Source organism: Sceloporus occidentalis, unplaced genomic scaffold, assembly GCF_023333645.1.
Source record: "Sceloporus occidentalis isolate IW3139 unplaced genomic scaffold, rSceOcc1.0.p SCAF_420, whole genome shotgun sequence".
NCBI classification, from domain to species: Eukaryota; Metazoa; Chordata; class Lepidosauria; order Squamata; family Phrynosomatidae; genus Sceloporus; species Sceloporus occidentalis.
In genome coordinates, this window is record NW_028317400.1 from 825 (window position 1) to 72,422 (window position 71,598).

The window sequence follows — 71,598 nt, forward strand, 5'->3', positions numbered from 1 at the left end:
AAGGAATTATTTGCTTCATTCACACATTTTCAAACATAATGCCCTTTTATAATGAACCTCTTCCAAACATTCATGTTACCTTCATAACAGACACAATGCCGATACCTGCACAGCCGCTCTCCAGCACCGGGAATCTGCCCCTTTCCAAATGCCCCGGGGGTAAATTTCATCACAGACGGAGCATTCCAAGGGTAACTACGGCATTTAATGGCTCATAAAAAGTTATTTATTTCAAACAATGGGGGTTGTTTCAGCTGCGGGTTAATCTGCCCGGGGACCGTGGGGTTAAATGTATCGGGGGCATCAGCAGGCATTGTGCTGACAGTGGTGCGCAGAGATGAATGGGTTAATCCCGGACTGCCAGCTCCCCCGTATGCCTACATTCCTGCCCTATGAGGGGCATCCCAAGCCGTGTGATTTGAGCAGTCAGTCGTCCCCCCCCCCCCCGTCCTTCCAGCAGGGAACAGGTTAACTCAGAGCTTGGCACATCGGTGCTTGACGGCCACCCTTCCAAGCCATGTGTTTTGGGGCAGAGCCAGCTGCCCCCTGCCCCGTGCGGGGTATAATTCATGCTCCCGGCCAGTCTGCTTTCCTGGCTGAGCTGCGGGTTTCTGGTGCTGCCAAGTCCCCCTCTGGGCAGGGAAGGGGTTAATTTGGAGCGCCAATCATCTGGCAGCTCTCCCAGACGACGCGTTTCGCTCTCTGCCAGCTCCCCCCCCCCACTAATCCTTCCAGGGTCTCGCGCCCCCCCCCCCCCCCCGCCGCAGGTGGGAATAATTGTGATCCCTTCCAAAATGTGCTAATCGTACCTCGGGGGGCATCAAACTATTCTGCCCCTCTCAGGGAGCAACGCGCGCCTTCATTAACCCCTTCAGAGCAGAGCGGGTCAGTGCTGCCTGCTGCTTAATGAACATCACACGGCGGTCGGTAACGAGAGTTCACAACAAACGAGCCCCGTTCAGTTTAAACAGGAAAGTCGCCCTTGTTAGTCATTAACCTTCGCTAACCCCAGTCCATCTGTGATCACACAATTTAGCACTTAGACCACCAAGGATGAAATCTATACCACCCCTGCCACGGACCCTCAGAACCTGCCCCCGCTCAGATCTGCCCCGCTTAGAACCCGCCCCCCCGCTCAGAACCCGCCCCCGCGGGCTCCCATCCCGAGGACAATCACCCGAAGTGAAAGCGACCCAACCAATGGATGAAACGCGACGTATTCAGCACCACGGACTCCACCGGCACCAAACCAGCAGAGACCCCCCCATCACAACAGCTCCCCGAGTCCCCCCATCAGACAGTTTCTCCGAGACCCCCCATCACAGTTCTCCGAGACCCCCCATCACGCAGTTCTCAGAGACCCCCCATCACAGTGCCCCGAGACCCCCATCACAGTTCTCCGAGACCCCCCCATCACGCAGTTCTCCGAGACCCCCCATCACGCAGTTCTCCCGAGACCCCCCATCACGCAGTTCTCCGAGACCCCCCATCACGCAGTTCTCCGAGACCCCCCGTCACGCAGTTCTCTGAATCCCCCCATCACACAGTTCCCAGTTCCCCAGAGAGGGGCATCAGAGGAGGAGAGAGGGGCATTAGGTGAAAAGAGAAATGGGGGGCATCAGGAGTTTGGGATAGGGACGGGCCAAACTAAACTGCGACACTTTGAGTGTAAAAATGAATGTTTGCCCCCCCCACGCGGGGGGGGATGTGGATGAATGTTTGCCCCCCCCCACGCGGAGGATGTGGATGAATGTTTGCCCCCCCCCACGCGGGGGATGTGGATGAATGTTTGCCCCCCCCACGCGGGGGATGTGGATGAATGTTTGCCCCCCCCCCCCACGCGGGGGATGTGGATGAATGTTTGCCCCCCCGGGGGATCAGAAGGAGTTGCAATCATGTAAATCCACGAATAAGTTATGAATATTCCTAATTAGAGACTCGTTAAAAAGCCAGGATGGGGGTCACTGAGGATGAGGGGGGTGCAGAGAGTCGTGGGGGGGAGGTGCAAAAGGATTAGGGGGGGTGAAAAGGATTAGGAGGGGTGCAATTTTGTGGCCCTCAGCGACTTCCATTATCCCGAACAAGTGGCGCCCGGGGCCCGCAGATTAAACGGATCGGCGCAAAGCATCTCAACAGCTCTTTCCAGAGGTGGCCACGGAGATCGCAGACACCATTTCCACATCTATATAAATATCGGCCCCCACCGGCCCCCAGCGTGGCACCTACCCCTCCGATCTGTACATGGAGCACCTCTCCAGGGGCACCTTCAGCACCCCGCGGTTTAACCCCACGAACAGGGATCTGTCGCTGTGGAGGATCTGCAGGCTAAGGATCGGCTCCTGTTGCCCCTGGGGGGCTGCGGTTGGCCGTGGACAGCGCCTTCAGGATCGTCCCGCGTTCTGTGGACAGACAGACAGACGGGGGTGAAATACTGACAGCCGGACGCGCCCGGCCACGGATCCCCAGAGCCACACGCTCCCAACACTCGTATTCAGCTGAGCCAGGGACTGACCATGCTAAATAGGGACACTCGGGAGGTATGCTTAAATAGTTAATTTCTGGCTCAGAAATCACGCCCACAGATTACGAGACAGCCCACGGATCCCCAGAGAGACCCCGGATTACGAGAAACGATTACTCGGCGAGCGCAGTCACCTGTCCCGATGTACATGACGTGGTAGAGCGTGTCCTTCCCCTGCACGATATCCACCACCAGCTTGGAGAAGCGCACGCTGTCCTGCGCGACCAGGGGCTCCACGGACACCGGCTGCACCACGTCGTTCATCAGGAACAAGCGCTGCGCGTCCTGCAGGCTGCGCTCCGTCAGGTTCTCGTTGGGGCTGTCGTCATTCAGGATCCCACACTGCGAAAACCAGGAGGTTTAAGGGTTAAGGCGGGGGGACGGGGGCTGCATGCAGCGGGGGGGGGGGGGGGGTCGCTCCATGCGCGGCGTACCTGGAAGTTGGGCATGGGGTTGATGGTGGGCAGCCACGCGGAGCGGGGGTTCTCTTGGTATTTGAAGGGGCCGTTGAAGGCCTGAGTGATGGCGCTGAGGTTGAAGGCGCAGACGGCGGACGCCGCGATGCTGTTTCTGGGGCAAAAATAACAGATTGAGCACAAAACATAAATACACAGAAAATACGGAGAGCGCGGCGCGTGGAGCGTCACGGACCCCCCGAGCAGACCCCGGCCACGAGAGCCCACGGAGTCTGGTTATTACCCAGAACCCCCAGCTCCGGGGGCAGAATGGAGGGCAGGTTACCAAAGAGAGACATGAGAGACGGAGACGGCGAGAGAAAGAGAGAGAGAGACGGGGAGAGAGAGATGGGGAGAGAGAGACGGGGAGAGAGAGACGGGGAGAGAGAGACGGGGAGAGAGAGAGAGGGGTGGGGGTTTGCTTGTTACTGAAACAAGGTCGATTTAACCCTCTCTTTCCACGCTTTGGGCACCTGTATATTTTTATCTAAGTATCTATTTTTGTTAATTCTTAGTTGCTACCATGACAACCGCTATTGGCGTGCTGCGTTTAAGAGCTGGCGGCCATTTTTAACTCCTGAGGAGGCCAATTTGCAGAGCCGGTTAGACGGCGATCGAAGCGCTCGGCGCGGAGAGTATGGATCGGAAGGAGATGAGAAGCCCTCGCCCCCTCCTCACCGGCCCCCAAGGGCAATTAACGCACAATGGGAACAATCCGCCCGCTTCACGGGGTCCCGATACATGCGCGCGAGGGGCCCCTCGACACAACGCAGCGCCGGCAACAAAGTTTTTATATGAAACCGGAGGAGAAACGACCAAAATCATCAAATTGGAGCGAAAACAGCAGAAAGTTTCATCTAAAATCCGGGACGTTCTCTCGTCTACAGCGCTGCGGCGTATGGTGGCGCTACATGACTCAATAAATGGCGGTTTTTTAAGGTGTTATCAGCACGCCGGGGGACGTTCACAGTTTTTGCCCCAATCTCAGGGTGACTGGGCAGATTATTGGGGGTCACTCGGTCTGACTCCTTCCTACCCCCCCCCGCTGGGATCGTATATAAGACTCCCAGTATGTTACGGGTGATCTCCCTGCTTGAATGCAGGTGACTCCATTAAGTGCATCTTTAAATAAATAAAGGTTTCCATGACGACCGGTATTACAGCCAATTGGGTATCACATTTGGTGTTGCTGCATATATTCTTTACGTCGGGCCATTGAAGGGTTAATAGTTGGGGACTCAGGGTCCCCAGGTGAGGTTATGACATTTAGGCACTCAGCGAAGCCGCCCCCCCCCCCCCCATCTCCTGCTTTCTGCTCCATTTATAAAACTTGTGGAATGAACAGCCAATCAGGGGTTTTTATGCGTTCTAGAGGCAGGTCGGCCTTCCCCGGCCGCGCGTCTTTAACCCTTCCCCGGCCGCGCGGCTTTAACCCTTCCCCGGCCGCTCACATGTTGGTGGTGAAGACGCCGTAGATCAGGTCCTGCTCGGGGAGGAAGAAGGTGCTCTGCAGCTCGTTGTAGTAGAAGGGGATCTCGCCGGAGCGGGAGCAGTTCAGCCGCGCCTTCATGAACGTGGTCCACGTGTCCTCCAGCAGGAAGCGGCCCCCGAAGTCGTTCTTGCAGACGCGGGCCACGCGGGAATAAACCGTTTTGCCGCAGTCGTGCTCCACGGCGTTCTCCCGGAAGAAGAAGTACGTGAAGAGACCGACGTCGTAGGCCGCCACGAAGTTGGGTTCTAGATAAAAAAAACAGATAAAACACGTCAACCAATCACGTTCCACATATTCTGCCCCCCCGTGGGGTAACAACAGCGCCATGTGGGGCGCAGCACCGGCCCCCGGCCACGTTTCTAACATCAGATCCGTGATTCTATTTAAGGGGCCGTTCCACTCTAGTATGTGGAGCAAATAAAGCCTTTTCAGTTGCCATAGCAACAACCTGTTAAGCTGTCAGGCTTTTTGTGTCTCATGACAATTAAGCGTTCCCGGCAAAAATAATCAAAAACAGAAAATCTGAGCTCTCCCCCCACGAGGGGGAGAATGAGAAGCGGAGTTTCCCCGCACCCCGGGGGGGGGGCGCTCCTCCGTGACACCCGTTAGCAGGGATCGGGGGTTTCTGTCCACCCGGGGGCCGCTTCCGCCGTGACCCCGTTAGCAGGGATCGCTGACACTCACCATTCAGCCATTTGGAGTTGTACTGCGCGGTGCGGAGCGGGGGGACGCTGCCCAGGCTGCGGTAGATGGCAGGGTCCCGGCCGGAGAAGTCGATGACGGTGGCAGCGTAGAGCTCTCCCCGGGACGTGATCACCGCCGTGGAGTTGTGGCGCGGATCGTAGGGACACCGGGCCACCCCGTTTATCTTCTCGATCACTCGGCTCAGGTTCCCAACCTGAACAACAAAACAGGGGCATGAGGGGGGGCAACTCTTTTTATAAATAAAACCAGGATTCTCGGAGTTCGGTTTTCCTCCCCGATACCCCCGGCAGGAACGAGCGAGGATCAAGGGTATAGACTTTGTTTAACCCCTTAAATAAACCAGAGGATTATAAATAAACGCATGACGCCACGCAGCACTTACAGGGTTAAGAACTGCGGTATAGTTTCATTTAGTGTAGTAACCCCCGGCCCCCTCGGCCCCCGGCGATCTCCTTACGGCTTGGATCGGATCCCACACCGTATCGGTGATCTGTTAAGAATAAGTTTCTTAAAAACCTTTAACTAAAAGCAGCTGTTCGGACCCCAAAATAAGAGGAAATCTTTAAGAAGTTTTTTGTTTCTGGGGGGCTTCGATCCCCCCCCCCCCCCGTGGGGTCCTTTAAAGTTCTTAAAGGGAAAGAAGGCTTTGAAATCCGTTTCTAGAACGCGGAGGGGGGGGTGGCTACAAAATGTGCAAAAACCGTATATTTACTTAAATCTGAGTTTATTTTATGACCTTTTTCCCATAAAAGCAATTATTATCTGGGTGCCGCATTGTAACCGTCTCTGAAAACTCAGCGGCAAAAAACGCAATTATTCCACGGACGAGAATTTATATTTTTTACTTTATGATATTTTTTTTTGGTTGAAATAAATGATAATCCCCCCAAAACGCGTCATCGATAGATAAAAGAACATCCCATTTCACTTAGGAAACAAACTGCCCCCCGTAGATACCCCAAAAGGGGCTAACTGCCCCCCCCCCCGAGCCGCAGAGGCAAATCAGACGCCGGGCAGCGAAGGCAGCTGATCGATGTCCCCCTCCCCCGCCGTGCATCCGAAGCATCCATCAAACCGGTAACCGCGGCTCCTCCGCCAAATCATCCGCTTCGGGGGCAATTTATGGAATTTCGCGGCTGATAATGGACTCCACAGAAAGCCGAGAGCGAGGTGGGGGCCCCGCGTGTTTCCTGCCGTGTTACGGGGGCCCGCCGCCGCCGCTCTATGCTGGGGTCCGACGCCTCGCCCAGCGCTAACGGCTGTAATGCTGCTCACTGGTAAAACGGCAGGAACTGCTACTGGGGGGTAGGGCCAGTTTGGCTGTATGTCGGCCGGGACGTGTCCCTGTATAGATGGACATGCTAGCCAACATGGCTCCACGTGTCACGCAACTGGGAAGAGAACCCGCGTGTGACAGCGAAGGGGTTACCCGCAGCGCAGTACAAAGGGGACGTCACAAGCAGCCTATAACATAACAATGAGACAGCGCCCAGGAGCTTACAATCTAGCAGCATTAGCGTACCTGTCGGCTGGTGCACACCGGGGAGAAGGCGTTCGTCCCGCACGTGAACACTCTCTTCCCGCTGACGATCAGCACGCGCACGAAGTTCTGACACTCCTCCTGAAACAGACAAACATACGACGTCATACATGACGCGCCCCGGCCGTGTCGTCGGTTCTCATTTCTTAGCGTGACGTAAAGAGCTTTATTTCTATTATTTTATATTATTGCTCTGACATATACCGGCGCACGGTACGGCTCGTGAAACGCGTCAGTCCGGCCGGGCCCGAGCGACCGCGGCTCCCAATCCGGCCCCTGAGGGATTACAAAAGCAGAGAGATTTGCGGAATTTCAGGACAAAGCCGGCCGGGGAGCGTCTCTAAAAAACACATCTTCAAACACGGAGCCGGCGGGGCGCTCGCTGATCCGGGGCCGGGGGGGCCGAGGCCGGGCGCTCGATCCACGCACGGAATAAAAAATTATAATACAAGGAATCGGAATATCGTCTGGCCCAGCGAGAGTTAATCGATACGCCCTGCGCGGCGGCTGCAGATCCCCGGCAGAGGGGCAAATTCCGGATATTCCACCCAACATTTTTCATTATTTCAAGCGATCGAAACACAATGCCGAACTCCGAAAAATATCTGCCCCTATCCAGCGGCCCCGGGGGCAACGAGCCAAAAGGCACATTCCTTTTCAGAGATAAACGCGAAATGCTCCTGGAAAACACGGATTTACTGATCACTGAACATAACCCGCTACTACCCGGGGGGCAATAAGCAAGCACTGATACCCCACCGTCACCCGGGGGGCAATAAGCAAGCACTGATACCCCACCGTCACCCGGGGGGCAATAAGCAAGCACTGATACCCCACCGTCACCCGGGGGGCAATAAGCAAGCACTGATACCCCACCGTCACCCGGGGGGCAATAAGCAAGCACTGATACCCCACCGTCACCCGGGGGGCAATAAGCAAGCACTGATACCCCACCATCACCCAGGGGGCAATAAGCAAGCACTGATACCCCACCGTCACCCGGGGGGCAATAAGCAAGCACTGATACCCCACCGTCACCCGGGGGGCAATAAGCAAGCACTGATACCCCACCATCACCCAGGGGGCAATAAGCAAGCACTGATACCCCCACCGTCACCCAGGGGGCAATAAGCAAGCACTGATACCCCCACCATCACCCAGGGGGCAATAAGCAAGCACTGATACCCCACCGTCACCCGGGGGGCAATAAGCAAGCACTGATACCCCACCGTCACCCGGGGGGGCAATAAGCAAGCACTGATACCCCCACCGTCACCCGGGGGGCAATAAGCAGGTACGGGCCAAAGTTATATCTTTAGCTGGTTATCTTAACTGCCCCCCCCCCCCCACGCAGCCGCTTTCTGCACCCGTGGAATATTTATACGAAATCTCTCTTCAAACAAAGCGACATCCGACCCGAAACCTAAAGAAAAAATACAAAAACGATGAATATGTTAATAAAATGGCCGGGAACGGCAGAAAACGTCACTTCGCTTCGAATTCCAGATTCAGCCGACGTTCAAAAATCCGATCAAAACGGACGAGAACCCGAAGGTCAGATCTGCGAAAAACGCAACAAAAGCCTAAAACGGGAAGAATCTGCCGCCTCGCGCTCCGGATTCAATTTATTTCTCGAGACATCGGGAAATACGCCAATTATCGGTAATTCTCCCGCGTTCCGGGTGCCTTCGGGGAATTCCTCCGGAGAAGGAAACTTTCACTCCCGGAAGATTCCCATTCCCAGCCTATAATTTATCTTTATCTAAATTTAGCCAAAACCAACAAATTCACCCAAAAAAAAGATTTGAAGTATGAAAATATAAATGATGTCATACGTTACCGCGGTGCATGAAAACACGCCGTATCGGCATTCTTCACAACGCACGCGACCTACAGAACACGGCTGGTGCCAGAGGTCACGGAAAGCCGGGAGCCGAGCCAACTCTTCCACGGAGCGGCGGGAGGAAGGAGAGGACAGGGTCACCTGCTTAACACGCATGCTGGCATGTTTAACCCTTTCACAGCCCGTTGCCTGTAAGCTGCCCCCAAAAGCACCCGTTACGATCATTATTTGGGCTTCAGGGAAAGCGCCGGCAGCTGCTGCAGAAACTCTTTTCTCATCTGCCGTGATAGACCCCCGGATACCCGGACCGGTGCGCCTGGACTGTGTTATTTTGTGTCATTTCCCTGCTGATCCGCTAAATATTTAAACGTTCATCTCATTGACTGAAATTGAAAGGGTGAAGGCACAGAATCTTCCCAAATCAGCCCAAAATGCTCCTCGTGCCGGCATTGGAGTCGGAATCCGGCTGAAGTCACGCTTTGAGTTAACGGCGCCTTCGATTCGGGATGAAATGTGCCGGCTGCATCGGCTTTTAATTGCATTTAATGGCTCACGTTGGGAAGATATTCCGCGTATTTAACTGTAATATTTCACTTCTAGATGCTTCTCCGAGTGCGATCGCCTCTCCTTCACTTTCCTCTCTCCTCTTCCCCTCTCCCTGACGTCTCTTCTCCTCTCTCCTTCCCTCTCCCTGACGTCTCTTCTCCTCTCTCCTCTTTCCTCTCCCTGACGTCTCTTCCCCTCTCTCCTCTCCCTGATGTCTCTTCTCCTCTCTCCGTCCCTCTCCCTGACGTCTCTTCTCCTCTCTCCTTCCCTCTCCCTGATGTCTCTTCTCCTCTCTCCCTGATGTCTCTTCTCCTCTCTCCGTCCCTCTCCCTGACGTCTCTTCTCCTCTCTCCTTCCCTCTCCCTGACATCTCTTCTCCTCTCTCCTTCCCTCTCCCTGATGTCTCTTCTCCTCTCTCCGTCCCTCTCCCTGACGTCTCTTCTCCTCTCTCCGTCCCTCTCCCTGACGTCTCTTCTCCTCTCTCCTTCCCTCTCCCTGACATCTCTTCTCCTCTCTCCTTCCCTCTCCCTGATGTCTCTTCTCCCGCATTCATTCTCCCCGAACATTTGTCGAGCTCAATAAAACCCTTTAATATCCGTCCGTGGGGTCTCCGTGTCCTGCCTGGCAGAGACCGGCCATCGATCCACGTTTATTCGGGTAAAAAAAAGGAGAAAAATCAGACAGGAGAAAGGATTCTTTTTGGGGGCGCTGGGTCGGTAAACCAAGATTTCCGATCAACCCAAGAAAGACTAAATATCTTGTTTTCTGCACAATTCCCACCGGCTGTCGGGGAGCCTACAGAGTGACAGACGGGAAAAGAAAGTTGGGGTCCCTGGTGGGGTACAGAGAACCCCGATGCGGTTTCAGGGGCTGGGCGAGTCTCGTCCCGTTCCCCGTAGCGGTTCCGGAGCCGCCATATATCCGCCGGGGTTCCTGAAAGTTATTTGCGATCCGTTAGGAACGTTCTCTGCGGCCCCCCCAGTAATCCGACGGCTCCGATCCTGCAGTTACACGGAATGAACAGCAGGTGGCGCCAGAAAGCCCCGGTTTAAAACGCCTCAATTCAAATCGATAGACATTTCCCCCGAGATCGTTTAGACTTCGTGTTAATCTAATAAAGCGCGGAGAGCGCAGAGAGAGTAACGATGTGCGGCTCGTCCAGGTCCAAGAAACGTTTCTTCCCTATCTATAAAACCCGAGAAACCATCGCAAGGGGGCATTTAAACGTCATTCCGCGGCGTTCAGAGGCAGTTGCCAAAAAGTCTCCAAGCGCCTCATTTATGTTGTCAAAAAACGAAGGGATCTCAATAAGCACGGCTTGGGGGAGAGAAAAAAGAGAGAGGATGGAGAGAGAGAGAGATTGGGGGAGGAGAGAGAGGAGATGGAGAGAGAGAGAGGCGGTGAGGAGAGAGAGAGATGGGGGGGAGAAGAGAGAGGCGAAGGAGAAAGGACATTTAAATATATAAAGGAATAAAGGACAGGAGGGAATTTATTTCAAAGGAGGAGAAAAATGACAGCAAGAGAGCGGAATCCAACACTAGAGAGTCAGAGACTGAGATGGAACGGAAGAGAGTTTGGTAGGTAAGTGGAGCAGCCTCCCAGCAGAGGTGATAGGGGGTATTAAACATGCATGGGATAGACACATGGCTCGAGTCGTTAGAGCGGGAAAGTCCATTTATTGTGGTTTTTAGGGAAAAGCGATATAAAGTGACTCCTCGATTCGGTCGTGAATCCCTCTGAGGCGCTCTACGCCCGGCCCCGGTTTGACGTGTCAGTGAGAGCGGTCTCTTTCCCCTGCAGACATCCGGAATTCTGATAGATTAAAGGGACCGTTCTATCGCCGTTTGGATGATGATTTTTTAATCGGGATCTCGGGGTAATAAGGTTAAAAGCCCCGTTGCCGAGCGGACGTATCGCCCGTCCTCAGCGCTCTCTGCGCTCTCAGCAGGAAATCTCTCACCAGAGAAACGCGATTATTAAAGAACTTTTATGCATCTCCGTCGCCAATTAAACCCAAAACCCTGCGCATGTTGGCAGCGGTCCCGAGACGTGCTGTTCCCGGCTCGGCGGAGGCCGATATACCCTCCGAGGGGCATAAGAAGCGGTGGGTGTGCGAGTTTCCATGTCTCTCCCGGGGGAGAAGTGCCCCTCGGCCCCCCGCAGAATGCTTCTGAAAACAGGTATTAGGGGGCAATTAAACGATAAGGGCTATTAACCTCTTCTGTGCCAGAATAATCGCATGCAGCAGCCGCACCATAGTTCTGCAAATGGCGGCGACTGAGACCGGCGTCGAGGACTGGCGTCTGATACACCGTATCTAGTTCTATGCTGTACGGGGGGCTATTATTTTGTTGCGGATGCGCCGGGGGGGTTCTTACCTCCGTCTTCCCCTTGCTTTGGCACGACCGGCGCGTATCTTCATCAGAACTCCACTCTGTCGCCTGAAACACACAATAACACGGCCGTCACACAACAGAAAGGGTTAAACATATAAACCCCAAAGCTGGGAAAACGGCGGCCAAAGGGTTATGAACCTAGGGGCCCAAAGGGCCACAGGGACCCGCACCACGTGACGTCGGCCTGTCACTCCACGCCGTTACTCCGTATTTGCTCCGCTCGGAGTCGCACTGAATTTCACACGGAGTCCCGGCTGTCGGAAGCGGAGGAATGAATCAGGCCGGGACACGAAGCGTTTGTTATAATATGGCTCGTAATAGGAAGATATGGCGGCCCGAAGCGTTGGCAGATGGTCCGCTTGGCACGAGGGAGGGAAGCGAGCAGGTTGTGTGAATTAATGCGGGGAGACCGGGCTCTGGCCACAAATACATCATTTACACCGAAAAGAACAGACGCTGAATATAAACCCCGGTAAAGGGCCGGGAACATGCGCGCCTTCCTCACCCCCCGCCGGGGAAACGCACCGCAGACCTCGCCGGTGACCACGGGGGGCCACGTCCGGTCCTCTGAACCTCAAACCCGTATTCCCAGGGAGACAACGCGGCGGCGAATTAACCCCCCCCCCCGCAGAGGACATTTACCCTTAAAGCCCCGATAAACGCCACGCCGGACACCGGGGGGCATCGGCTGCAGACACTCTGTGAACCCCCCCCCCAGTTATTAACGTGTAATCGGGGTTATTAGACTGTATTTTAAGTGGATTTGGAAGGGATAAAGTGAATGGTCCACATTGTACTGCGCTGCGGAATATGATGGCGCTACATAAAACAATAAATAATAATACTGATTGGCGGTTGGAGGGCAGAATGTGATTGGCTGGTTGTGGCAGCGAAAGAGGGGTTACTAAAATATAACAAACAAGTATTAAAATCTTAGTTTATTAACCAAATTATCTGTGACATAAATCCTAATTTTTTTAACCAAAACTCCCCCTCTAATTCCACTCGGAGAAACGCGGCGGCGGGGATCTCCGTCGGTCTCTAACATCTAAACGTTCGGAATCCAGAGAGCGGATCGAATGAAACACTTTTTCCATTTAATCAGTAAATATATCCGTACATTTGGGGTTGAATTTGAGGGATTTCGCAAGGAACGTCCGTGAATCTCCGCCGGCGTCGGCTCTGGGGTACGGAACGTTTCCTTAGCGCTTGTTACAAACTAACCATTTCTATTTAATGTCCCAATTTCTTGCTTTTTGAGGTGGAAAGTCTGTCGCTTTCTTTAAGCCGAGGGCAGGAGACCCCCAATCAGGAGCGGGACCCCGTCCATTCAGGGGGGATTAGCCCCGGTGACGGGTGTGATTGGGATTCAATGACCCCAGTATCCTCTGATACAAAGCATTCCAGCGGACCCCCTTATATTAGGCGCACAATGGATTCCCCGCGGCCCCCCGATCTGCATTGTGTTCCAAGGGGGGGCGCAAACACATCTGCTTCTAACACCCTCGCCAAATTCCTTCGGCTTCCTCTCTATTGTCCTCAAAAGCCAAGTTGAAGGCAAAAGCATAACGGTGGGGGGTGGGTGGGGGGTCTGCGCTGCCATTCAGGGGGACGTCAATAACAAGAGAGATTTTGGGAATCCCAGAGACCCCCCCCCGGAGATCTCCGATAAGATGCGCCGGAGACGGGGGGCGAAAAGATTCCCACGCGAGACACAAGACGGTGACGAAAAATACGTGAAACGGGGGAAAATCGCGAGTTTAAGTATCGGTGTAAATAATACATCCCGTGCCAGATCCCGAGTGACTTATAATCCGCTCTGATCCAGGGGATCTATTAGATCAATATTCTACAGCGTTGCAGAATATGAGGGCGCTATATAAAACAATAAATAAGAATATATAAAACATTAAATAATAAGAATATATAAAACAATAAATAAGAATATATAAAACATTAAATAATAAGAATATATAAAACATTAAATAATAAGAATCCGTAACAGCCGCGCGAACCTTAAACTCCAAACTCATTAAACGGATTATAACGGCCTGAAAAGTCTCGTTTTCTGCTAAACAGTAAATGCCAGGATTTGAACCCAAATCGAAAACTATTCAAAATGAGTGTTAGAGCCCTGCGTGGGTTAATCTGTGAAGGCATCAGTCCTACAGGCACAGTTTTTAACTCTTTAGCTGCCTTGATGCTCCATGGGATGAGACAGCGAGCCCCTCGTACCCCCCCCCCCGATATGATGATATTAAATAAATCAGTTATTCAGCGATTATTCTGAAACATCCGTGGTTTGGACCCCTGGTTCCGGTACCGGAGTTCATACTCTGAGGCTCGCACCGGGTAATACTGTTTGCCCCGTGTCGGCTCTGTTCCCCCGGCTGACGTGGTTCTCCGTCGAGGTCCACGAGTCGTGGCTTGCAGACTCGGCCTCCTCAGCCACCTGGCTCCTGCTTTGTTATCTGCGATTGGTAGACAAATATTCGGCTCCCGCACGTGCGCAGCCAGGTCTGCAGGAATGAAATCTGCCCCGACCTGCCCCCGGGGGGTTAAACCTGGGTCACCAGTGCCAAAGCGGGAGGTTAAAGGGCGGACCCAGCACTTATTGCACCGGTTCTGATCCATGGGCTGTCGGTACCGGCGCCGCGGGGCTGCATTGTGTGAGTTTTAACCCATCGCTCGCCGCGCTCCCCGACTGCTGCACTTTAATAATCTCCACCACTCTGTGCTTCAAAAAACACAGAAAGCGCAAATGGTTCGTTTTCATTTACCGTTTTTTTACTATTTACGTGAAATTCCGACCCGAAAACAGGTTCCGAATCCAAGAGATCGTTCCTGGAAACAGCCAAAGAATTCGTGCCCAGAGAGACGCGCGGAGCGGCCGGGTCACTCACGCCCGAAAAAAGCGGGTTTTGGCCAAATGCAACAAATTGGGGAAAACAAAGTATTTTTAAGTTAAGAACGGAGCCACATGCAACAAACAAAAAACGTGGACAATTTTTAGATGACTTCATTTCACTAGAAATTAGAATAAAAAGTCATCATTTTGCCCGTTTTAGTTACTTTGTATAAAACACGTTCCGGAGAAACGGGGAGAAACGGGGGAGAAACGGCACGTTTTCTGCATGAAGCTCTTTGTCTTCGCTGTTTGTGTCCAAATTCCGTTTACTTGTCGGGACCGGAGCAGAGGGCAGGAATTTAACAAACACCCCGACGGGGTCACCGGGCCTCGGAATATAGAAATTCACTGCCTAGAATTTACCCAAAACCCAAACATTTTTCATTAATCCTAGCAAAGAAAATTCAGGACGGTATTCACCATAAACAGCTGCAAAAACATTCTGCAGAAAAACTAAAATATTCAAAGAGGACAGGTTTTGCATTTGATTTTTTTTTTGCTTTTAATACTTTACTTTTTTATTGCATAGAATTCCTTATTTTTATTCTATCAAATTCTTTACTTTTTTATTGCATTTAATGTTTTATTATATAGAATTCCTTTTTTTTAAAATTGCATTTAATGCTTTATTTTTTTTATAGTATAGAATTCCTTATTTTTTTAATTGCATTTAATTCTTTATATATTTTTTGGTATAGAATTCCTTTTTTTAAAATTGCATTTAATGCTTTATTTTTTTTATAGTATAGAATTACTTATTTTTTTTATTGCATTTAATGCTTTATATATTTTTTGGTATAGAATTCCTTTTTTTTTAAATTGCATTTAATGCTTTATTTTTTCCTGCACCAAATTCTTTTTTTTAGGGCTCAGAATTCTCGAGCGTTTCCCGCGCATGCACTTAGCGGCTAATGAAGCCACCATTCTCCGGCTTCCGCGCAAGGTTTATTTTATGTTGACATATGTTAGTTCTGTAAAAGAATTATTTCAAAGCGTCAGTAACAAAAGGATCAGAGGATTTATTCCCCCCCAGTTGTATGGGTGGAGCTCCCGGACCGTCTATTAGGATGCGGTGAGACGTCTCGCCTTAATCTTCTCAGGGCCAATTAGCACGGAGTCTATTCTCTAAATCCTCCTCGGTGGCCTGCGTGTTAAAGAGCAGCCGGAGAGGATTATCGGCGGCGCGCAGCGGGACAGCGAGCGGAATAAAAATATTACCCCGCGCTTAATAGAGATGGCGGATATATATATACTGTACGGCTTTAACCCTTTAATAAAGAGGAAATCGGGGCTCTCCACCCCAGATTAACGGAGGAGAGAAGCCAGTGCATGTATGTGTGCGGTGTTAGAGGGGCTGTGCGTGTTAGTTAGTGTGTGTGCGTGTTAGTGTGTGTATGTGTGTTAGTATGTGTGTGCGTGTTAGTGTGTGTATGTGTGTGCGTGTTAGTGTGTGTGTGTGTGTATGTGTGTTAGTATGTGTGTGCGTGTTAGTGTGTGTATGTGTGTGCGTGTTAGTGTGTGTGTGTGTGTATGTGTGTTAGTATGTGTGTGCGTGTTAGTGTGTGTATGTGTGTGCGTGTTAGTGTGTGTGTGTTTAATTACGGTGGACGGGGGGGTTGCTGAAGAAATACTGTATCCGGGGGTCACTAATCCTTCACTCACCATCCAGGCCTCAGAAACGCAAGGCGAGGGTTAATGTCGGATCTTTTTACTTCTGGATTTTAATGAATTCCCCTCCAGACAGAATTCACAATAACTAATTAACACAATCCTAACTAACACAATCCAATCCTATCTCTATACACTAACAGAGTAACACAATAATATATCCATATAGTAACAGAGTAACACAATCCTATCTCTATACACTAACAGAGTAACACAATAATATATCCATATAGTAACAGAGTAACACAATCCTATCTCTATACACTAACAGAGTAACACAATCCTATCTCTATTCACTAACAGAGTAACACAATCCTATCTCTATACACTAACAGAGTAACACAATAATATATCCATATAGTAACAGAGTAACACAATCCTATCTCTATACACTAACAGAGTAACACAATCCTATCTCTATACACTAACAGAGTAACACAATCCTATCTCTATTCACTAACAGAGTAACACAATCCTATCTCTATTCACTAACAGAGTAACAGTCCTATCTCTATACACTAACAGAGTAACACAATGATATATCCATATAGTAACAGAGTAACACAATCCTATCTCTATATTGTAACACAGCGGTCTCTTTAGAAGAGTGAAATTCCGCGCATGATCGTGAAAAATAAAAGAAACGTTTGTTGTTTCCGTGTCGTCTCCACACTCCCAGCAGCCGCTGCTTTTTATCCCATTTCCGTCGCAGGGTCCGCAGGCCGCAGCATCAGGGGGTCCTTTAATTCCCCACCTTTGCCTCCGACGCGCTCCCAATCTACCCTGAGGAGCCCCGGATTTCCCACCCAAGACCAGCATCAGGAGCAGCAGAAAATAACACAAGAAATAGAGCAGTTTATACGCGAGAGAGAGAGCGTAGAGAGCGCGTAGAGAGAGCGTAGAGAGCGCGTAGAGAGAGCGTAGAGAGCGCGTTGAGAGAGCGTAGTGAGCGACTTCATACATGACTATAACACACGTCACATACCTGGATGAGAGAGACGTTGAACAGGCTGAGTCTGAAGAGGTAGTTCCTGAAATACAGAAGAATCAGAATTATGATCAAGTCAAAGTAACCTTTGTAGATGTAATGTAATACTGAGAGAGTGGTAGATAATTGGAACAGCCTCCCAGCAGAAGTGGTAGAGGGTAATACAGTGAGGGTATTAGACATGCATGGGATAGACATACGGCTCCTGAATCTAAGACGAGACCAACGACTGATTAAGGTTTGAGTCTCTACAGCAGGAGAAACGGGCGACTAGACGGGGGCCGAAGGGGGCCGATCTGCCGGCGGGTTCTATGTTCGTGTGAATATTTCACAGGCTGGGCCCCTTCAAGCTCATGAGGGCCACATGCCCTTGGAATCACCACGAGCACCGCGGCCACTCACTCACTGAACTGTAAAATGCAGGCTTTGGGGAAAATGAATGATCTCTTGATAGCTTTCAGTCCCAGGCCAGAGACTGCCGGCCCCCCGACCCCCAAATGGACACCTATAAAAAGGGGGTGCTGACCCCAGGGGCCACAACTGCCCTCACAATTCACACAGCCTATAACTCCTGCCAGTGAGACCAACTGCTGACAGGGAATATTTCCAACTAATAAACAATATTCGATAATAATAAATAATGTTTAATAATAAATAATGTTTAATAATAAATAACGTTTAATAATTACGCCCTCCTGGTATTTATTACGCTCTCTTGCCCCACGTTCTGCCCCTTTACGTCTGAATCAGGGGGCTCAGAGGTTTAATCCCCCCCCCCGGGGCAGCGTGAGGTTGGTACCTCTGTCCACGATACGGCGTCACGGGGCGGCTGAGCTGAGTCAGCAGTCTGCAGATTATATGATTAGCGGCTGTCACGGGGGATGTGTCTCCCCCCCCCCCCCGGGGCCCTATAGGGGCTTCCATAGGGTCCATTATACCCCCCTTACCCCAAGACACACGGGATTTTAAGGGGTCACAAGAAAGCGGGTAAAGTATTTAAAGTGTTTTACAACCAACCTAAAAAGAATGTTTTTTTTACGATAACGAGACGCTTTTACTGCGGGGAGATCCGGGCGTCTCTCCGGGTGGGAAATCTCCTCTCGTTTTGGGGGACAGTCTCAGCGTTCAGTTTTATGCCCCCCGTTTATCTGGCCGTATAATTACCCCGCAGGGGTTTTATTACCTGGATCCCACAATCAGCTGATTCCTGTTGACATCCAGAGCCAGACGAGAAAAGTCTCGTGCGTCTGCATAGGTGAAATTAGACAGCCAGGGCTGGAGCTCTGCAAAGAGACAGAGAGGGAGGAATGAATTAGACAGCCAGGGCTGGAGCTCTGCAAAGAGACAGACAGAGCGGCACGGAGGAATTAGACAGGCAGCGCCGGGCTGTCAGCGGGGTCCGGGCTGCGCGTTTCATGTGAAATACGGAGACTTTGTATTCTCTGACATCCTAATTATCGCGCGTCTCAAAGCTGCTATTAGAACTTTCTAATTCTGGGCACTATTCGCTTAACAAACAGAAACGGATATTTAACCCCTTCACCGCCGGAGGCCATTTCTGTAGCATCCGCTGTGTAAAGATTTCCTGACAGCCCCCCAGATGCTTGAAAGGAAGCCGGGGCTCCCGATCCCCCTCGTTACACTAATTACTGTGTCTTTAACACATCTTTCCCCCACAACACTCACACTCACTATAACGCACACTCACTCTAACCCCATAGACTTACACACACACTCTTCCATCATTAGTGCAGCTCACACAGCTCTCCCTCCCCGTCCACTCACTCCCGTCTCCATTGCAGCTCACGCTCTCCATGTAAGCTGTTGCCGCCATACGACCCGCTGGGGGGCTCAGTTACCCGGCATCTGGTAAGAGACCCCCCGTTTATCTCCCTGTTTCTGGCCGACGCGCTTCGCTCCCAAAACTCACTAAAAGAACCCATTTCAGGAAAACTCCTCTGCAATTATAATGTCATCACTGCCTGTTTCTGACATCACCGCCTACAGCCGCGAGGCCACGCTCCGCTAAACGAGACGCCGCGCTAAACGAGACGCTCCGCTAAACGAGACGCCGCGCTAAACGAGACGCCGCGCTAAATGAGACGCTCCGCTAAACGAGACGCTCCGCTAAATGAGACGCTGCGCTAAACAAGGCGCCGCGCTAAACGAGACGCCGCGCTAAACGAGACGCCGCGCTAAATGAGACGCTCCGCTAAACGAGACGCCGCGCTAAACGAGACGCCGCGCTAAATGAGACGCTCCGCTAAACGAGACGCTCCGCTAAATGAGACGCTGCACTAAACAAGGCGCCGCACTAAACGAGACGCCGCGCTAAACGAGACGCCGCGCTAAACGAGACGCTCCGCTAAACGAGACGCCGCGCTAAACGAGACGCCGCGCTAAACGAGACGCTCCGCTAAACCAGACGCTCCGCTAAATGAGGCGCCGCGCTAAACAAGACGCCGCGCTAAACGAGACGCTCCGCTAAACGAGGCGCCGCGCTAAACGAGGCGCCGCGCTAAACGAGGCGCCGCGCTAAACGAGACGCCGCGCTAAACGAGACGCCCCGCTAACCGAGACGCCCCGCTAACCAGTAAAAATAAATTACAGATTTACTCCAAATGAGTTGTTTCTGATTTCCAGGGAAATTATCCGGGAATTAATGCCGTTTATCCCAGTTTGGCCGTTAGAGACCCAGACCCTTGCTGGCTGAATAGAGACCCCCAGTCGTAGGAGCACCAAGTTATTCCACCAATCAGAATAAGGTTTCTGACTCCGCCTCCCACCCCAAACGGGTCACTTCCTGTCAGCATGGAGCCTTTCGGTTCCCGGGGCATTAATAATATCAGCGCCATATACCGGAGAGGAGCCGCAGCTCCTTCCCAACGAACGTCAGAACGTTCCGAGAACGAAACGCAACGAAAAGGTCAGGAGACGGATCCCGTAGGACGAGGAAAAGGTCCCGCGACCTAAAAGGAGAGAACTTACCCCCCCGACTTTATTTAACGCTTGGGGGGGCAGAGTGACAGACAGACAGACAGAGAGACCGCAGCAATGAGCGAGAACGCGGGAAGAAATAGAAAAACATTATCTATAGATTTCTCCTACAGGATGTCTAAACATTATTCCTCCCCATTAAGTTGCCCCGTATTACTCAGTTGCTGATTGGTTCAGGCAGCCTTTGTAAGGGTGGGGGGGGGGGGGGAGGGTGAGAACTTCTCTTAGTTATCCAATAAAGGTGGACGGGGTGGAAATGGATGATCGTTTGGGACAAGATGCGTGTTTTTACTTCTTTACTCTTAAACCTCAGGAACACGAGGTACGGCATCGCTTTACTGCGACGAGTTTTACCGTTCTCCACGTTTTTAAACCAAAAAGACGCTGCAAAGAATCTCCGGGGAGGAAAACGGAGACAGCAGGCGATCAGCTGAAGAGCCCCAGATTTTGGCCGCGGGGATCCGCAGCAGACGGGGCAGAGAAGCTGACGGAGGCTCCCGCTGGCCAAGTGGCAGCAGCCCAGGAGTCGGATTAAAGCGGAAACGTTTGGCCCCCGTGACAGGCGGGGGTCTCGGGCTTCCAACCTGACTGACGTCTGGCGCCAGATTCCGGCGGAACCAGCAGCTGGCGGCATTTCTCCGATAATTCTGTATCAGACCGGCAGCGGAGGGCTGTTTGGGGGATTAGGAGACGCTCGCCGAGTCCCGGGGCGGAAGGCGTTTAGGGAAACCCTTGCCGGTTATGCTGCTTCCCCTCGGAGACGCGTCGGTAATTCTAAGGGCCGGTGATTCCCAGCCGCGCACAAACAGCTTTTATTTCATCCGCCCCGGCGCGTTATTCGGACCCCAGGAAGGGCCGCTGCGGCTCGCAGGGAGAAACGGAGAGTCTGAAACTTTACTAAATAAACAGGATGGAAAAGCCGTGCATTGATGCGTGGAGACCCCCGGTAAATAGCGGGGGGCCGCGTTATTCCTGCCGAGATATTAGATGAATACGAGGGGGGAGAATGGTGCAGAAGGACGGAGAGCGGCGAGGGGGGCAGTTAATCCCCGCGTTTATTTCTAACCAGAAGGTTTTATGCAGAATCTGAGGATCTGATGAATGAATTATCCTGAAATAATCCGGACGGCGAGGAACCCGCGTTCTACCGACTCAGACGGGGAGTCAGGGCGGCGCTGCCGGTTTGGGGGTTACCTTGAAACGCGAGGACCGGGTGCTCCCGCCGCTCGCACTCTTCCTGCTTGTCTGTTTCCGAATATTGGCCAACGACAGGCGCCGCCGGGAGGTGGAATACGAGGATGAAGAGCGCCGGCAGCGATAGCGCCCTCCTCCTTGGCGCTCTCATGATGGCAGGCAGCGGAAAGTCTACCTTCCACAAGGCAGGGGGCAACACCTGGAAAAAAGGAGGATTCGTGATTAGGGAGACGGGCAACTAAAATCAATACAGAAGGCAACAAAGAATCGCTAAGAAGACTCGACTGGCCGCTGCCGGCCACACAGAGCAACCCACGGATTCTGCAAGTCGTTTGCGAGGGAATGCGAGTGAATGCGAGGGAAGGCGAAATCTCGATCCGTGGAACTCACAGCTCAGCCCTGCGCAGCCGCAGCGTACGCGTGACACGGGGGCCGGTGGGGGCCAACGCACCGCAAAAACATTGCTACATTGTGTCCCCAAATATTCCACGCAACAGCACTGTGAGAATACGGGGCCCCCGTCTCCCTCTCGCCTCACATTTCATTAACATTCTCTGGGGATAGCAGCTGTGGCCCCCAAGGTCTCGAAGCGACACACAAGCGTTTCCTTATCCTCGCGCAGTCTTTCCACGCCGGGCATTCATTCTACACAAACTTTTCCACGCTCACTCCACATTTAATCACCTCGACGCACACTCACTCGCTCGCTCGCTCGCTCCCGAAACACACAATGCACGGAGAGCGTGGAGCGCAGGGAGAGCGTGGAGCGCAGGGAGAGCGTGGAGCGTCTGACGCGGAGATTTATCTTCCACACGCAGAGCGGGAGAGAAACGCAGATGTTTGGCTTCAATAAAGAATCCATACTGCAGATAATTATCCGGAGTGACAGACGCCAAATGGAGCCGTGGGACCTGTCAATCAAACGTCATGCGATATTCCACGCGCATTCTCACGCAGCGCATATCGAACGCGTCTGATACTCCGCTGATACTGTAACTCTCGCAATCAAGGGGAATATGAATGATTTATTAGAAGTGAGAGGAGAGAGCTGGGGGTCGGACTGTGGGTAGGAGGACGTCCTTTACCCCCCCCCCCCCCCCCCCCCCCGGGTAACAGACAATTTTCAGGAGTGCAAATAAATCACAAGCCATTCAGTGAAACGACGGCCATATTTCCCAGAAGCCTCAATAATGAGGGGGGGGGCGGGCGCAGACCCCGGACCCCTCGCGCATTCGTGGTGCTGCTTCTCTGCTGGGTCCCTGCAGGTTCCGCTCGTTACCAGAGTCTTTTGACGCATTTAACTCTTCGGGGTAGAGGGCGAGCGTTACACCCCATTACATTTATTTATATAGCACCAGCAGAGTCCGGAGCGCTGAATCCGCCAGAAACCATTAGCCGCGTCTGGTTGATGGCATCGATTTCTTGGCTTCGTTGTTGCCTCTGCGACGGGCAGTGCAGCCATCAAAGGGTTAAACTGGGGGTTTTGGAGATATCTGGTTAAAAATAAGGGACTATTTTATCTCAGGGAAGCGGAGACCGGGGGCAGCCTGTGGCAGAGCCAGCATTATTTGATCAACTACCTGCCATGAAGTCCCTTCCCACCTTACAAAGGCTGCCTGAACCAATTGGCAGTGGTAACTTAATGGGGAGGAATAATCACGCGTGGGTAAGGTGGCTGCTCCGGTGGGATTCAGATAAGGTGAGTTTTTACTTGAAAAACATCTTCATGAGGTATTATTATTATTATTATTATGCAGGAAGCCAGGAAGGGGTTAAAACCTCTGATCGACTTCATTGAAAGAGTTTACTTCCCTAAAACGCGACCCCCGGCCCAGCGTACGACAGCATGCGCGGAAACACGGCAGCTCCTACCCTCCAAACGGGTTACAACGAGACGCTAAACGCGTCACCCGGGGCCGGGGGGCCGGAGATCAGAGGGCGTTCGTTAATTCCCATAATTTCCACGTCAATCATCCGCAGACAACGAGCCAAAGAACCCCCCCCCCCCCCCTAAACCCCCCGCGCGGCGGCCCGGAATAAAAACCACTTTATCCCCAAAGACTCGCGGGCCGTGGGGGGTAAGATTATTCTTATTTGGAAACATGAAGTATTTGGTGACATCCATCCTGTGGGGTTATATCTGCTGCGGGGGGGGGGGGGGGTATATGTCCCGGCGGGGGGGGGGGGGTATATGTGCCGGCGGGGGGGTTATTCCCCAGCTCGGTGCGCGTGGCTTTTTGTGGCTCTTGTCCTTTCCGTGGACGTTCTGGTTATAATAACCTTATTTCTAAAGATAAATGTATTTGCGGCGGGACCCGGGGGCCGCATTCTTCTTCCAAACGACCCCCGCTCTGCCACCTCGCGCCCCCCCCCCCGCCCCGCACACAACGAATTCGCCTTTTTTCCCGCGGCGGTGATCGCGAGGTCAGCAGCGCCATTACCGGTGACTGGTGGCGCCATTACGGCCGTAATAATGTCATTTCCCGCCGCCGGCCGCTGGGATAATATTTCCACAGAGCCAACCGAGCTGAGACCTCATTACAAGGACTGTTACCCCCTGACGGGGTAAATACTGGGGGGGGGGGGTACGGACTTTACTATAGTCATGTGTACAATAATAAGCGCTATAAGGGGCCAACATGGCCACAGTACGGCCCCCTGAAAGACTTCTATATGCCCCCCACAACATAAACTATACGGCACCCACTACTGCCCACCGCCCCCGTTTCTATACATTTCCCTCCTGTAAGATTTCTATAAGTCCCCCAATTACCACTTCTATACGTGTCCCCGGTAACCCATCCATACCCCCCCAATAACCCTTCCACGCCCCCAATAACCCTTCCACGCCCCCAGTAACCCATCCATACCCCCCAATAACCCTTCCACGCCCCCAGTAACCCTTCCACGCCCCCAGTAACCCATCCATACCCCCCCAATAACCCTTCCACGCCCCCAATAACCCTTCCACGCCCCCAGTAACCCATCCATACCCCCCAATAACCCTTCCACGCCCCCAATAACCCTTCCACGCCCCCAGTAACCCTTCCATGCCCCCCAATAACCCTTCCACGCCCCCCAATAACCCTTCCACGCCCCCAATAACCCATCCACGCCCCCCAGTAACCCTTCCACGCCCCCAGTAACCCTTCCATGCCCCCCAATAACCCTTCCACGCCCCCCAATAACCCTTCCACGCCCCCAATAACCCATCCACGCCCCCCAGTAACCCTTCCACGCCCCCAGTAACCCTTCCATGCCCCCCAATAACCCTTCCACGCCCCCAATAACCCATCCACGCCCCCAGTAACCCTTCCATGCCCCCCAATAACCCTTCCACGCCCCCAATAACCCTTCCACGCCCCCAATAACCCATCCATACCCCCAATAACCCTTCCATACCCCCCAGTATCCCGCTGTCAGTAGGCGTCACATACGGACCCCCGATCACTCGTTACCCTTTGAGATGTTAATTTTCATTTGGGGGAAACCCGGGAGACGCTCGCCGAGAAATCACCGCTGTGGGATGTTTTGGAGCGGAGTCAGTAAATGAGAAATTGCCCTAAAAGCCCCCAAACAGAAACCCCCAGTGACGGGATCCCAGCTCTTCTTAACTAGAAGAGGGGCGGCGGATCCCGAGGGTAGTTTTACTGTTTCCTATCGCTCAAAACAATGTAGCAACAATAAAAAAACTACATTTCCTGTGAACCGACTGACATCGGGGGCTTTTTCATTTCAATGATAGTTATAATAATAGGGGGGTAGTTGGGGGTATTACTGGCCGCACGTCACCTGCAGGAACCGGCGAGGGGCAAACATGAGTCGGCTTCATCAGAATACGGCTGCACTTTTATTGAAGGCGATTACCCGGGGTATAACGCGCATGGAGCGGGGGGCAGATAGCAGGCGGCAGGAACCCGGCCAGGTAATTGCGCCGCTTGCCAACAGCCAGACACGACGTCCAGCAAATGACATTAATCCACCGAAGCCGACAGATAACCGGCCGCCGATCCGTCAGCCCCGGGTCAGCGCCGCGCCGCGCAGGGCCTCAGAGGTTCATTGAAAGCTTAAAGCCACGTTCCACGGCCCCCTGTATAATGTATAGATAAATCAGCGACCGGCCCCTGTATAATGTATAGATAAATCAGCGACCGGCCCCTGTATAATGTATAGATAAATCAGTGACCGGCCCCTGTATAATGTATAGATAAATCAGTGACCGGCCCTGTATAATGTATAGATAAATCAGTGAGGCCCCCTGTATAATGTATAGTTAAATCAGTGACCGGCCCTGTATAATGTATAGATAAATCAGTGACCGGCCCTGTATAATGTATAGATAAATCAGTGACCGGCCCCCTGTATAATGTATAGCTAAATCAGTGACCGGCCCCTGTATAATGTATAGATAAATCAGTGGCCGGCCCCCTGTATAATGTATAGATAAATCAGTGACCGGCCCCCTGTATAATGTATAGATAAATCAGTGACCGGCCCCTGTATAATGTATAGATAAATCAGTGGCCGGCCCCCTGTATAATGTATAGATAAATCAGCGACCGGCCCCCTGTATAATGTATAGATAAATCAGTGACCGGCCCCTGTATAATGTATAGATAAATCAGCGACCGGCCCTGTATAATGTATAGATAAATCAGTGACCGGCCCCTGTATAATGTATAGATAAATCAGCGACCGGCCCCCTGTATAATGTATAGATAAATCAGCGACCGGCCCTGTATAATGTATAGATAAATCAGTGACCGGCCCCTGTATAATGTATAGATAAATCAGCGACCGGCCCCCTGTATAATGTATAGATAAATCAGTGACCCGGCCCCCTGTATAATGTATAGATAAATCAGTGACCGGACCCTGTATAATGTATAGATAAATCAGCGACCGGCCCTGTATAATGTATAGGTAAATCAGTGACCGGCCCCTGTATAATGTATAGATAAATCAGCGTCCGGCCCCCTGTATAATGTATAGATAAATCAGTGACCCGGCCCCCTGTATAATGTATAGATAAATCAGTGACCGGACCCTGTATAATGTATAGATAAATCAGTGACCGGCCCTGTATAATGTATAGATAAATCGTTATATAACTGGTGTGGGACTCAAGCAGGTGGAAAATGAATGCCTTTTACATGCTGACGATTAAAATGTGCTTTTTTAAAATATCGCAATTTTTTCGATCAATTTATCGGTATTTTCCGTGCTTTGGGGGCCAATCATATGATTCGGTTAAGAAGGAATCCCAGACCCCATCACGTCCTTCGCCCCCCCGCGCCTCGACTTCTGCCTCCGACAACAAATAACCCCTCGCCGAGGGACGCGATTTATAGGATAATTACAGATTCATCAAAACCCACGCGAAATATAAATAAATCTATAATATATAACGCGGAGGGACGCGGAGGCAATAACCGGTGCAGTACTCCCCCCCCCCCCCCCAACACCGGACTGTCCCGGGCAAAACCGTCTAGCAGTAATCACAGCGCATGTCTCCTAAACGCAGCGCAGAAACAGACACGCAATAAACGCTACAAATACTAGAAACATCGGAACCGGCCGGGGACGGCGCTCGGTGATACGCGGCCCGGTACTTACCTTATTACGAGGTCCGGCCAACGAGAGCGCTGGGTCCGAATGACGCCCCAGACTCTGAGCACTCTGATAAAAGCCCCTCGGCTGAGAGTGATGCAGCTGCTTCCTCCCCGGCCCATCCTTGTGATTGGTCGCTGGCAGGAGGACAGAGATAACAGCTTTTCCCCTCGGAACGCCAACAGCCTTCGTGATAAATAACCCGGGGTGAGCGGCGGGCGAAGGGGGTCACTCCTCAGGGTCAGAGGCAGGGGAAAGAGTCAGGGTCCCCGGTCAGTACGGGGGGGGGGGGGCTGCGAGCACGGAGTCACCGAGCGCCGGGGGAATTAAGACTCATTTTGTAACTTTATAATTTTACTTACAGAGACAACAGGTGGGGAGGGCCCTGCGCGCAGGAGCTTGCAATCTAAAGTTTTAGGAAAATCCGGCGCGGATGTGATGAAGCTCTGAGAATACGGCGCGGCTCCGACGGGCGCTACGCAGAATATTACTCTTACCGGGTACCGCCGGCCCGCGCTGCCATGATGTACCCAGCCGGTCCCTGCTGTCGGCACGGTAACTGCTCAACGGACCGGGTGCCCGACGTGATCAGAGGCGACGGCCCGGAGGCAAACCGTGCCTGGAACCCGCTGGCCGGGGAGAGGGAGAGGGATAAAAAGAGAGAGGGAAGGACAGAGAGAAAGAGAGAGAGACACGCGGGGTCTGTACGTCTCGGGGGTCTCGGACCGGTAGATTCTGCTGCAGGATTTTTAATCCCATAATAATAATAATAATAATAATAACCGGATTAAGTCTCTTGAAAGACACAGAGAGAGCGGAGGCCATAAATCTGCCCCGGCCGGGCTCAGCAGACGCCATGGTAACTGCCCCGCTAATTGGGAGCAGCCACCAGGCCCCCGGTCCATTGTGTGCCGGTGCGGGGGGCCGAACGCCAGCATCTCAACAGGAAAAAGCTGCTCTAAATCTTCCAGACCACCAAGTAGAAGCCGCGGGACTTTCTACCCCTCCCCCGACACGCGGACCCTCGGCCGCTCCGAATAATCATTCGACTTTAATGAAGAATTCATTCCCAAGCCAACGAGGAATCCGACGCCCAGCGGTGGTACAAACAACTCACTGAAGGGGGGGGGGGGGGGGAGTACAAAGCGGGGCCGATGAATGATTGTTTTTTAACTAATTTCTGAAATTCTACAGTCACAAAAAGCAGATATTTGAATGAAAAGATGCGGCGGCAACGGCTGAAACTCTCAGCCGGCATAACAGGCTGGCGATCAGAGCGGCCGGCGGGCACCCCGTCTGCCGCTGCATCTCCCGTACATTAAAAGGATGTCACGGGGGGGGGGCAGTCCTGAAATATAAATCGTTTCCTTTCACAAACAGCCTTCAAAGGCTTCTCTTGTGGTTCTGGACGCTGGGAGGAGGCGCCGGCTCTCAGGTGATTTTCACTCCGATTCTTCGGATTTTACAGAAAAACGATAATTACAGAAAAAACGGAATAAACGGCTCCGCGACGGCGAAAACACCCACTGTAACGGGAGCCGCGTCGCCACGGATACCAAGGAATTCCAATATCAGACACTTAAACACAGAAACAGAAAACTCCTCCGGCCCCCGGCGGCCCCCGTCTGGTCTGCCGTTTCTCCTGCTGTAACGACTCAAACCTTAATCAGTCGTTGGTCTCGTCTTCAGGAGCCGTATGTCTATCCCATGCATGTTTAATATCCTCACTGTATTGCCCTCCTCTGCTGGGAGGCTGCTCCACTTATCTACCAAGTAAAGTTATCGGGGATAACCGACACACGGAAGTAAATTGGGCCGTGGTTTGTTTTCGGGTTCACGTGAAGCCGGGACGGGCAGAGGACGTGCTTTTGGGCTCCGATTGCTCCAGAGATGATGTCATCGCCATGGAATCCGCGCTCAGCCGGCCGCCTCTGAAAGGCCGTTCCTTCTGTATTCAGACCGCGTCTCCCTCCGCGCACAAAACGCTTCTCTTCTGCTTAATTTCATTATTTCCTTTTTTATTCTTTTTCCCCTCATAGAACAAAACAGAGCGGGGGCTTCGGTGCCCCCCGCCGCACGGAGACACAATCCTGTTTAACCAACTTGTGCATGCGCAGGGGGGGGGGGGCGCGATATCAATGCACAAAGCAGGAGAATGGAAATGATTATGGGGGGTGAACGAGCCTGTTTCTTGTTACCCCCAGGGGCTACAGAAAGGCACGGCCCCCCCAGGCCGCGATACGCACCAGAGCCATAAATACGTAGGAGTAATAAACCCAAACGGGGAGATTCTCCTTTGGGAGACGTTGCTGTATCCTGGGCGCGGTGGCGGGGCGGTGCAGTACTGTATGCACTCCACAGCAACAGCGTTTGGCTATAAACATGTTTTTTTTTAATTATTATTACTTGTTTTTACAGTATAGCACCACCATAGTCTGCAGCGCTGTACAATTATAATTGTAAATTAACCCTTAGCTCTTTCTAATGGGGGGGGATCCTTGCGAGCCACGGGACGTGATAATACGTCCGCTCCGTGCCCCGCGAGTCTCCTCCGGCCCCGGCTGGACGTTCTCCTCCGGCTGGCATCGGCTGCGCCGCCTGCTCCACGCCGGCTCCGGTTTCCGTTGGGATTTTTTTCACTGGCCATTTCCCGAAAGGCGGAATAAATCTCGGCCGGCGGCCTCTGGAAGGCGACTCCGATCCGGAGCGGCAATTTGTCGCAAATGATATTTTATGGGATTTTCCGCCTGCCTCCCGGGAGCAGAAAACCGAATGAAAAAGCGTTAAGGCGCCCGGCTATCAGCAAAACAACCCGGGCTCGGCGTGTAACGCATTTATCCCCGCGCGGCCCCCCGGCCCCCACGCGGCCCCCGCTGCGAGAAGCTGTTTGTAGAGGCGCAGGCGGCCCCCGGGCTGAGACGACTCCTGCGAGTGGAACGGCTCCTTTAATCTCTCAATCAACACCGACGAGGAACGGGAAACTAATCAGCCGGAAAGGAGCAACTATCCTGACGAACACTGAGTCAGTCCTGCCATCCGCAGCCAGGAACCACAAAATAAATGGTGCCCCCCCCCCCCCGAAGCTGCCCCAGAAAACCGACTCCTGCCCTGTGCGGCCCTCAGAGCCGCCCCCCCCCCCGAAAACCAGCGACCCTCACCTGCTTCACCACTCAGCGCGGGGATGGCGGTACTGGCCCTGACAATGTGATGATGCGTTACAATGTAACAATGTATTGTAGCGTGTTACCATGTATTGTAGCGTGTTACCATGTATTGTAGTGTGTTACCATGTGTTACCATGTATTGTAGCGTGTTACTATGTATTGTAGCGTGTTACTATGTATTGTAGCATGTTACCATGTGTTATTATGTATTGTAGCGTGTTACTATGTATTGTAGCAAGTTACCATGTGTTACCATGTATTGTAGCATGTTACCATGTGTTACTATGTATTGTAGCGTGTTACTATGTATTGTAGCATGTTACCATGTGTTACTATGTATTGTAGCGTGTTACTATGTATTGTAGCATGTTACCATGTGTTACTATGTATTGTAGCGTGTTACTATGTATTGTAGCATGTTACCATGTGTTACTATGTATTGTAGCGTGTTACTATGTATTGTAGCGTGTTACTATGTATTGTAGCATGTTACCATGTGTTACTATGTATTGTAGCGTGTTACTATGTATTATAGCGTGTTACTATGTATTGTAGCATGTTACCATGTGTTACTATGTATTGTAGCGTGTTACTATGTATTGTAGCGTGTTACTATGTATTGTAGCGTGTTACCGTGCGTATTCTATGTATTCTATGGCCGTATTTTCCCAAATCCCCTTTTCTAAAGTATTTCTCATAACGCGGTTTATTTATTGCTTCAATTACCGAGATAATCCGAGCCGCCGCGCCGTGCGAATCCCGCGCCGTTTCCACGCGGATTCATCTTATTTATTACGCCGAGAAACGGCCATTAGAAGGAAATCTCCGTTATTTCACAACTAATAGAGAAATTAAGTGAAATCCGCGACATTCCGGAGAGATAACGGCCGCTCCTCGCGGGAGACCCCGTCCCGAAACAAACGGGGTGACAGAGCGAGGACCCGCCGCGGACACAGAATAATAATAATGATAATAAATAATGATAATAATGATAATAATAATTAATAATAATGATAGTAATAATAATAATGATAATAATAAATAATGATAATAATAGTAATAATAATAATACTAATAGTAATAATAATAATAATGATAATAATAGTTATAATAATAATAATAAATAATAAATAGGCCTCGGGGGTTCTGCATCATCACCGGTGGTTTCAGGATCCTTCACGTCACTAAATAAACCCGCGTATCGATTCTAATAATTCATATATACGTTAGAACCCCCTCTTAACCCTTTACCTGTTCTCAGGGTCTGCAGGATTATTCCTCCCCATTACGTTATCTCTCCCCTATTGTTACGGTTCTGATTGTTGATGATATATATATATATATTGTCATTTTAATCAATTGACCCAAAAACAAAAAGTGATTTATTTCTGCTGAAGAGGTCACCGATTGCAATGTGGTTATTAACCGCTCGACATCATCAGTGACATCACGCGGTTCACTGCCTTTCAAGGCTGACCTTAGGAACACCTTGATTGGCTGAATGCTGGAGCATGACATCACAGCTAGAACTGAGTTCATGCGGTACGAGCAGCCGCTGCGTTGCTCTGTTACTGTGTTACATTGTGTTACCGTGTGTGACATTGTGTTACCGTGTGTGACATTGTGTTACCGTGTGTGACATTGTGTTACCGTGTGTGACTGTGTGACATTGTGTTACCGTGTGTGACATTGTGTTACATTGTGTTACATTGTGTTACCGTGTGTGACATTGTGTGACATTGTGTTACCGTGTGTGACATTGTGTGACATTGTGTTACCGTGTGTGACATTGTGTTTTTGGGATAACGATAAATGTGATGAGGTTATATTCATTTATAAAAATTAGAGTGGAATACACAATATCGATGACATCATGCGGCAAACCTAAAAACGTGTGCATAATGTGTCATTCTATGTGTAACTTATCACACTAGATAATAATAACTTATTACACAGCGTGATGTCACGCCGGCTCGCCCCGGACCACAGAACGCTGACCGGAGGAAGCCTTTACTTCGCTTTCGTGGCACATGAGCTCATAAAGACTTTCTAACAAAAACCTGCGTGGCTGACCCTAAAGGGTTAATTAACGCGCCATTTTTCATTCATATTTTTTATGAATGGCTCGGTATGATGTCACCGGGCGTTTTAGCGCAGTTTAGTAAATCCTGCCCAAAATGAACCATTGTTACTGTATTCTCAGCTTTGTTCCGGGGCTCCCTCGCCCACCATGCGCTGCGGGGGCCGCTGACCCTGCCTGTCCTCCGTCGGCCCTGATTTGCAGCACAATGAGCAGAAGATCCGGGGTCCCTAACGCGGCGCGAAGCCTTTAGAGATTATTCACGGCCCGCGAGCCGATTAACCCCTTCCTGCACGCCCCCCCCCCTCATTATAATAACAAAAAAAACATCTCATTCCCACGAATTACGCCAGAAGCCGGGAGAATCTCTTTGTCTCGAGTCTTCAGACGCTCCGAGTCGGGGGCCGCGTTCCCCTCTAATCACTAGCGCAAAGTAAGTGTGTTTCGGGGGCTCCGATGCATAGCGATGTTTAGACCCCAAATCTAGAAACAACAATTAGAACGTTCTGGAGATTCTGTAGGGAACCCGCAGGGTCCGGTGCACAGACCTCGCGCATGCACATCCCACCATAACATTCACAAAACCCCCCCCAAAATGCCTTCTGCAGAACTCTGAGCCGGGCAATGAAGATCCTACGCGGAGACAGAGTGACCCCGGGGGCCACAGCCTCCTGCACTGGGGCAACAAGCACTTAAAGGGGAACAGCCCCCCCCCATCCAAACTGCCTATAACTTGTGCTTTTTGTTTTGGGGCCCCCAGGAGCCAACTGCAGCTGCTGCCCCAATCATTACAGAGAGTTTAACCATTTGGGTGCCAGAAGAAGACAGTTACACAGAGCATGGGTCCCCGAGCTTCACATGGGAGCGGAGCCCGATGGGGGGGGAGCGGAGCCCGATGGGGGGGGAGCGGAGCCCGATGTGTGTGGGGGGGGCACGGAGCCCGATGTGTGTGTGGGGGGGGCACATTGTTACAGATCCATCAGAAAGAAATAATAATAATCCCCGTCCTCACCAGAGCGGCATCACCGCGCCGTCATCCTCACGGCCAAAGCTGGCAGCAAAACTCGGTGATCTGGAAAGAGACAGCAGAGAGACAGCGTTAGACACTCAGCGAGAGACAGTCGGTGCGAGACATTCAGCAACACGGCAAACGTTTCTCACACGCGTTATTAGCATGATAAAGATGCTTCAGAACACGCAGGACCCGGCGGCTCGCTGGGAACCGGATTCCCAAACCGCTCAAGTATTTAGCAGGCGGGGGGGGGGATAACTACGCGGGGTCCGGGACGCTCCGGCGATGAATCCCCATCAGGGGCCGTCCGCGGGAACGACAATCGATGGCAAAACCGCGACTTTTAACAACTAAGTGGATGCTCGGCAGGACCCCCGGGGTTTGGGGTCTCTGGGAAGCGTTCTGGGCGCAGATCAATAAACGCCTCGATCATTTCACTGGCTTTCCTGGTTATAATCACGCCTTAAACGGCAGGCTGCCCGGCCCTGGCTGGACTACTCCTTTTAACTGAGGGCTCGGAGAAGGCAGCAGCCCCCAAAACAACTCCCAATGTGTAGATTTCTTTTACTTTACCCCAACGCGCAGGGCGTCCCCTGCGGGGCAACAGCGTCAAATAAAAAGGCGTTAGGAAATGCGCTCCACATGCCTGCCCCCGAAAACAGAAAATAGGGGGGGGGGGCAGGTTTCAAATATTGAATCCATGAATCCCTCTGTAGATCGCAGCTTTTATTACTCAATAATAAGAAACAAAACCACAAAAGTCTCTCTCTCCAGCTTTAAAACACAAACCCTGCGTTGAGCCAGACCACAACACCCCAGGAGATTTCTGCAGCTTCCACACAATTATTTTGTAATGAATTTTTAATTAGTATTATTTAGCCCTGGGGTGAAAAGCTTGTACCCTGTGGGGGGATCTCTGTGGTTTAACCCTGTAACTGCCGCTCCGTGCAGCCGCTGTCTCTAGCCCCTCGTATTCCCACGCACGGCGGGGTCGGGCTGCTCCCAGCGCATGTTTACTTTGGAGCTGGAGCGATGTGAAAATATTTCGGGCAGAGCGCTGCGCGTCGCTGATAACCCCGGGCGGGGAGAGTTCGGGCTTCAAATCCACATATTTTTATCAAAACGGAAAAAACTCGTATTTCCAAAAAAATGCTAAAAATCCTGCTTAGTGCTGAGAGTCGTGACCGTTTAACGCTCTGAGCGCGGGGATCCCGGGGCGGAAAGGGTTAAAACTGCAGCTTATGCCGATTTATTTATATATTTATTTCTCCCCAAATTTTATTTACTTTTATTTTTGGGGGTTTTTTCACCATCACGTTGCTTCTGATGGTTTTGAAGTCGGCTGCGCATGTTTTTTGACTAGTTTTGGGCAAATAAAAAGAAGACATTAATGTTTACGTAATTCTGCTTAAACGGGTAACAAAGCTGCCCATTGCCCCCCCCATTCACTGAGATGGTAGCGCCCTCCTGCCACTGATTGGCTGCATCAAGCGAATCTCGGGGAGCCGAGGGGCTCCTCCCCCGCGGAGCCCCCGGGAGGGAAACGTGCGCGCATGCAGCGGACCGGGGCTCGTTCCCCGTCGCACGCTCGTATCGGCACGTTTAGCAGCCCACGGGCCGTCTACATGGTAACCAATCAGCAAGGAGCCCATTCCTGCCCCGGCAAGTCGCTCGGCCGCGCAGGTCTGGGAACGCAGGACTGTTCATTATGGCAAAAACAACAAAACTTCTGATTTTCTTTCAGACAAAAAAGAACAAGTCCTGAGCGCGGCCTGGCGGGACGTACAACATGCGCAGATAACGATCCGCTTTCCACGTAAGACGAAAGGCTTGAAATCTCTCGGACGGCGCCCGGGGCGAGGAGATAACGAGAAAAAACACGAGAAACGGCTGGGATTTCTCTCCAATAGATAAAATGTTTGAGGAATGTAGGAGATTAACTCGTTCAGTGCCAGAAAGCACCGCGCGCTCCGCCGTAACATAGCGTAACGGCGGCTTCTAACGTTACCGGCGGCTGAGGCTCCGCCCACTGCGCGCAAGGAAACATTTTCAGGACGAAACATCTAATTACGGTTACTTTATAATTCCCAGAACCTCGGCCAGAAAAATTACACAGCAATCGTATTTTATCGAGGCGAGTCCTGATTGGCTAAAAAAAAGTTATTGCCATAGCAGCAAAAAACCCAAAAAGGAATAAAGTGATAAATTGCCACGAGCGCCTCGCTTATCGAGCCGGAAACACGAAACCAAGAGACCCCTGACACCAATGGGGGCTTCCGGGCAATTAGGGCAGAATAGAAACGCCTCATCAGTCTGCATGTGGGAAAAAAACAAAAGGTTTGGCTCCACCAAGGTATGTCTGAACGGGTGACCCCTCTGGTGCCCAAACATGTAGATATCACTGGTAGAGGAGTGGAACAGCCTCCCAGCAGAGGTGGTAGAGGGTAATGCAGTGAGGGTATTAAACATGCGCGGGATAGACATACGGCTCCTGGATCTAAGACGAGACCGACGACTGATTAAGGTTTGAGTCTTTACAGCGGGAGAAACGGGCGACTAGACGGGGGCCGCCGGGGCTTTAAATTCGATTTTTTTTTTTAACAATTATTGATAAAGTATCTATGGACACGGACCCCGGACAAGCTCCAGCACATAAAGAGTTAAATAAACCTTGCGACAGACCCCAAATTTCCCCCAAACATACTAATTACCGCCGGCGCGGCCCGACACAGATGTAGGAGCGCCAATCACGGCCTCCACGGGCGACGCGCTCCGTTATGGCGGATAAACCCGACGCGGTTCCCGTGGCGACCGGCGCGCTAAATGGCAGGTTTGGAAGAGGTGGAAATAACGGTATTTACGCTCCCTTCGCAGAACCTCCGGCGCTGATCCGGTATTATCAGATAATGGTCAGTGCCAGGCGAACGCGGCCGTCTCCATGGCGACCGATTTATTAGTATTTATATGTCGCGCTCCCACCTGCCTCTGATTGCGGCCGTCAATCCCTGCAAAGTAAAAGCGTCGCCTCGGCAGAGAACGCGGCGCCAATTCGGGATCTTTCACCAAAAAGCTCAATTTGTTTGCTTTTCTTTCCCTCATTTTTCAAAAGAAGTGAAAATGACCCAAAATCTCCAGTATTAAAAAAAAAAAAGTGGCTTTTTAGACGCCGCGCTTCTAGATAAATATATCGCTACAGATAATTCGGGGTTAAGCTCCATCTGCGCCGCACCAGAGAGGTCACTCGAGTCTCCACTTCACTACAGCACATTCTGTAGATATTTAGTTTAAGGGAGAATTTCACTGCATGGAAGCCGAGGCCGGCGGCAGCCTGTGGCAGAACCAGCATTACCTGATCAATTCTCTCCCAAAGGCTGCCTGAACCAACAGGGGAGAGAGATAACTTAATGGGGAGGAATAACTGCCCCACCCTGCCGGCGCAGCGAGGTCGGGAAACGCGTTCTGATTCCAGACTCATCGGCGCCAACGCCCGCCATCCACTTTATCTAAAAAACAAACATTTTAACAAATAAATAAAAGTAACGTTTTTGGGATGTTGGGCGACGGTCGGATTGGATACATTATATATTATATATTATTATTTATTGTGTTATATGGCGCCTTCGAATTCCGCGGCGCGGTACAATACATCTTATAACACAATATTTTATCCCAATACGGACTGGATGAGAGAGAGCGAGCGCGGGAAGCGGGCGTCCAGGCAGGGGCCGTCGGGGGCCGATCTGCCGGCAGGTTCCGGGCTCCTGTGTGTTCTGTAAAGCGATTGGCTGCCGGCACCCGGTCACCCTGGTGAAGGCGCATCAGACAGAAGCGCCTCGCGGGGACGCGGCCCGGCTGAATAAAGCGCTGCGTCGTTGGTATTCAGGAGACGGGGCCCGGGGCCGATCGCACGTCGGCTGCACACACGGGGTTAATGATAATCTGATGTTCTGCCGAGGACGGCGCGGCTGCCGGGCGCGTCGGGTCACTCGTTGGCAGTGAAACGCGTCACACATCGCTGATAATTACTCAGAGGACGGGGCAGGTTACAGGGGGCAGCAATTTAACCCATCGGTGGGCAGAGGGCTCAAACCGCAAAACCTGCACAGTTTACCCTTTCAGTGCCAGGCGAGTCACAATAGATTTTTTCTCTTTGCTCGTGAAGGAACATCGGAGCCGCCGACGCGTTCCACAGAGAGCCGAGAAAAAAATACACGTTAATGACAGCGCGTTCAAAACACAACCTGAAGTCACCAGAAAGGGGGCTGCCGTCCCGTGATGGGGGCAGACAGGATGTTAACCCCTCGTGGATTCCCCTGCGCTGTTTAGCGGACGAGCCTCTAGCGCTAGAGATGGTTTCCGGCCGCGCAGGTCCCTCCGTAACGCTATTATCACAGATACCTCAGGGCGACGGGAGATTTATTCCCCGTGACGGGCGATTTAACCCCCTGAGGGAATTAAAAGACTTTGTAGGCAAAGTTTCTGCGGAGCTCCCAAAAATCCCAAACCCGGCTATTGCTGATGGGAGTCTTCAAGGGATTCTATTTGCCCCAAACGTTCTACGGACGGGCAGTACTCAGGCAGTGGGGGGCTTTGCATATCACGCTTCATATTGCCGCTATAAGCCTTGTGGGTAATTTGGCGCGGCGCACCGTTTAGGCGGCTTTCCCCGTCACCAGTTTGTCCAATGAGCTCCAGCCATCTCCGGTTCCGGGTTTTATTAACCCCTTCAGGATCGAGCTGGTGGGGACATTCTCATTTTACACGCTGGGAAGGGTTAAAAATTCTAGAATTCTGGATATTAAGTCATTTTTATCTCATTTATGGGGAAAAAGCGAGCGTTTTGCTGGATTTTGGGGACGGGCGATTTAAATGCTTTTTCCACTCGCTGCCGGCTCCTCGCGTCGGGTGAAGGGTTTTCTCAGAGTGATTCCGCTGATTGGCGGCACCGCAGACTCAATGACCTCCTGACCCTCGCGCCGTGAAGTGGTTAATTATTAGTTTGATAGAGAGAAGCGGACTCTGGTTATTAACCCCTTAAGGACAATGGGCGGTCCCTAAACCCATTGAAAATACAGGCTTTGTCATTAAGGGGTTAAAGTCCCGGCGCAGCGCGGCATAAGTCAACCCAAACGGATTGCAAGCTCTTCGGGACAGTTCTCACGGTATAGGGCGGCCCCCAAAAGCAGTTTTAAGAGGTTTTCATATTTTTGTCCCTGTTTTGGAGCCAGAAGAGGATTTAACAAAAATATGAAAATCAACCGATTGGAGAAATTCCCCCCCAAAACGGCGAACGCCCCGGAATTATCGCGTGAGACCCGGGGGGGGGGCGATACATGCGGAGCCTTTTCCATGAATCCCGAATGACGGCGCTCTTGGAGTGACCTCCGCGGCTGATTAATGAGACCCGGCGAGCGCTCAGCGATTCCAAGCCGCAGAAAGTTTTTCACGGGTCCCAGGGGCCACAACATGCGCAGGAGAGTCTCACGGCAGCGAGCGAACAAACATGCAAGCTTGCATTACGCTCTGTATCGCGCTTTAACCCCTTCGTGAAGCCCGACTGCCGAAATTGGGGGGAAAAAGCCCAAAAACGAGGCCGCGGGGGGAATCCTCTCCCGCTTTCACCGGTGGAAATATTCTGATAAACAGAGAAGGGCGGCTCGGCACAACTGAAGCTGGTGATTGAGTGATGGAGCAGCCACCCAGCACAGGTGGTAACAGTGATAAATACCAGGGAAACACGCTTATTGACAGGGCCACGGGGGTCTTTGTGTAAGGGGTCACTCACACTCTGTGCCCATTCCCCGGTATCAGGGACTAATCTTGGGGCAAATAATAGAGATACTCGTATTACCGGGGTCACTGATTACGCTTCTTATTCGGAGTAACAATCAATATTTGCGGAATAAGATAACGTCACAAAAATCCATAATATTATAACAATAATCATAACAAAAATAAAAAATGTATAATAATAAATAGAAATCTATTACTTTATTATATATAACAATTAAAAATAATATAAAATGAAGATAATGTGGAATAAATAACGATTAATAATAATAATAATACATAAATTATATAATAGATAAAATATATGAGAATAATAATAATTAATAAGAATGGCGTGCGGGGGAGGGGGGCCAGACTGATATTTTGTATCTTACACACCGATCGTAACCCGCGGGACGGACATTAAAGGCACTGGGGGGGGGGGTCAGTAAACGGAGGGGCTTTCTGTATGTTCTCTGGGGGCCGGCGGTTTGGGGGTCCCCGGTAAACGCACCGACCAGACGCGATTCCCCGTTAATTGGCATTCAGGTTACGCCGGCGGCCGCCGTCTGAACCGATAATCAGGATTTAGGTCATTTGGTGCCAGAAAAGAACCATTTACTGCAAATAATGCGGGAATCAGTAATTGCGACAGAACGGCCCCGACTCGCTCAAGCACTTTTATTACCCCGCGTCCGCGGTAAATGCCCTTGTGTCTGATCTGGGAGGATCGTATGGAAGCGGCCGCGTTTATTAACTTCGTCAGTGCTGGCGCGGCGGGATTGGGACAGACGACGCGTTAAACGCGAGCATCACACGGAGATGCGGAACACAACGGGGCGGAAGAGAGACGCAAACCCCGCAGAGAGGGCCACAGACGGACACTTTTCGTTTTAGGGGTGTGGTTAGAGGCGGGACTGGGTGGGGTTATTTGGAAGAAGAATAATGGGCTTTATTTACCCCGTTTAATTTATAAAGCCGTTTCCTGCTGTTTCTATACACATTATCGGGGCTTTTAGGGCCGTAGAACCCTGCGATCCCCTCATACCCAGCAAACATTCTCACCTCCTAGAAAAGAGGGGCATCGGGGGGGAGAGAGGGGCAACAGGGGGGGGGGGCACAAAGAGGGATTGGCCAAGCCGGATAAAACTTGCTAAGCCATTTTCTGCCTCCTCAGATCATTTGCCCCCAGTAAGTACCGTAGGCCGAGGCGGGGGGCAGCGGGGGGCACATAGGCTCGTGCCCCCCCCGGGGTAACATTCCCCGCCGCGCACTCACATAATTAACCCTTAACTCACTGCAAACTGTTCATTAAACCCGCTGGAATGTCCCCCCCACAGCACCGAGACCCCCTCCTTGGCCCCCTTTCTTTTGTGCGGCGCATCTCATTCCTTCTGCCCATTCAGGACTCGGATCCCTCGGGGGGTTCGGGGGCAGAACGCCGGGCGCCGTTACAGCCAATCAGGGTGAACTTTGAAGGCCCTCTCAGGACAATAAAGGGTAGAGAGGTTTCCTGTTCGCAGCACAAAGGCCCGGCCGGCCGGGGAGAGCGTTTCTGTTTTTGGCAGGAATCCGGAATGTTGCGAAGTCTCTCAGTATAAACCCGGAGAGACACAATTATTTATTTCACCCCGAATCCCTCGCGCTCGTTACCAGGAGAGCTGTCAGGACGCATTACTCTGCCGGAGCTCGAGAGACCAGAAAAACACAGAAACTCCACAAAAAAAGGGTTCCCAGCCCAAAATGTATCAATCTCAGTGTTTTCTATAATTACTCTCAGTCGTAATTGAAGCCGACTTCCCGCAGAAAAGTATAAATCACACGACGGACAAAAACCGGCGACGCGGGGAGAGAAAAGCGGGAAAAAGCCTAGATTTAGTAACATTTTCGGCCCATCACGCAGACCCCATCGCAGGGACTTGGTAATGGGGGCAGCCGATTGGTTCTAATATCGGTCGTTATGGAAACGGTGACTTGTCGGGAGGTAAATATATTCTGAATGGAGTCACCTGTATTCAAGCAGGGATTCCAGCTGTGATAAAGCACCAATCAGAAAGCTGAGATATCATTAAATCAGAGGAGACCCCGAGATTCTGCCCCTTCACCCCAAGACTGGGGTAAAAACCCTGAGAATCTGCCCCTTCTTTATCGTTGTAAAATATCGCCGAGCGGTTTCCGGCCGACGCCATCCGAGCCGCTCACCGACCTCGGTGCCAAACCTTCCTGCTGCTTCACTTCCCGCTCAACTACCCGCTAGAGTGTAAGCTCCTGCGCAGCAGTTATTTTGTGTGACATCACCGTATTCCTAGCTCTAACAGAATACCGCGCCATGGAATACGAAGGCGCTATATAAACCAATACAGGATAATGAATCTCCGTCTTAAAGTAACGAGGAAGCATATTCTGCATATCTCTTTACCTCTCCCACTCCTATCACCCCGAGACCATAATCCGTGCCCCCCCTCCACTGATGAAAATCTATTTTGGGGGAAATTTCCTGCGGTCTCTCCCCCGACGGGTTCCGCGGTGCGTCTCCCCCGACAGGTGCGTGGCTCGCAGTGATGGGAAGTTTTATCTGATCTGCGGATCCTCAGCGACTAAAGACGGATTATAAAAGCCTTCCGTTAGCGGGTGAATTACGGCGGTCCCCGCAGCAATTCACTTCATCTAAAGAGTTTTTTGCCGAGATATATCAGGAGACGCAGCAGCGAGCGGCACTCTGGGCGTCCCGTCTCACCCGCGCAGGCCAACTCCCATCATCCTCAGCCGACCTGCCCAAGGGATATTGGCCGTCGGATGGGGCAGATCTGCCAGCGGGTTGGGATTTGCGGAGTCCCCGCGGAACACGAACCGCCAGCTGGAAGTCATTTACCGGCTTAAAATAGATCTTCGGAGCGAATAACGAGCGCGTCGCCAGCCACCAGCAGAGGAGGTAATGGGGTGGATTTCTCTGCACTGGAGGGTTAACCAAACCAATGTTTTCTGCGCCCCTCTGGCAGTGAAACGGTTTAACCCCTGACCTCCCTGATGACTCCGAGCCTGGAGACGTTACAGCAGCACCGCAGAGAGCCGCACGCTCTGATTAACCCCTTTATGCCTGGATATGAAGACACAGCGACAAAGATCCCGCCGGCAGATCGGCCCCCAGCGGCCCCCCATCCAGTCTCCCGTTTCTCCTGCTGTAACGACCTTAATCAGTCGTTGGTCTCGTTTTAGATTCAGGAGCCGTATGTCTATCCCATGCGTGTTTAATATCCTCACTGTATTACCCTCTACCACTTCTGCTGGGAGGCCGTTCCAATTATCCACCACCCTCTCAGTAAAGTAAAAATATTGTCGCCGTATTGTCAGCCGGCGCGGAGCAAGTTACCCCCGGAGTCCCGCGCCTGTTACAGAACACGGTAAAGAGCTTTAAATAGTATACGCAAGGAGGCGAGGTGCATGCTGGGAGGTTTAACCACAAGGCATTAAAAATACATTAAAACCTTATGGCTCGTTTTAGGGATGTTTTATTGTCGCACCTTCTCTGCTGGGCGACAGGAAACTGCTTTAATGACAGTCGTTAAATGATGCGGTACATAACCCCCAAAATATACTCGCACCTCCCTCACCATCAAAGGGTTAAAGAAATCCCACGACCCCTCCCTGAGGATTTAACTCTTAACAGCCCATAAGAGGCTTCTGGCTACCGCTTCACACGGCTGCGCATTCTCTCCGTAGGCTTATTATGGGAATTTGCGCTCCGTTCCCTCAATCAGAAATCTAATCGCCCCGCAGCGCGAACAACAAAGGAACCCAACTGTCTAGCTGCTGGACTACAATCATCTGCCCTGGCTGGGGATGATGGGAGCTGCCCGTGTAGCGGAATCAGTCCCTATCACAGCGGGGAAATGCGATATTCGTCTGGCGCGTCCCCCGGGGGGAATAATTTAAACGCCCCTCTCCAGGTGTGCACAGGAATCAATGTATTTTGGCTGGGATTGATGGGATTGTTGGGGTCCTTTAAGTGATAACCACTAGCCAAAAACATCACCTTTACTGAAAGGGTGGTTTAAAGTGGAACAGCCTCCCAGCAGAAGTGGTAGAGGGTGATACAGTGAGGAACGACGAGACCAACATCTGATTAAGGTTTGAGTCTTTTCAGCAGCAGAAATGGGGGCCGCCGGGGGCCGATCTCCCGGCAGGTTCTGGGTTTTAAACTGAGCCCAGCTGCTCGCTCCACATTTGGCTTTTCGCACCAAAACTTCCCGCTCTCCCCCAACAATTCCACCCCATCCAAAGTGTGCAGCTCGGACCCCCAGGTGCAGCCCCGGCCCAGGACCGACGCGCAGAGCTGGTGGGTGTTGAGGCGCCGCGCATGCACTCTGAGCGTCGCTACAATAAATACATTTGGCCTCAGGTAGAGAAAATTCCAATTTCCCGACTCCTCCGCAGAGCATCGCTCCCGGTTGCGAACGTCTCACGTCCCGCTCTGCGGTGAATAAGCCCCCGGCCGCCTTATTCTCCCCCAATCACCTCCAATGCAGGCGGGTGTCGGGGATGGGTGCGGGTGTCGGGGATGCTGGCGGGTGTTGTTGGACAGGGATCCAGGCGGGTGTCGGGGATGGGTGCGGGTGTCGGGGATCCAGGCGGATGTCGGGGATGGGTGCGGGTGTCGGGGATGCTGGCAGGTGTTGTTGGACTGGGATCCAGGCGGATGTCGGGGATGCGGGGCGGGTGCCGGGGATGCTGGCGGGTGTTGTTGGACGGGGATCCAGGCGGATGTCGGGGATGGGTGTCGGGGGTGCGGGTGCCGGGTATACCGGTGGGTGCCCGCGGCTGGGGTCTGCGGATTTCACTCCCGCAAAGATTAAGGCAGAAATGCAACTCCAGAACCAGAGGAGGGCGGCTGCTCCAGAACCTCGTACAGAACACACGGCTGATAAAAGAGCCGCTGGGGGGTTGGATCGGGGGGGGGGGGGTATTCCCGGCTTTACAGGAACTCAATAAAAATAAGGCAAACAGGAAAGGAAGTGCTTATTAGCTGTGAATATGAGCTTTCGTTTCCTGATCACGCTTCATACTGCAGGCATGGCCAGCTGGTTACTGTAGCCTTTGCAACGATACAAACATGAAGCCCCCCCCCCATGAAGCCCCCCCCCCATGAAGCCCCCAAAGATATTCTTTGCATTTGTTACATTATTAAACTGCCTCCCTAATATCCCTTCTGCCCCCAATCCCTGGAAAAACCGAGGGGCAGCAGAGGGCGCAGCCTGTAATCCGCCTCTCATAGCCGCCTCTGTCTCGGATCCGAGGGGCGATTTATTATCAGTCACCGAATCCTAAAATATTAAAAGATAAAAACGCAGATTTATTTTTTATTTACCGTTAATCCGTATCGTAGAGGAATTTGCCCCAACAGCACGAACAAAGAACACAAAGACCTGGAGGGGGAGCACAGGGGTCGGCGGCCTCCGCTCCTGGGGTATATTATTAACGCAGCGTGCATCACACCAGGGAGCGGAACGCACTGCAGCTGCACACGGGGGCCACAAGCCTATGGACTCACCCCTGGGGACCAGGAGAGGGGCCACAAATATCCCCGCCCCGGGCCCCATAAATCATTAGCGAATATGCATTTGTTTTGCGAGTGTTAACCCTTAGAGCGCCTGTCGGAGGGGGTCAAAAAAATATTTTTGTTATTGGATTGGATGTCTCGGCACTAAGAGGGTTAATCATTAACCCAATGAGGACAGGCTACTGCGGTTACTCACCCCCCAGCGGGGGTATCGGGGCAGCGCTGACCCCCAAACCCAGAGGAAGAACACAAACATGTTCAGAGAAATGACCCGATCGGGGGCCGTTCACGGACGCCACTAAAGCTCACGTTTTCAGCTTTTATTCTAATCTTTGAAAATTTGCTTTTACTGAAGTTGCTTTTTCAGGGACCCTCGCCCTTGTCTGGCCGCCGGACCCTCGCCCTTTTTCAGGGACCCTCGCCCTTTTTCAGGGACCCTCGCCCTTTGTCCCGCTGCTTTATGCTGCCCCCTTTTGTTGAGCGTGTGAATGTCATCAAAAACCTTGGCTCTGAGAGTCAAACAAAGGAGTCATTAACCGGACCCCCATTCAGCACTTGGAAGGATGCTTAACCCTTTCAGCTCCCCAGTGTAAAAGCCCAGCGCGGGGAAGGCTACGCATCAGAATTCCCACGGTCTGTACTGTCGCTATTTAGCCGATTGGTGCCCAGAATACCAGCATTTACCCCGATTCCAAACTCTCAGTCCCAGAGCTGCTCACCGGAAAGTCGGACCCCCCAGCGAGGACAGCGGAACCGATCTGCTAAACACGGAGGCTACACGGCTGCTTTTGTTAGCGCGGATAATACGGACCCCCAAACCGGGCAGATTGTGCCCCAGGTGGGCGCCGCGTAGTCTTTGTTCTCTTAGCGCTTTGTAAGTGACGGGACCACCTCGACGCCGCCACTTCCACCCCGGAGGACGCGATCGTACGCCTTCATTAACAGCATTCTGCCCCCTGGGGGGTAACCCGGTCACACGGGGTCAGCTCTCACTCTCCAGCCCTCGCTCCCCAAACGCAACAAACAATGGAAATTCACACCTGGGTTTTGGGGTGAGCCCCCCCGCCCCCCCCATCCGGCAAACAAGGCGAGCACTTTACAGAAGGAATGTTAAAACGTTTAACCCCGAACACAATATCACTTTACTCCGTAACACGCAAATCCCGTAAACAATGCATGTAATGCACACGGAGATCACACACGGGCTCGCTACGGAAACCGACACTCAGAGCGACCCGCCGGCACATACTACACACGGCGGCTCGGTAACACGGGATTAAACGGTCTCTCCTCCGATTAGCCATGTTACCTTATTGTATGTGGCCCTGCAGCTGCATCACGGAACACGCGTGTAAAGCCAAGTCATTGCAAGAAACCCCGAAAGAGAATAAAACCGCATTAACTCTTCTCGGGGCTCGCTGCGTGCGGCTCAACTAACGCGGACGGATTTATTCAAAGGGATCACATTGTATACAGGATCCCGACAACGGAACCCGGTGCCGAGAAATAACAACAGCAACAACAATAAAAATGTAATTATAATAACAATAACGATAATAACAACAACAACAACAACTATAACACCTATAATAATAATAACAATAATCAGACCTGGCCCGCGAGCCGGCGGCTGTACGAATGGATCCCGTTTAGCGAATAATAATTCCGTTTGTGCGCCGGGGCTCTGAGTATCGCGGGGTTAAGTTACGCGGCGCGGCCGTAGGTTACAGAGCCGCTGAAAGCCACCGTCGGCATCCTACCGTTGGAAGGGGGGGGGCACACGTGATTAACCCCTTCAGTAACCAGCATCAGTTCACTCGCCTTTCTCTTCCGCCGGCTCTTTGAAAATTTAAAAAGATTTTTTGTATCGCAGCGAGACAAACTGCCGAAACCTGGCTGAGAGTGCTGGGGGTTGATATCTAGCCGTAACTCATAGAAAGATTCTTCTCGGAGTGACATTCCCTGATCGGGTTAGGGGGCCAAAATACCCCAGGGGCACGGAGTACTGCCTCTAATCCCTGAACAATTAACCCCCGTCGCCGCCACCAGTGGTCGCCTAAATTATTTTTCACCGAACGTTGAAGCCGATGAGTGCCGCTGATCCCGATTCCTGGTGACTAATTCAGGTTCCAGGGCAGCAAACGAGAAGATTAAAGAGCAGCCTCGGCGTGGGTTTGATACAACGAGGCCTCCGCCAGATCAGAGTGTCAGCTCTTGTGGACAAGCGCTCGGGCGAGCCGGGATGTTCTGCGGGGGCCCTTCCTGCCACTTTTTCCCCGGGAATTTTTAATGAAAGAGGAAGAGAAAGTTTTTGTTAAATTGAATTCAAAGTTTATTTTATCTCCTTCCTTCGTATATAAGAAGGCGGCTCGCGGGGGCCAGTGTGGGGCCAGCGAGGGGCCCGTTTGTTTTTCGGGCCAGTCTTTTACCGTCCCTGGTTTTTTGATGTTCAGGGGGACGTGATGTGAAGGTTAATAAAGGAAACCCCCGACCACAAAGACGTAAATTACCATGTGAAAAAAAATCATTAAATCCACCGCCTGGAGACGCCGCCGTTAACCCCTCGCTGCAAAGGACAGGGTCCCACCACAGCCTGGCAAGGAAGGGGTTAAACGCACCCACTGCCTGAACGGAACCATTTTAACCAAACAGAAGGAATTTTAGGGGAAAAGTCAGCGGTTTATCCGAACCCCTGAAAAACCGGCTGCGTCCTGAGGCGAGGGGGTAAACCAGACAGGGAAAGCCAAGAATTTACCCCCTTAGGGTACATAAAACAGCTGCCTCCCCGCTACACACTGAAGAGCTTTTTTGGGGTCCACAAGTTCCCCAGAAAGCCTGACAGCGGGCATTAAAACTGCATGATGGGGGGCTTTAGGGTAAATAAGTCATTGAGGGGTATTATATTGAAAGGAGAGAAATGCTAGAATAGAAAGGGGCATCAAAGTGAAAGAATGGGCAGGGGAGGGGGGGTAGGGTAATGGGGTATCAGAGGGGGTAGAAAGGGTGGATGTGAGTGATAGGGTATTACTGGGGTAGTTTATATGGGGGCTGTGAAGCCTTGTAACCCTTTCGTGACTCACTCGCCGAATCACAAAGTCAGATGTGCAGAAGCTGCTCTGTGCGAAGAGACCACAAACTGCCCCGGGAGGGGGTATTCTGCACGAAATGCATCCGAATACAAACTGCCCCGAAATAAAGAGTCGTACTCACCGTGCGCGGGGGCTGCACACCGCATCGGGCAGGACGGGGCTCCTTAAATCCAGGGGACCAAAAAGGCTGGGGGTCCCCGTAGAGCAGGCTGGGGGTCCTTACATCCAGTGGAGCAAAAGGGCTGTGGTCCCTAAAGCTCAGTGTGGGCCCCTAAAGATCAGTCGGAGCACCCCGCAGATCAGTCAGGGGTCCCTGCAAAGCTGACAGACTGAGGGTCCCCGCCGCGCAGGCAGAGCGAGCAGCGCACTCACCGGCTGCAGGCAGTGGGCGGGGTCAGTGATGTCATGTAATTTATGCAGAGCCGGCCCCTCCTGCCTCTCCCGGCCCCCTCAGCCCCTCTCTGGTGCCGGTGGGGGCTGCGGGGTGGTAGCTGCCCCAGTCTGGGGTGTTTCTGGGAGCTCAGAGGCTCTGCGGGGTGGACTGGCTGCAGGTTGTCTTGGGGGTTACTGTAGATTTGGGGTGCAGCTCTGTGTAATGTGGGGGTTAAGGTGTTTTTTTTGGTTGCTACAAAGTGCTGCGGAGTGTTTTTGGGGTACTTTGCCCTCTGTGGGTGTTTTGGGGGTACTCAGTGATGGTAGCACGGGGAGCGATTTGGGGGGGTACAAGGACTAGTTTCTGGGGGCTTATCTAATCACATTTTGGACCCCTGAGCCCCCACCTGGCTCCGCATGGGAAAGCTTAACCCATTCACAGGACTTATTCTGCATTATTTATCCCCCACAGGGGTCTGTGGTTTTTTGTTTTTTTTACTTTTCCTGGGGGTGGTGTTTAGTTTTGGGGGTATTTTTTGCCCCAGGGTATCGAGGGGCTGCGTTGTCTGGATATCTGGAGCCGTGTACGCTGCCGCTCTTTAATAGGCCGGTAGCACGGGAGATCCCTGATCTGCTCACGCTGCGCCGGCCGGCTAGATATGACATCATACCCCAGCGCTAGGAAGAATGACTAGAAGGAGGGGGTAGGGGTCCGGTACCCGGTACAGGTCCTGGGCACACCGCCGGGTCCCCAACATGGCCAGTCTCTAACACACATTCCTGTAAATCTCCACCAGAAACATTTATTCCATTTATTGATTTATATATCGCCATCATACTCTGGAGCGCTGTACAATGTGTTATTATTTATATAGTTCCACCATATTCCGCAGCGCTGTACAACGGGTCGAACAGGACATAAGCAGTAGCGCACCACAAGGACTTTGGACCCGGTTTAGAAATCTCTGATAAAATCTGTTTGCCGACGCCGCACGTCTCGTGGTTAAACTATTCGCCCGCGCTGACCTTTGCTAATGGCAATGAGATCGTTAATTAATGGAATCCGCTAATTAGCCGCCGCTGCTAATTGTTAAGAAAATGACATTGAAATTCCTTATTGGGTTACTAAGTTGCGCAGGATCGGCCGTCCGTCTGGGGATATAGCAATGGGGCAGCAGACCACAAGTCCACGTACTTTTAATGTGCCACGTTTATCTCTCTGTTCATCAACTGGATAGAATTTTATGTCAATTAATGGGGAAAAGGTACCCGGAATTGTGTTGCAATTAAATAAACTCTGGGCGGAATTTTATCAGAGAAGAAACAATTATTTTAAAAGCTCTCTGCGTTACTCCGGAGATAATAGCAGCATTCACGGGGGATATAACAGGGAAATATTTGCCCCGTACGCACCATCAAAAACTATAACCCCCTCCACCTTGTTCCTGGCATTAGAATCCCCCCCCCCATACACACCAGGTCAAATTATCAAATAAAACAACAAATCAGTTAAAAAACTCTTCTCCCCGCCGTAGACCGCCACTTACATCCCTCGTGATACTTCTGACAGCCAGAGAGGGCGCTCTTGGCTTAGGGGCGTGGTTAGCAGCCTCCCTTGTGGGTGGGGCTTTATCAAGGCTCCCTGGTATATATGAGTGAGTAATGGATTCCCTTCTGTGAGTTTATGCATCCCGCGTACAGCAGGGGGGCAGCACTGGACATGCGCAAGTCAGAAACATGTGAAAAGTGTGTGTCCAGATCACCTCAGTCCTGCGCATGATCCGGTGCACAGGTACAGGCGGCCCCGCATCTCACGTTTTAAATGGTGAATGAGGGGTGTGGTTGGGGAGGGGCTATTTATGTAATTGGGTGGGGCATTTAGAAGAATAATAATGGCTTTATTTACCGTTTAATTTATAAAGCCGTTTCCTGCTGTTTCTATACACATTATCGGGGCTTTTAGGGCTGTAGAACCCTGCGATCCCCTCATACCCAGCAAACATTCTGACCTCCTAGAAAAGAGGGCAACAGGGGAGGAGAGAGGGGAGTCAGAGGAAGGAAGAGGGGCATCAGGGATTTGGGTCCCAGGTAGGGACTGTTGCTCCCGATATTTCGGAGGTATGTGTTTCATTTTGTTGACCGCCATCCTGGGTTCATCATTGATTTGGGTTCCTTTGAGGTTTTCCGGGTCTGAGGATGCAAGAGGCCACAGCGAGATTCTCCTTGACGAAGGCCTTCAACCTGCGCAGTAACGTGAGAAGTTACCATTTTCATGATGTTTCACCCAAACCAGAAAGGTCAGAGTTAACGCACGTTCAACATTCAAAGGGTTAAATGCGACTTGGCTGCAGACCCAGAGACTAAGCCGTCAGAATGCGGGTTTTATGGGAAGTTGGGAGATGTAAATAATGCGTCTGCCGCGTGAGTCCTGCTCTCTCTCTCGGCAGTAAAATTAAACCCTGCCAGCGACTCATCCCACGGAAGAAAATCATTTCAAACGGCAGCTTTTTTTTAAAAATTCCTCTTTTACATATTCATGATCTCACAAGTCTCTAAAACGCTAAAGAGTCGTCTGAAAACCTGAGAAAAGCTCGATTTGCTTCCGCAGTCTGCGAATGAAAGTTACGCGGGGGCCGACGCGGACAGAGACCACGACGGGGGCAAAATGTGACTAATTTACAAGCCTAAAATCTGCAGCTTGGTACAAAATGCCACAATTTAGCAGAAAAAGTCATTCTTTTACATAAGGGATATTTGGTTTGGATGAATGTTGTCGATTCCTTGACGTGTCCTGCGCTCGTGGCGCCTCTCGCTCCCGCGCGTCACGCTACGGGGTTAATTTAAGGCATTCCGGGGCTATCAGGCGGTCGGCTGGATTCGATGTGAGAAGATTCTGGAATCACTTTGAGAACAGCCAGAAATCTCACTCCTGATCTGACACATATTTACGAAAACTATGCAATTTTGCCCGAACTTTCCCAATATTTTCATTTTTAAAGTGCCTTGGTGTAAGTTTCCTAAAGCAAGTGAAAACAGCTGACAGAAATCCCCGCGGGGGACGCTTCACGCGCGGCTGAGCCACGTTTTATCCTTTATTAATTTTGTGTGTTTTCTGGATGTGTTCTCGCTCAGGTTTTTACCGGAATGTCCCATCTTATTTCTTTTATTATTATTATTTATTGTTTTATATAGCACCACCATATTCCACAGCGCTGTACAACAGGTAAACGTGACATAACAAGCCGTATATATATATATATATAACATAAGGATTCGACGATGATATCCATACAATGCGGGTTATTCGCCAGGAAGCAGGGAAGCGGATTCCTTTTTCGTGTACCGTATTCCGACCTTTAACCTCTCGGGGGGGTGAAATTGGCCAATTTCCTTCCACCATCCTGGGGATCTGGAAGCATTTAGCGCTCCCCTCGCTTAATTATAGCTCATAAAAGCAGCGGCTGCACAGAGCAGGAAATCTGCATATCTCACCCGGAAAACGGGGTTTTTCTCTCCTTCGATGAGTCGAGTTATTTTAAGATAATTGTAGGAATAATACATATTTAGGGGGGGACTGACAGCGCCTCGTGCTAACACCAGCAGCTTTTCCGCATCGCAGGCTCATTCTCCACCCCTTACGCAGTCAGCAAACCGTGCGCGGCATCTGGACCCACATTTTATACTCAATTGGGCTTTTATGGATCCAACAAAATATAGAATTTTTTTCGTTGTTAAACTTTATAAAAGAGGTGAAGCAGCAGCGACACCCGGTGGCGAAGCTGGGAAGTACGCGCAATAACTCCATTCAGCTCTGCTGCAGACACGTGGTCGGTTATTTGCATTCCGTTACCCACAATGCTTTGCATCCACATTAAACATCACATTAATCATCGAATCTACAAAGGTCACAATTCTCTCCTAAAGGAGCCGTTTTTATGCGACTGTCTCTTTAGAGTAGATGTTGCTGTCTCTGCAGAGCAGTTCTGCGTGAAATGCTCTGCAGTTGTTTTGACTCCACCCCATTTTGGTTGACGGTACAGTAGCCCATTCAGCAGGCTTAGGGTGCAAATGACATAGATGGATCCCAAAAGGGTTCAGTTCTGACTGCTTTAGTTAAAGGCGCGAGCGTGTCAATGCATCTGCAGCAACCCCAGTGGTGTGGCCAGGAAGTGGTAACGGCAGCAGGTCGGCCCCCGTCTCTCCTGCTGTAAAGACTCCTTAATCAGTCCCTGGTCTGGTCTCAGTGGATTAGCCTCTACCACTTCTGCTGGGAGGCTGTTCCGTTTATCTATCACCCTCTCGGTAAAGCAAAACTTCCTTCTATTACATCTTAACTGGCTGATTTGTTTTACAACTGGTGCAGGACTCACAGTGGTGCCTGATTTATGACTGTAACTGTAAACACTTTAGATAATTTAGTAACTGCTGAGCAGTTTAAAAATGTTTAGCGGAAGATATATTCCAATCGGCGGGAAGGTCCGTGTCCTAAAAAAATATCCAAAGAAAAGTGCTGCGCAAGCTGGAAGCTGTTAAGGCGAATCCTGGACAGGTTTAATGCGCGGCTGATGAATGCGTGCGCTGCGCGGTATAATGAATACACGGTGCGAGGCCTCTGCTCTGTAGGGACTGGCACTCAGCGCCAGCAGGACAGGCGGTATGCAAACATCGAGTACATTTGCGATAATGCATTACACCACGTGGGATCCATTTATTAAAGGTTAAAACCCTTGGCTGTGGAATGGCGTGTGTCAGCGCGACGGAATCCTCCCGGCTGATGGCGGCAGCTTTTTGTACCAACAGCCAGTTAATAAAAACAGCCCCCGGGAGCCAAACAGCACAGCTGCCCAGGACGAGGTGGTAGGTCACTAACGCCTAAAAAAGTATTTCCGCTGAGATTTGGCAGCCAAGTGCCCGACACAACCCACTTGCTAATATCCAGGGTAAAGAAACATAAAACGGATCCAGTACTGGGCACAGGGAGTAACGCAGCCTAATGCCCTACCTGCACCTTGTCCTAGGCACCCCCGGTGGCCACAAACAGAATTACATAAATGTTCACAGAAGAATGAGTGACGCGGCTCCTCCGTCCGCTGCCCCAACCCGAATCCCGCGACGCTAAAAGAACCCGCCGCGGATGCACAGAATTCCGCCGGTCAGCCAAAAAACGCAAGAAAGAGGGGGAAATGCTAGTAAACCCCCCAAAATTAATTAGTTCATTATAATACTCCTGATTTTTACTGATAATGTCACCAAAATAATAATTTATTATTAATATTATTTATTGTTTTATATAGCGCCATCATATTCCACAGCGCTGTACAATGTGCAAACAGGACATGACGAGCAGCGCATCAAATAGAAACAAATGGTATGGAGGGCCCTGCGCTGGCTGCATAACCCCCTCGATGAGTTACCGGGACATGACAAGCAATATATAACATAACGATTAGACTTACAGGAACAACAGGTGAGGAGGGCCCTGCGCACAGGAGCTTACAATCTAATCCTGATCCGCTGGAGCCATCAATCGTAATCCAACTCACGTCGCCCGCTGCAGCCGCTGTGAGAGGTAAACATAATGTTGTTTTTTTTTTACAAAACAATCGAAAGTTCTCTGGAAGTATCTCTTTCTGAATAAATACCTATAAATTGATCATTTTGTCAGTCAAGGTAATTGTTTTGAGGATATTTGGTTTAAAATGACGACAATAAATATGGAAGCTGAGACCGGTAGCAGCCTGTGGCAGAGCCAGCATTATCTGATTAACTTCCTGTCCTTAACAGGAAGTTAGGGTGGCCGCTCCCATGATGCACACACGGGGGGGGGGGTAATGTATATATATATTATTTTAATCCATAAACACCATTATATAGGATACATTCTGTGTAATTGGAGTTATCTGTAGATTGTAAGCTCCTGTGTGCAAGGCCCTCTTCACCACTCAAATTGTTATGTTATATACTGCTTGTTACGTCCTGTCTAGCCTTTGTACAGCGCTGCGGAATATGATGGCGCTATATAAAACAGTGAATAATAATAAAAATAACGTGTAGGATTGTGGAACATAATAAATCAGTTTTAAGCAAAATTGTTGCAACCTCGTTCTTCATTCTGAAGCTGCCGGGGGGGGGGGGGGTGTCGGCCGGGTACCGGGGAGGAATAATTGTGTGAATGCCGTTATTCTGGGTGCTCCCAGTGGGTTGAGGGATTGTGAAGATCCGCTCTCACCGCCATCTGCCGGTAAATACCCCAACACTTCCGCAGCGGGGCTCTTCTCTCATAAAGTCATGAATGTATCTTCTTCCTCAGAAATAACAGTTTATTCTTTAATATTTTATACTTTTTGACGTTGCGGCTGAAGATTTACACCGCGGCAGGTCCGGAGCAGCTCGGCCGGCGCATGCACCTAAATCACATCCATAAATATCCCGCAGCCTCGCAGTAAAGCCGGCCGAGAATTCAGGAGAAACAGATGAGGAAAAAAGGAGGAAATTGTTCGATTTTTTGCAATAAATCCTACAATCCGACAGCGCAAGTTAACCGCTTCACCGCTGCAGCCTGCTCAGCGCCCGGGGGCCACAGTATTGTTACTGAGATATAGACGTTAATAATAATAATAATGAAAGTAACGAATCGATTGGTTTGGGGTTATTAAGTTCCATTTAGCGTCCGCAGCGTCAGACATTAAGGCAAATTCCTCATAAGAACTTAAAAAAATGGGTCATTTTTTAGGCATTTTTACATCACCATTCAGAGAACATTTAATAGCCGCTGCTAATGCCCCCGAACTTCCATACTGCCATAGAGGGGGCACTTTTGTCTCAGGGGGTGTGGTTAAAGGCGTGGCTAGGGAATTTGTATAACTGAGTGGGGCATTTAGAAGAATAATGGGTTTTTGTTAGCAGGAAACGGCTTATAAATTAAACGGGCTGTTTCTAGACACATTATTGAGGCTCTTAGGGCACATCATATATAATATATACATACATTTGATATAAGTAAATATAAATAGTACCGTATGAAATGTAATATCGGCGCACGACACCCTCCACCTGTCTTACACGCGCTCAGCTCCCTCCTCCCTCAAGTGTCTGAATGAACTACATTCCCCAGCATGCCTCTGTGCGTAGCGGTGCGGATGCGCGCTCAGACGTGGCAGCCCCGTGATGGCTCCTGTCAGGCAGTGCTGGGGAGGTAGGATGTCGCCGCCGGGGCCGCTGCTGCTTCTACTCATTCTGGTAAGTGGCTGAACCCGGACCCCCTGCAGGAGCCCTCTCCGTGCACGGTGCAGGGAGCCCGGGGACCGGGGTGTGTGGGGGCAGCTCACAGGGGGAGCAACGGGAAGTGTGAAAGAAACTTACTGGGACAAAGACCGGGAAACTTATAGGAGTTACCCTCCCCCCCGCCCTCTCCGACCTTACACCCCGTAATACCTGCCTTGTACACCCCAGTTACTGCCCCCTGTCCTGTACCCCCCAGTTACTGCCCCCCTGTCCTGTACCCCCCAGTAACTGCCCCCTGTCCTGTACCCCCCAGTAGCTGCCCCCTGTCCTGTACCCCCCAGTAACTGCCCCCTGCCCTTAACCTCTTTATACCACCCCTGTGCCCACTAGCCTTACACTCCATGATACTTGCCCTGAGGCAGTCAGTAACTGCCCTATACCCACCACTTACTGCCCTCTTCCCAATAATACCAGCCCCGTTCGTTCCAGTATGAACCTTCACCCTGCGGTACCGTCTCCATGCCCTCTTATACTTGCCCCATAGTCCTTACTTACTTCCAGTACGGTGGTTGCAGGGCCTATTGTGGCCCCTAGGGACGGGCCAAGCTCCCTGTCACTGCCATACCACCCTCTCTACCTCTGATACCCCACGGCGAGCCCCCCCCCCACTACCGGTGTGAGTCGCCTTCCTGCTGGCACTTGCCAGTTACCAAAAGCTGTGATTGATGCTGGAAAATCCTTTTCCTTCTCTGTAATTATTGCTCCTCTGACTTGTTTTAATTTCATGAATCAGATTTTACAATTCAGGAATGTGACATTTGGGATTAACAGGTCAGTGAAAGTGTAGTAGATGACTACAACAGCCTGCCAGCGGAGGTGGTTCAGGCAATGAATTCTTCAGAGACGAGGGTCCTGCATGTGGGCTCTTCTATGACTGTCTGGGTGCAAGTGGGCTTCATAAAGCTGCCCTAATGTCATCTGTGCCTTAAGACCCCGGTAGTTATTTATCACTAGGCATGCGCCTAGTCTGCGGTATCCGGGGGTTTAAAACATATATTATTGCTTATTGTTTATATAGCGCTACCATATTCCGCAGCGCTGTACATCAGGAGGAATTTATTCCGGGAACCTCTAATATTCATCTGTTTGAAGTTATTTGCAGACGCGGCCGGACCCCCCCCTAGATAAACTCCAGTCTTCATATAGAGGGGGTGGGGGGTTTCTTTAATTGTTTCAGTAAGGCAGCTGCATTTTTAAAGGCATTTAACGGGTTAAACTGAGGGGTTTTGGGGACATTTTGGACTAACGGCGTTGGGCCGCTTGGGTTTTTCTGGTTTTCTGTAAAAGTTTAAAAAGCATTGAGAGCGTTTTTTTTTTTTACCCGTTGAGGGACAGTTTAATCCGTGGCTCCGTGTGTTCTCCATGCGCATGGACCGGGGCCCTGGTGTGGGCTGCGCGTCTGTTCCGTCTCCAGATCCTCGGGCAATCCTTTAGCCGCTGCTAGACCGGTCCGTCCGCTGTATTGTTCTATTAGTGTAATTAACATACTGGCCGGGAGGTAATTCCATGCACCCACTCACTGGTTAAGCCTAACAAGTTTCTTGGAGCTGCGGCCCCCAGGAGCCTCTCCTATCATAGGGGGCGAGCTGGATTACTGTGAACCGGTGTCGGCATGAAGAGGGGCGCGTTCCGTGTGCTCTCCGTATGCCCTGGGATATCGTGTTAAATGTAACGTGTTTCCAGTGCGAAATGCGTCGGCAGAACCTGTATCAAAGTGCAAAGGGCCGGGAGGCCAGGCTGTCCCTGCTGATAATGGGGCAGTAAGTGGATCTTCTCGTTTCTCAGACTGCTTGTTCTATTAATATACCCAGATACCCCCCTTAATACCCCAACCCCCCAGCCATTGTCATATTCAGGGTCCTTTTTTTTATTTTTTTTTTTGATAGTCTTTTCATCCTGGCAGTGATGGGAGTAGTAATACAAAGCAGCCGCCACGACACCGTTTATAAATGACTCGGTAAGATGCTCCTTCTTTTAGGATTTGTTAGAAAATTAATAAATCTTCTGGTTATTTGCTGAATTCTGAATAGACAGAGTGCGGAATGTGACGGGATCGAGCCGGCGGCATCCTTTGTGGTTATTTAGAGTAGGCGGCGGCCCCTGGCAGGACTGTCCTTCTCCCAGGGCCCCGCACCCTACTCTGGGGTGATGTGACCCGGTTTCCTCCATTATTAACCCTTTGGGTACAAAGCCCTGGGCCCCTCACCCTCTAGTGCAAAAAGATGTAAAGTCCATCAGAAAAAAAAACAATTTTTTGTTTTTTCTGCTGATTTTCCCGCACAGGATAACACCGCGCGCGTTAAGTTTTGGGGACGCATCTGTTTGCTGTGAGTTGTATAAATAGAACTCGGCGGAATCTGTTGGGATCCGGATCCCCGCTCCTTCCGTCGGATTCCACGAACAAACTCTGCGGATCCGAGTCCCGCGGAACCCAGCAGCGTGCGGGACAGGTGAAGCGGGGAGAAGGGTGTGATGCGTCGCATTGTCTAGTGATACGTGTCATGCCGCAGGTCACATTACTGAAGGTTGACGTGGCTCGCGCAGACCTGGCAGGCATTGAGCAGGCGGTGGCCGCGTCGGCCGGTGATCACAGCTGAGTTCCTCGGCGGCTCTTTGTATTTATCCGTTCAGTTCTTTTGACGTTTGTCACTCGCGGGTTTTTTATTTGCTTTTCCTGCGTGGGAATTGGAGACGCTCCCTGTGTACACAGCGCTAACCGGCTTATCACAGGACACCTTGCTGGGAAATAAATTCACGCTGTATGGATACATTGTTTTTAAATGTATTGTAAATATTCTAGAGTTCTGTGCAATGAGAATCCCACGGAATTGAAACGGCGCGGAGACAAGTTTAAAGGGACCGGAGGTTGCAGGTTGTGAGCAGTGTCTGCTGAATCAGGATTTATTATTATATTTAAATTATTTACATTATTATATTAGGGGGTGCTAGATAAGTGGAACAGCCTCCCAGCAGAAGTTGTAGAGTGTATTACAGTGAGGGTATTAAACATGCATGGGATAGACATACGGCTCCTGAATCTAAGACGAGACCAACGACTGATTAAGGTTTGAGTCTTTACAGCAGGACCAGGAGACTAGACGGGCCAACGGGGGCCGGTCTGCCGACAGGTGTTGTGTTTTCCTGAGAATGTTTGTTTCATGCAGCAGTATGTAGGATATGTAACACACATGGTGAGGGGTCTCGTATAGACCCTCCTGCCCCTTTGATTGAGTATCAAGCCTCACCAACTGCTCTCCTCTTTCAGATCATCCTGCCCTCCTGCCTCTTAACGGTGAAAGTTTCCCCTCTCATAGAAAAAATCAGCGATCACAAAGACTTCAAGAAACTCCTCCGCACCCGGAACAATGTCCTGGCTTTGTACTCAAAATCAGGTGAGCGGGAGCGAGGATGATGCGTGACTGCAGAGCAGCTGTGCTGAAAACATGCGCGGCTGCGAGAAACGAGAATCGCGGCTGATGCGTGTCAGGTTTTCGTTTTGAGACGCAAAGCCGGGGTTTTTGGGGAAATAAAAATGACGCTTTAACTCTTTTGCTTCCAGATGTTTTCCTCTTATATAATTAGTTCCTTGATATATAACTTTTTGCGTTTCCGAAGACCGCCGTCTCTGTAGCTCTAGCGGAACGGAGTGACAACAAATGAAAGGAATGGGTATCAAAGCCATTTTTTTTCTTTTCCTCTTGCAGCCTCTGCCGCCGAGCGGCAGCTCAAACTGTTATCAGACGTGGCTCAGGACGTGAAGGGAACGGCGACCGTGTCGTGGATTGACTGCGGGTGTGTTCCGGTTACAATCACCCCTGCGGGGCGGGCGGATTGTGGGGCGCGTGTGAACCTCTGTATCAGTCTGAAGGCTCATTCCCTTGGCATTAAGTCGCGTTGTTGTGGGGGCAGCCTGATGACGACCGTCTCTGGTTATTAGAAGCTCGCCGTCTCTCTCTCTCGCTGTTATAAGAACGTGTAACTGATGCTATGTTCTGTCTCATTAGTGACTCCGAGGGCCGGAAGCTCTGTAAGAAAATGAAGGTGGATCCAAGTAACAAGTCCAATGGTCTGGAGCTGCTGCATTATAAGTGAGTGGGGAACATGGGTACTGAGTGGAGAGGGCAGAGAGTACTGATGGGAGAGAGGTGGGTGCGAAGCGGAGAGCAGTGGGGATGTGGCTGTGTGTTGTGTGAGTAATAAGCTGAAAGCTGGTGTGGATGGTGGTCCCGTGGGGGTCTGCGGGGTATTTGATAAGTGCAGCTGCACAGTAAACAAGGGTGTAAAATTTAACCCCAAAATGGGCTTTACATTTAAAATACGTTCACTTTTGTTGTCATTTGTAGAGATGGAACATTCCACACGGAATACAACAGGCCGGGGACACACAAGGTAAATATTAGGCCCCAAACATGCATTATTAATAATGTCTATATGCCTTTAACCCCTTCATGACCGGACTGATTTTCAGATTTTTGTACCCTTCGTGACAATGGCTGTGTTTTGTGTTTAGTTGTTGTTTATTTTCTAATCTACTGAAACCTTGGAAATTATTTATATTGGGGGGGGTAGGATAAGAAGGGCTTTCTTTAGATATATTATATGATCCAAGTGATGGTATTATAAAAAATACAATTTGGTGAAAAAGTGGGGAAAAAACACTTTCTGACTTATTTGAATTTTTCTACTCGTCTAGCTAATGAAATAACCGCTGAATACGGTAGATTTGTCCTGAGCTTAGAAATACCGAGTGTTTTTATGGTTTGGGTTTTTTTTGCAAGTTATAGGGCAATAAGTAGAAGTTGTGTATTGCTATTTTATATACATAATCCCCCCTTACATTCTACACTACATAGCTGATCGCCTCCTAAGCTCTTTCCAGCGGCGGGGCACCACTATATTTGAAAGCTATACAGCCTTTCAATATAGCAAATTTGATCGCCCCTGAGAGCGATCACATGGAGCCCCCGCAGATTAGTCTCGTTAAGGGGTTAATCCATCTGATTTTTAATACACCTCGGGATCACGCGTGTAAATGCCCTCGCTGTGCTCCGTGGCACTGTCTGTCGTAATTTGCTTTTATGTAACTGTTAATATGAAAGGATAATTTCTTGCCCCTGGGAGATGGGGGGAGATGGTGGAGGACCCAGTTACCCCGACATTAAGATCCCCCCCTCTCTGTTGCTCTCTTGCAGTCCTTGGTGGCGTTCCTGAAAGACCCAGAAGGGGCTCCTCTTTGGGAAGAGAATCCGGAGGCCAAAGACATCGTTCACCTCAATAATGAGAAGGTATGTAAAGCCACCAACGAAGTTCTGTTATAAACTCCTGGACCAATCCCTGTGCAGAGCTTTACTGCGCCGTTAACCCTCTCCTGACACTTGTATAAACTTAGCCGATCGGCCCCATTTGCCCCATCTAGTGTGCCAGTTTCTCAGGAGCCGTTTGCATATCCCATACATGTTAATTCCCTTCCTGTATTAGCCTTTACCACTTCTGCTGGGAAGCTGCTTCATTTATCTACCACTCTCTCTGTAAAGTAAAAACATTTGGAGAGCGGTTCTCAGCTCCTCAGTCTCTGGTGCTCGGGAGCTCACTGCTTGACTCTTTACAGGAGTTCCGGAAGTTGGTGAAGAAGGAGGAACGGCCGCTCCTCGTGATGTTCTACGCCCCATGTAAGATAAATGAATGAGATAAATGAGGGAGACGGGAAATTCACCTCCATTTTAATTGTGGATAAAATGTACATAAAGTTCTATAAAGCGTTGCTGATGTGTGGATCAAAACATACTTGATTTTATATATATACAATATGTGTGTGTGTAGTATATATACCGGTATATGCGCTCATGGATGATGCATTGTGGGTATTTAAATACTTGTATGGTTTTTAGATTTTGAGACGAGTGTGCCGACAAATACATAAAGTGTGCTTTTTTTTTTTTTTTTTTAATAAATGCGTATATTTGAAAATGTTGTTTGGTTCTCCTGATATTTTTCAATTTCCGTATTTTTTGCCTTAATATCTGTTCTCTCTCTCCCCACCTGCTTTGTGGCCCTCCGGTTCTCTCTGCCTCCTTGGTGCCCGTCTTGCCCACCGTCCCAGGGTGCAGCGTGTGTAAGAGAATGATGCCGGCTTTCCAGCAGGCAGCGACGGATGTGAAAGGCTCCTACGTGAGTAAAATCCAGGGATCGTATAAACCTCTCGCTCCGTACGTTAATGGATAACGTTTTCGTGGCTAATCGATGTACACGCGATGAATTCCGGTTTTAAAAGCTTTTCTCTTTCCGTTTTGGGAATATCTGAAAAAGTGACAGTTTAATCGAAGGGCCTTTCAGTCTGTTTTTGAGAATTTTGCATATTCTAAAAGACTCCGTGAATTGCTGGAGTGCGTTTTAGTGCCAGAAGTCTGGAGAAACACTTAAAATAATTCGGAATCGAAGTATTCTTTAAACTATTTTATGATTGCCTGCCTCGGTGTGTTTACCAAACGGGAAGGAGAACGGAACATCACATCTCCCTGCCTTCACTGCGCGAGGAGCTCTGGCCCTGTATAATGTATAGATAAACCAGCGAGCCGGCCCCCTGTATAATGTATAGCTGAATCAGTGAGCCGGCCCTGTATAATGTATAGTTCAGTCGGTGAGCTGGCCCCCTGTATAATGTATAGATAAATCGGTGCGCTGGCCCCCTGCATAATGTATAGCTGAATCAGTGAGCCGGCCCTGTATAATGTATAGTTCAATCGGTGAGCTGGCCCCCTGTATAATGTATAGTTGAATTAGCTGACTATTTCCAGCTCCCCGATCTGTTGATGTCTGTATGGAGTGTTATCTGAGTTGTCTGACGGTTGAAGGCTGTCTATGATTTAAAGTGACAGCGCTCTCGGTAAATGTGTCGCCTCTCCCTGCCGGCTGTCTTCTTTTCCCCAAACCCCTCGGAGGAGCCAGCGAGAGCGCCTGACAGCCGCGATGTGATCAGTTTCCATGTCAGTGGTTTGTACGTAGTAGAGACAGGTGAGGGGTGCCTCGTCTGATCTGCCCTTTACCCCGTCTCCCCGGCAGCTTTTCTGTGCTTGGTGTTGCAGCGTTTTGCAGCCATCCTGCTGCCGCCCTTTACCTCCCCCAGGCCAGAGAGTCAGACGGGGTGTAAATTCTTAGTAAATGTTTAATTGGATAATCTGCCGTTATAGGGGTGCCGCGTACAAGATGTTTACTGGTCCATTAAAGAGCCGCTGCTGTTTTCTTGCTCCTCTCACAGGTTCTTGCCGGGCTGAACGTTCATCCTCCAGAGTTTGAGAGGCTTAAAGAAGAATATAACGTGAAGGGTTACCCCACCATACTGTACTTCGAGTGAGTATCTCAGCAACGGGGGCAACTCTCTGTACTTCCATTACTCGGAAAACGCAGCAAGCTGCTGCCCAGAGTTCTGGGAGTTGTAGTACAAAACACAGCTGACGTTCCGCCCGTACGGTTGGGGGTCTCGGTTTGTTGCTCCGCAGTCACTGACTCCAGGCATCTCGCTAAAATTAGGATTTTGGGCTGATTTTATATTTTTTTTGTGTTTTATTTAATTCAGGAAAGGAAAGTTTTTGTTTAATTATGAGAAGTATGGAGCGACCGCCAAAGACATCGCAGACTGGCTGAAGAAGTGAGTATTTGGGGTCCTCCTCTCGCATCGGTGGGGGGTCAATGGACGGCTGTCAATGATAAATCCCAATTATTGAAGGGAAAAAAAGATATTTTAAAACTCACAGAGCAGCTCTGGGGCTGTGAACATGCGCTGCTACTTACACACAGCCCACCGAGGCACTCGTATTATTCCCTCCTGATTGGTTGCGGCGGTTTGGTGGTCTGCGTGTCTTATTCCCTCCTGATTGGTTGCGGCGGTTTGGTGGTCTGCGTGTCTTATTCCCTCCTGATTGGTTGCGGCGGTTTGCTGGGTTGTGTGTTCTTTATATTTCATACTTTGTGAAAATGTGGTTTTGTGGTTTCCGGAGACACGGGATGGAGCGCCGTCCGTGTAACCGCGGCAGAATGCCATGTGGGTAACCGCGCTCTTTTTTTAGTTAAGTATACCAGCATCGCTTATTAACCCTTCCTGTGCCAGAGTGATAGTTATTGGACTGTTACTTTATTTTGCGGCTGCTTTTTAAATGTGCAAATGCCCGGTTAACTCTGTAGTTACTGTAACGATCACGGAGGGGCACGTCACACCTTAATGCATCGCTGCTGCTATTTTACTGCAATATACCAGTCTACCTGGTTGTTCAGCACCAGAAGGGTTAATGGTGTTTTGCTGTTATTAATGTGTTATCACTGATTATCTCTGAGATAGGTTAACTCTTTGAGAGACAGGGGGTGTGCTCTAAGGGGGCTCATACCGTGTGCATGTTTTCAGTCCCCAGCCCCCCACGCCTGAGGAGCCGGAGGTGCCGTGGACCGAACAGGACAGCGCGGTCTATCATCTGACAGAGGGAGACTTTGACGAGTTCCTTAAAGACCATGCGTCGGTGATGGTCATGTTCCACGCTCCATGTAAGTCCTCCCCATCAGACTGGGGTCTTGTTACTGTATATTTATGTGTACACCGGCCACGATTACCCTTACTGGTGCAGATCAGCATCATGTTGGGAGATAATGCAAAGGGGGGGAAGGTTAAATGGCGGCCCCGTCCTGTGGATCGCTGAAGTTGTTAGTGATCCACGTGAGGCCATCTTTGTGTACCGAGATGTAACGGTTCTGGGGTTATTTTCTGTCTTTTCCACGTATAAATCTCATGAAACAATTGTCAACAATACGGTTTATTGAAGGATTTTTAAACACGGCAAAAAATACAAAGAGAAAGTGAGAAGGATGGCAAAAAGGTTGTTTGCAGTATTAGTGAGAAAATTCTCTCTTTAAAGCTCTGAAAGTTTGGGTGTGAGCCAGACCACAAGGTATTTAACTTGGCCAACCTAATTGGGCATTAAGAGTTTGACCCCAGAGCCAGGAAGGCAAAATGTTTTGGCGGTGTGGGCTGTAGCATGGACTGTCACACAGATCTGTTTGAAAGCTGTGATCAGAGATGTTTCAGGTAAATGGGTTATTGACGGCCGAGGAATCCATAAAGGGCTATAACACCGAGGCGACATCGTGCCGCGCGAGCAGAACTGCCCCCGGCCGGCTATCCACATCCTGATCGGGGTCTTCGGTGCTGAAGGTCCTGTCGGCAGCCGCCCGGTGCGTCGGGGTTTAATTGTAACGACGCGTCTGCTCTCCCCAACCCCCCCCCCCCGCCGCTCGTTCCCTCGCAGCACTTCATACACTTCATACTCGGGGGGCCGCGGGTTTTACGAGCTCGCGGATCAGACAGATGCGGCACGGATGTGCAGACGCTCTGAAGGAGGGTCTCGCGCTCTGCATCTGTCTCGCAGCGGCGCGGCTTGAAAGCAGACACACGGTTTGTTTCAGTGATTTAAAGAGCCGTTTGTTGTGGAAAACGGACAGGCTGAAGTGAATTAGTCCTGCGAGTTACTGCGGCGGCCGCGGAGCGCTTACATCTGATTCAGTGCCGTGCCATGGGACGGGAATTAATGGCGGCACGCGGTGTCTCCACCGGCTGCACTCTGCAAATTAACCCCTTGAGTGTCGGACTGTCTCGCTAAACCCTCACATTTACAGTATTCAGGAGGGGGATAAAGCTGCATCCCAATCGCGTTGCGTTCAATCATGCGCTGCAGCGTGCCTGGTATTCTGCTCTGGATACCTTAACTCCAGCAACAGCCCCTCGAGTCTGACGCCAGTTATCAAATAAGTTACGGAGAGGGGGCCAGGTGCATGCTGGGATTTCGGGAATTAACCTGTTGCTGTGTGTGCGGTTAAAGCACCAGCCCCGTGTGTTGGACGGTAACTGCGTTTCTTGCTGCTATCTTTCTTGCTATTTCAACCGAGACGGAGCGCTTTGTGATTGTCTGGACGGGGTTCGCTGCGTAATAAGTCAATAAAAATAATAATGGTTATTAGAATAAATTATACAAAAAGCATCCCAGGAAACGACTCGGCGGTTGTTGGGTTCTGTATCGACGCGGCGTGAAACGAGTGGAATGAGGGGGATGCAGAGAAAAGAAAGCTGCACACTTTTGGTGCATAAATACGCGTTTTATTAACATCGCATTTTACTTGCACGCTCAGATTGCCCCCCAGGCTGCATGGAGTGTTGCATGTCGAGGTGCAATGTCACCGCGGTAACGGGAAGATTCAGGTAGAAGCCACCACCGGGGCGCCGGGACCTACATGCGCCTGTCGGACCCACTCGGCGCGGTCAGCGGCTGGCGTGTCGCCTTCACAGATCCTGGCAGAAAACTGGTCATAGAGGGGTTAATACTCAGACAGAAAATAGGTTTTAGATCAAAATACACGTAACGGTGAAGACTGCCGGGATTTAAAGGGGAAGTCCCATCGAGTGAAACCTCTGGCAAAGCCACGGAGCGAGGTTGAGCTGTAGCCGGTTTATGCGTCTTTACCCTGTATGTAGCGGAACCTTTCCCGGCTCCCTCCGTATGCGCCGTGTCGGTAATTTAAAAGGAAAACAAAGACCCAAAACTTTTATTAATGATTTATTTTGCCTTCACCGGTGGTGTGTGTATGTATTAACCCTGCATTTCCTGCATCCCTCACACATTCATCCTCTTCTCCCACCACCAAGCCGTGTACATATATGTACAGACACACACGTGATATGTTTGTGTACCATCCGGCTCAGCTGTGTGATTTGTCCTGTGTAGGGTGCGGACATTGTAAGAAGATGAAGCCGGACTATGAGAAAGCGGCCGAGGCCCTCCATAAGGAAACGGTAAGGGGTCTGCAGCAGCAGATGATGCCCCCGTCTCCTACTGCCCCCCCCCCCCCATTTCTTTGACAATGTGGACTTTTGATTTGGGTTTAAATTGGGAATCATTTTCCTTTTATCCAACTCTGAGCAAAACCTTTTTAGAGATGTTTGTTTCTTATTTAAATGGGATTGATATTTTATGAGAAAAATAATTAGAGATATGTTTAACCGTCTCAGTGCCAGGGCCGGCTTGCCTTGCATACTCCATAGATGCATTACAGGAGCATTTGGCAAAGGTAGGGTTAAGTCATGTGGGGTCCTGGTCTCTCTGGCAAGGTGGGTTTTAAATCGCTGTAATATCACATCCCGCCACAAAGACCTAGCTGCAGTTAACCCTTTGGGTGCCAGGCATGTGAGGCCCTTGTGCAGATGAACACAGAGGGTTAAACATTCCCTGTTTTCAGGAGCAGATTTGACGGATTTAGTAAATCTGGGTTGTTTTCTTGCCGGCCCGAGTCGTTGAAAGTGTTTATCGCATTACCTGCGTTTTGAGGAGTACCGGCGATACCCACCGCAGGAAAGCGAAGAAAGAGACGCTTCCTCGCCCAAGCATCCTTGACGCGCTGATTGCTAATTCGCCCGTCTTGCCAAAGCCGGAGCGCGTTCTGTCTGAGAGCTTTGTTTATTGCGAGGAAAAGTGTTTACCATTAGGATTAATTAAACTTGTCATATTTAGTGAAAACAGAAAAATAGGCAGTTTTTATTGGAAAAGAACATAATGGAATATTTTATGGGTGTTTTTTTTATTATTTCTGCAGCTGCCGCACTTAGCGCGTCCCGCTGATAATACATCCGTGCATTAATCACGCGGCATTAAGAGAAAAGGCGTCTCTTTCATTAAACCGTTTGTTAGAACCGCGATTGTTCAGAGGATTCTTCCTTAAAAGTCACATTAACCATAAATGTCACCCTGAAGAAAAATGTACGCGTAATACGTTTATAAACTGCTCGTTTATTAAAAGAAGAACATCCTAAACCGCCTTTAATTCTGACTGTTTTCCACGGCCGTTTGAATATGTAGACGTTTGGCACGTGGATATAACGTGGACCGCGGTGCCACGAGTCCATCGGATTTAACCCAACTTCTGCCAAATGCTTCTGTGACTAATTTGTGTGCTACACAATGCACTGGCACTGAAATGGTTACATTGTTTTTCATGCAAGTTTAGGGCATAAAAACTCATATTGGGCACTTTGTCTTTGAACGGTTACGATGCTTTTGGGGGAGTGCGACGCCGTTACAGGGGTAGCGCGTTAGAGGGATTTAACGTAAAGGGTGGCATTTGGTGGCAAAGCCTGCAGAGCTGGTCGCTCCTCACCCCTTCTTTTCACCTCTAACCCTCCGGCTGTGTTTCAGGGTGTTGGGGTGCTGGCCGCCGTGGACGGGACGGCTCACAGGGCTCTCTCTGAGAGGTTCAAGATATCGGGTTTCCCCACGGTGAAGTATTTTGAGAATGGGGAGGAGAAGTACACCCTGCCGCACCTGCGCACCGAGCAGAAGATCGTCGAGTGGATGCACAAGTGAGTCTTATGTTGGGATTCGTCTGAGCGGCGGAAACCTTAGTGCGGTTACAGACGTGTATATACGATACGACTGTCGCTGTGTATGCCCGGGTAACACGCGTGTTCTCGCACAGTCCAGAAGCCCCGCCCCCGCCAGAGCCCTCGTGGGAGGAGAAGCCGTCCAGCGTCCTGCACCTCGTGGGCGAGGAGTTCAGAGAGAGCCTGAAGAAGAGGAAGCACGCGCTCGTCATGTTCTACGCGCCGTGTAAGTAACAGACGCCTGCCACGAGGGCCCGCCGCCTCGGAATACCTGATGTGATAAACCATGGAGGGCTGTCGGGTGCAGTGGCCGTCTCTGGTTCGGGGTCCGTTCCTCCTTCTGGCGCTGTTACTATTAACTGAAAATTATTTCCTTCTCCTCCCATCCCCGAATCCAGCGTCCCAAAATTATATTGAACTAGAAATTTTGTTTAAATTTTATTTTTTGTCAAATAATGTTGCAGCCCTATTTAAAGTTCAGATTCCAGGGATGTTTCCCCGTGTGCAGCATAAAGGGTTAATACATTACAGCACATATAAAGCTAGTTTATGGAGCAATCGTGTTGCTGCCGTGTCTTCCTTGCAGCGGACTACAAAGTGTTAACACCTTAAGGCGCGTTCCACGTGTTCTCGGTTTTGCATTTGGCTGGAAGCGGCCGAACAAACGGAACATCACATGCGTTGAATGCGCGTCTGCCTGAGGACCCCCCAGCGCATGAGACGGGGACCGGCTGTGTGTGATGGGAGCGTGCCCACCTGTCACCGGCTCCCGGGCTATAGAAATATCCAGGCTGTTCTTGAGTTTTTAATCTGTTTGCCGATTTCAGATTTTTTTATTCTTTTTTAAAGCAAGTCCCATTCTAACCCATTAACCCCTTGTCGGACAAGCTGTTTTCTCTAATGCGAGGGGCAAGTCTCTGATCCGCCAGATCTGATTAACCCTTTGCAATGTATGCTTTTGGTATAAACCATTAAGAAACTTTTTTGTATACCAGAGAGGTGCTGGTTGCACATTAGCCTGATAATATAGTAATTGGGGAGATTTCACCCTGAAACCTTTTTCATGAGATACCAGTTAGCAATAAAAAAAAAGTCTGTAAAGTGTATTAACCCTTCTAGCGTCGCCCCTGGGGCAGGGAAAGGGTTAAACTCGGCTCGGCTCTGCTATGTGCTTGGAGCGTCCCCTGGTGCTATTTATATATATATGCAGAGAGCTCATTAGCTGCCTTTTGGAGGAGTCTGATTTAATGAAAGATTAATCCGTTAGGAGCCTCGGAGGTCTCTCTAACAGCGTTTCCCTGGCATTTCATTAGTGTCAGCGCCGCTAGATTACTGCTTCAGCTCTGCCAGAGATTTTGCTGCATTTAAGATGTTTTAAGGGAAAGGTAATCTATGATTTTGCAGGTTTTGGGTCAGACACTAATTTGGGGGTAAACTCACTTGCTTGGGGCTGTCTCGCTGTGATGTCATGCACTGAATTGCCTCATTGTGAAGGCGCCTAGAAATACATCATAAAAAGCAAGTCAATACTAAACGTTTTAATGTCGTAAGGAGAACCGTCGTAACCCAAAAAAGTAACTTGGATTCTGGCTGGCCATGTACTGCTTCAACTACTCCATGTTTTTTTGCAGTCGATGTGGATACATGCCGCAGAATGCAACGTTGTTACAGAAATTGCATTTATTAAGAACATGCGGCTGAGTTTTCTTGTCGTTCCCCGCCGTCTGCCGCGTAATTACACGCGATCGTTAGTGACAGGAAAGCTGCAGCGCTGGAGATCAGTGTTGGCGTTTCCTAATTCGTGTTGATGGCTCCTCTGTGCCGTTTTGTTTAAGCGCCGGATCTCTGATGGAAAGCGTTGGGTTCCTTGCAAGGGGCCCGGGGGGGGGCAGCCTCACCTCGTCGCAAGCAGGTTCCTAATGGCTTTAACCTTTAAACCACCGGTGAGGGCAACTGCTAATGACACGGGGTGGCTGTACCAGTCCCACCTACTGGTGACAGCGACCGGTCTGGGATTTCCGCCCCAGTAACCTGCATTAAGTGGATGCAGACCCCTTAATGCAAACTTTTCCTCAGATTGCTGTGATTTGAGACCTTTTGTGTAGATGACGTATTGTGATGGATGCTCGGGTGGGACGTGGGGTCCGTTGGCATCAAATGTCACAATTTGGTAATTAGGATTAGTAATGCAGGCAAAAAATATATATAAATAAAATAAAAAAAAATATTCAGCAGCCCAGGGAGGGGTAGGTAGGGTAGGCATTGCTGTAATTCAGGGGTTAATGCCTGACATTTAGAGTTGAGTTTATAAGCCCCTGAGTGCCAATGTCTCTCTCTCTCCTGCTCGCCGTCTCTCTCTCTCTTGCTCGCCGTCTCTCTCTCTCCTGCTCGCCGTCTCTCTCTCTCTTGCTCGCCGTCTCTCTCTCTCTTGCTCGCCGTCTCTCTCTCTCTTGCTCGCCGTCTCTCTCTCTCCTGCTCGCAGTCTCTCTCTTGCTCGCCGTCTCTCTCTCTTGCTCGCCGTCTCTCTCTCTCTTGCTCGCCGTCTCTCTCTCTCCTGCTCGCCGTCTCTCTCTCTCCTGCTCGCCGTCTCTCTCTCTCTTGCTCGCCGTCTCTCTCTCTCTTGCTCGCCGTCTCTCTCTCTCCTGCTCGCAGTCTCTCTCCTGCTCGCAGTCTCTCTCCTGCTCGCAGTCTCTCTCCTGCTCGCAGTCTCTCTCCTGCTCGCAGTCTCTCTCTTGCTCGCCGTCTCTCTCTCTCTTGCTCGCCGTCTCTCTCTCTCTTGCTCGCCGTCTCTCTCTCTCTTGCTCGCCGTCTCTCTCTCTCTTGCTCGCCGTCTCTCTCTCTCCTGCTCGCCGTCTCTCTCTCTCTTGCTCGCCGTCTCTCTCTCTCCTGCTCGCCGTCTCTCTCTCTCTTGCTCGCCGTCTCTCTCTCTCTTGCTCGCCGTCTCTCTCTCTCTTGCTCGCCGTCTCTCTCTCTCTTGCTCGCCGTCTCTCTCTCTCTTGCTCGCAGTCTCTCTCTCTCTTGCTCGCAGTCTCTCTCTCTCTTGCTCGCCGTCTCTCTCTCTCTTGCTCGCCGTCTCTCTCTCTCTTGCTCGCCGTCTCTCTCTCTCTTGCTCGCCGTCTCTCTCTCTCTCTTGCTCGCCGTCTCTCTCTCTCTCTTGCTCGCCGTCTCTCTCTCTCTCTTGCTCGCCGTCTCTCTCTCTCTCTTGCTCGCCGTCTCTCTCTCTCTCTTGCTCGCCGTCTCTCTCTCTCTTGCTCGCCGTCTCTCTCTCTCTTGCTCGCCGTCTCTCTCTCTCTCTCTCTCTCTCTTGCTCGCCGTCTCTCTCTTTCTCTCTTGCTCGCCGTCTCTCTCTCTCTTGCTCGCCGTCTCTCTCTCTCCTGCTCGCCGTCTCTCTCTCTCCTGCTCGCCGTCTCTCTCTCTCTTGCTCGCCGTCTCTCTCTCTCCTGCTCGCAGTCTCTCTCCTGCTCGCCGTCTCTCTCTCTCTTGCTCGCCGTCTCTCTCTCTCTTGCTCGCCGTCTCTCTCTCTCTTGCTCGCAGTCTCTCTCTCTCTTGCTCGCCGTCTCTCTCTCTCTTGCTCGCCGTCTCTCTCTCTCTTGCTCGCCGTCTCTCTCTCTCTTGCTCGCCGTCTCTCTCTCTCTTGCTCGCCGTCTCTCTCTCTCTTGCTCGCCGTCTCTCTCTCTCTTGCTCGCCGTCTCTCTCTCTCTTGCTCGCCGTCTCTCTCTCTCTTGCTCGCCGTCTCTCTCTCTCTTGCTCGCCGTCTCTCTCTCTCCTGCTCACGGTGTCTCTCTCGTGCAGGGTGCCCTCACTGCAAATCAGCCGTCCCAGACTTCACCAACGCGGCTGACATAGTGAAAGAGGATCGGAAGGTGAGTGCCGGTAACACACCGAGACCCGGGGGCCGCCCGGCGCCCCCCCCTGTATACACACCGTTAACCAGTGAGCCCCCAGATTCCCTTCTGACGCTCTATTTCAAGGTGTCCAAAAGGGTAACATTTCTGTGTT

General features: G+C 50.8%; 1 protein-coding gene and 1 pseudogene across 1 annotated transcript in view; one reads left to right on the forward strand and one right to left on the reverse strand.

Moving 5' to 3' along the window:
* Positions 1-2,204: 2,204 nt before the first annotated feature.
* On the reverse strand, positions 2,205-34,130 carry LOC149272763 (semaphorin-5B-like; annotated as a pseudogene).
* Positions 34,131-55,097: 20,967 nt separating this feature from the next.
* The window catches only part of LOC149272764 (protein disulfide-isomerase A5-like), an 18,440-nt gene continuing 1,939 nt past the window's right edge, over positions 55,098-71,598 (forward strand). The window contains exons 1-15 of the mRNA XM_089506755.1: positions 55,098-55,145; positions 58,456-58,582; positions 58,895-58,982; positions 59,195-59,278; positions 59,534-59,579; positions 60,383-60,475; positions 60,799-60,859; positions 61,291-61,358; positions 62,446-62,537; positions 62,764-62,835; positions 63,586-63,722; positions 65,951-66,018; positions 67,415-67,578; positions 67,695-67,825; positions 71,392-71,462. Coding sequence (XP_089362881.1) covers positions 55,107-55,145; positions 58,456-58,582; positions 58,895-58,982; positions 59,195-59,278; positions 59,534-59,579; positions 60,383-60,475; positions 60,799-60,859; positions 61,291-61,358; positions 62,446-62,537; positions 62,764-62,835; positions 63,586-63,722; positions 65,951-66,018; positions 67,415-67,578; positions 67,695-67,825; positions 71,392-71,462 — 1,341 coding nt within the window. The 5' untranslated portion in view covers positions 55,098-55,106. The remainder of the gene's footprint in view (positions 55,146-58,455; positions 58,583-58,894; positions 58,983-59,194; positions 59,279-59,533; positions 59,580-60,382; positions 60,476-60,798; positions 60,860-61,290; positions 61,359-62,445; positions 62,538-62,763; positions 62,836-63,585; positions 63,723-65,950; positions 66,019-67,414; positions 67,579-67,694; positions 67,826-71,391; positions 71,463-71,598) is intronic.